The following is a 66,262-nucleotide window of genomic DNA, read 5'->3' on the forward strand; positions in this document are numbered from 1 at the left end:
CCATCACAGCCGGAGCCTCGTAAAATTGAGGATTCAGAATCGAAAATAGACGAGAACTCGCTTGAACATCCGAAAGAGGACATCGCACCGGATACAACGTCCGTGTTTTTCATAGAACCCTCAACCGGTTTCCGATTTGAGGCTAACGAGCCCACGTATATTGCCATTGAAAGTGTTTGGAATCACAAAAATTATTACATTAATCGTCAAGAGCCAATAACCGACATATTGAACATGAGTTGGGATGTTAGCGATTCAAACTGCTGGGAACATTTTCTGCACGATGATGATGTGGGTGACGATGAAACAGAAGGTAATGACGACGGGTCAGACGGCAAATATTTGGACATGCCATTTTCTTGGGTCAAACAGTTACACATAAGTAATTCGGAATTCGAGGAACGATATCCTGGTGGTGAGAAATGCATCGACTACATGAGAACGAGGTATGAACGATTCGCACCGTTCAAAAATAAAAATGGTTTGATGACAAGGCTGACTACATTCGAGACACTCGACTATGAGAAGCCGTTACTTCGATGGGAATGGTACGAAAATCGATCGGATCTGTTGTACCTCATCAAAATAAACTACGAAACGAACGAAATCGAAGAGTATTTTATAAAAGGCCGTTGTGACAGTCTCAAATACTACACATACGACACCGAAGACAAAAATCATAAAATTCTGGAATTTTATCACATCACCCGGGCGGATTCGTTGATGAAATTGGAAGTGGAGAATGACTACATCCGAGAACACTTCCATTCTCGACGGAATTGTCTGTACTTTCGGGAGTTCAAAGTCGACGTGAAAACTGTTCGTGGGCAGAGTAATCGAGTGCTGGTTGAAGTCATCGAAAAGTACAATCGCAACAAAAGTAGAAAATTTAACCAAGACGTTGCTGTACGCCATGTGACCGACAGTGATATTTTCATTCAATACCAGTATGCAACGGACGCAGTCACAGCTACTACCAGACGTTTCATCAAACCACCTAAGCCGGACTATGGATGTGAATATATATTCGATATGTCCTACACAGAAGGATACAATTCCAGTTCCGTGCTGAAAGATCCGTCCCAGGTCGAATTGTATTTAATTTTCCTGCAGGAACTGCGTGAAGAGGAACGGTGCCGAAAGGACTATCGGCGTGTGTGCGAGGACATCAGCGATCTAATACAAGTGCGTCAGAACGAATTGAACAATCCGCAATTGAAATTCAGCATTTTTGATCCGTTACGCAATGAAGCAGCGCGTCGAATACGAATGGCTAAATATGAAATGTTGAAAGAGCAACATGAACTGGCCATGCGCTCCGATCCGGATTATGTGGCACCATATTTGATCATCTACGGTAAGAACGAGCCGTTGAACGAAGAAGTATCGGAAATTGTTTTTCACGAATGTTTGGCCGAATTCAAATCGAAATTCCAGGACATTCGCATGGAATTGGAAGAGAAACTGTACGAATGCGACAAAGAATCGCAACAATTTAAGGTCTTCTTTACGAAATACGAAAATCAATTTAAGGACGAAGACTTTGAGCGATTTACGACTGAAGGTGAAAATATTGAGATCAATAAGGCCGTTATTCAACACCGACTCAAAGACATCAACGACGAATTCGAACTGAAATACGAAAATGTTAAAATGAAAGTCCTAAACGATCTGCGTCTTACGTTCAGTTCCGATTTCTATTCTGCACAAACGAATTGCCAGAAATAAATGCGCTTCCAAAAAAATAACAGCTTACTTTGTAGGAACTGTAGGAACTGTTCATTCGTTCCTTTCTCATTTGTCTTATTCAATACGATGAAATAGATATGAAATGAAGTTAAGTGTCATTAGAAAGGTAATGGCATTTACTTTCTGGGCAAACAGGGTCTTAATGCAAAAATTCATCCAAACTGAAAATGTGCAGTTGAAGTTTTCAACGAAAAAAGTCTGAAAACTTACACTTACCGAAATTTCTCTAGTGGACTTTCTTAGGCTGAAAAAGGGCCTAATCGTGCATCTTAGAAAATGGTTATAACGATGATTGTTCTGTATCGATTCCTGATTCTAAAATGATGAGGGGCCAAGACGGCAGCTCAATGGTTCTCTGGTGAGCGGCCGTTATGTAACTTTTTTTTCTATGATTTTTCATTCTAAAGCGAGAAGAGATATCAATCCACTTCCAAAGGATAAGTTTTAGAGAAAAGTCTAAAAATTTATTTTTTGACATTTGAATCCAAAATGGCGGAAAAAATTGGTCAAAGTCGAAAAATATTTATTCCTCAAAGGAAAATCTCTGAAACCGATAGAAAGACTGTAAATTCGCAAAAATTTTCTTCAAAAGGTTTATAGAGAGTTTAAAGAGCTACGTTTTCGTTTTTTAGACCCGTATGAAGTACAAAGTGGCTTATAGGATTACGATGCCGTGTGTAATTGATGGATTTCGAAGCAGACGGTAAGGGCAAAGTGTTTGCCTATGTTCATAGATGACGAATCCACAATAAAAATTTTGTCTGTCCTTCTGTCCGTCTGTCCTTCTGTCCGTCTGTCCGTCACGTCGATATCTTGAGTAAATCAAATCCGATTTCAAATTTTTTTTTCCCTGAAAGATAGTCGAAATAGTGAGGCTAAGTTCGAAGATGGGCATATTCGGGTCGGCCCTTCGTGAGTTAGGGCCACCTAAGTGATTTAAGGTCTTTTGGTGATATTTTTGGCAAAACAAACGATGGAAATGTAAATGACATGGCAAGTGATAGGTATTGTCAATACCAATCCAGGAAAAAAAAGTTTTTTAAAATCGGGTGAGTGGACCGTGAGTTAGGGCCTTAGAAGTGAAATCCTACTAGGGCCCTATGTGTATTTTACATAGAACTCGAGTAAATTTCATCCGTTTTTCGTAATTTTTGTTTGATTTGGAAGGTAATCGAAGGCCGCATAGAATGTTGTTGAAAACAAATTAAATTTGGGACCTGGGACTAAGCCGCTACTAGGGCCCTATGTGTATTTTACATAGAACTCGAGTAAATTTCATTCGTTTTTCGTAATTTTGGTTTCATTTGGAAGGTAATCAAAGGCCGAATAGAATGTAGTTGAAATTTTTTTTAAATTTGGGTCCTCGGACTGAGGCCGATACTAGGCCCTATGAGTATTTATACTCAAAAAAATTAAAATTTTAGGGCGATTTGAAATTTTTGTTTCATTTGAAAGGAACGTCGTACGGGGCTTCGTAATTGCGCTATGCGCAATTTTTAAGATGTACACAATTCATAATAATTTTACTTTAACTACATTAACCGGCTTACGGTCAAAGTAGGGTGACAGACGCACTAGGGTCACGTACGCAATAGATATACGGGTTTGTACGGGGCTCAGTCGCAGCAAACGCTCCGACTGTTCTGATGGCTCGTTTATTTATTGAAATCGGACAGCTCGTTCCGGAGATATGTCCGTAACAGTGAATTCACCACATGTTCTTCACGTCAAAATACATTTAGAGTAAATAATCACACGCTCCATGACAATCGACCTAAAGTTGTATTTTCTGTAAATTTTAGTAACTCAAGGCATAACCGAGTTTCATATTTTCACGGAAACATGCTCCCTGTTCTAGAATTTAAGGATTTTGAAGGATCTCTGAGTTTTTTTTGGATTCTCTTCAGGATTTATTGAACTGTTGAGGTGGTAGTGGGTCAGTTCCTAAATTATGTCACTGCATATGCACAATATGTTCCCAGCTCTAGAACGTAAGTATTATGAAGGATATCTGAGGTTTTATTGGGTTCCCTTCTGGACTTTTTGGATTGTTGAGGTTATGTTATGTTAGTTTTACCACTTTACATGGTATATCATGCTATCAGTTCTAGAATTTGAGTAATTTGAAGGATTTGTCAAGTTTTTCTGGGTTTCTGGGTTTCTTGCCCCGGACCAAGGTATTTCCGATAAAAATGCAGACCAATTGACTCAACTTACAATTTACTTACTCACCATCAGTTACTAATTATAAGCACAAATTATCGCTTAAAAACTAATTTTATCTTAAATTAAAAACGGAAAATTAATTCACAAACTCAATACAACATGCTATACGGACATTAACATTGTGTCAGTACTTAATATCGGTTCTGCCATCATCAGTCCCCCGTTCCATATAACATTTGATATTGGAACAGAAATGGTTGTCGATCTGTGCGCGGGCCCATTGATTCTTTAAATAATTTTATTGAAATTTCCTTGAGAGTTTGAGTCTTCCGAAAACGGCATGCTCGACACAAATTCGGTCGGGCCTTGTGAATCACTAACCATGGAAAAGCCTGCAATTGACAAAATCATATTCACAATCAACGTGTTCCCACTTCCGTCAAAAGATTTATCATTCCGACGTGCTAACTCACAAGTATTCGAGTCCTCCGTTGTTATTCCGAAATTGGACGACTGATGTGAGTTCGAATGCTCTGTATTCGATTTTGTGTTCTCCTTGTTTTCGGTTTTCAGAATTTTCTTTTTCTGTTCGATGTTCGATGAAATTGGAACCCATTTGAAGATTTTCATTGTTGTGTCGCCAATGTTTACCCATTTCTTTTCCCTGCGAAAATGTAAACAAAATTTGGACTATCAGAAAATCTGTGGCGAACATTTTCCATCGACATAAGTCATTTTGTATATATGTACCAATGTCTAACTTTGTCGACCGCTAGCATAACTCTTTTAATATCATCCTTGGCGCGACTTCGCGTTTCTGCACGTACTGATCGGGACATTTTTACGTAGACAAAGACTAGCTAAATTTCTTTTACACAACAATATTGCCGTAATTACAAAATCTTATTCAACAAACACACTTTCCGTATACACATCAACAACACGAAGCAAAATTGAGAGACATTCAAAAAATGAATTCAAAGATGGCTTCGACGGCTTCGACACATCTCTAGTACGTGTTTGACATTAAACGGAATGAAATGAGCGCGAATGATTTAAAAATTTAAAAATTAATAAAACAAATTGTAGATGAATCGTATGTACCGATCATTTTATCGCGATATTACTGTCGTATATTAAATATAGCCAGCCACACGACTTCTAGAAATAGTTAACTGCTTTGTGGAACAGCACGGAACGTTTCTGACCTCGGCTATAAAGTGAAACAATCCATCAAGACAAGGTAAGTATGTATTAGGCTGGAATAGCCAAGGTTCTGAAAGAACAGGTTAAGACACTTTCGAGTTGATCACGAAGGCGTTGTGATCAAAATTTTCCTGTAGCGCCAACTAGGTTTGGAAAATTTTATATGACGATTTCAACTTAACAAAAAGAAAATTTGTTTTCAAGTTGACTTTTCAAACAATATACATGTCTGAATTGTCAAGATTTGTGTTTCACCCGCCTTCGTAAGTGTCTTAACCTGTTCTTTCAGAACCTTGGGAATAGCACTCAATGTGGTTCGAGCTTTACATGTCACATATTATTTGAAGACATGCATGAAATAGTAAAGCCATACAAGGTTCTGAAAGAACCAGGTTAAGACAACTCTGAGTTGATCACGAAGGCGGTGACACACAAATTGAGTTCAGCGGCTACAAAGTTTATATTGTAGCTTTTGTTTTTTTAACTTTCGTCACAAGTAGGCAGCATATAAAACTTAATACGTAACTCTTTCAGCCTCCTTAATCGATACGTAAATAACTATTTCATGTGTCGGGGCCGAAAATGAGGGAGTTTCGATATTTTTCTCAGGTTTTCGACCCCTTACATGAAAATTTTTTTGAGTATCTGTTTTGGACGATTGATTTTAGGCACTTTCGCATGTAGCCCTCACTTCGTTAGGGCTACAACAAGCGAAATTGCCTAAAAACAATCGTCCAAAACAGATACACAAATAACTATTTCATGTGTCGGGGCCGAAAATGAGGGAGTTTCGATATTTTTCTCAGGTTTTCGACCCCTTACATGAAAATTTTTTTGAGTATCTGTTTTGGACGATCGATTTTAGGCACTTTCGCATGTAGCCCTCACTTCGTTCGGGCTACAACAAGCGAAATTGCCTAAAAACAATCGTCCAAAACAGATACACAAATAACTATTTCGAGAGAACGCGCGAGTAAATTTGTTCGTACAAAGAAACTTGATTTTTGGAATCTTTTATGCAAAATACCCAGTACACTCTAATGTGAAACTAACTCTATGAGAAATTTCATCTGTCATATAGGAGAAAAGGTGTAAAAAGTAGGTATAGTGAAATAGGTTAAGAAATATCAATGCTACTACATTCTCTAATTTTTAGACCCGTACGAAGCGGTCTTATCTGACCATTTAGAGAGCAACGTAAAGGTGACAGATGCATAATTACAACTCAAATCGGAATTGTAATTGTGCATCTGTCACGTTTACGTTGCTCTCTAACTCATCAGTTTGTAACATTTAGGTTATTGTTCCAAGCAACTGTAAACACGAATTTTCAACGAACACGATTTCATCCACAGATGAGGTTATGTCTCTATGGATGAAATTTGAAAGTAATTTGACCATTCGTATAGCTTTGGAACAGACCTATCGAACTCGGATCCCTTCTCGGGATTACTTGAAGTAACTGCGACCGAGTTCGAAGGTATGAGCAATATATCGGTTGAGTAGGTCTAGAGATTGGGGTCGGAAAAAAAGTAATTTTATAGGGCTGGTCAGCTTTTTAGGGTCGAACGACGAAAAAGTGCAATTTAAGAGGGCTATAGGTTTGTTCCAAATAACTCTAAACCCGAACTTTGACAACACGAACGCTGACGATTTCATCCACAGAGATGAACATAACCTAAACGTCAACAAATTTCTTTGTAAATTTTTCGTTAAAATTTTCGTCAACCTGAAAGTTGAGGTTAAGTTGCCTTCTGTGGATGAAATTTGACATTTCAAAATGACCTTGGAACAAACCTATAGGTTTCTTCCATCGTACGGTCAAAACGAATTTTGACAGGCCGAAAACAACCGACCGTCATCCACAGAAGCAAACATAACCGCAACTTAAACAAATTTGTTTGTTAAAACTTCAAAGTGAGGTTGTGTTGGTTTCTCTGTGGATGACGGGGATGACGATTGATTTGAATGGCCTTGGAAGAAACCTATTCAGTTATCACTTTTCCCAATTTTAATAAGAGATAACAATAACAAAAAGGGAAGCTTAAACGAACACACTAAAATATGCAGTGTTGCAGTGTAGTTTCAAGATACCTGACATTTTATCGACCAGCTAGCGTACACTATTCGTACGGGTCCCTTCTTATGTTTACGATAAAACTTTGACATTATTGTGACATTTCAAAATGAAAGCTGCACACAGCGGCCATGTTCTTGTCTACCGAGTAAAAAAATCGAGTAAAAACTTGTGATATCAAAAAAGTGAATTTGAAAGAACAAAATTTTCTAATTTTTCCATCAAATAAGTGCTATTCAATCTGATTTATGACTAGTTAGTTGGACCAAGTTCACATAATGCCAAAATGCGATGTCAAAACAAGATATATCCCAGCGACGTTCGCATGGACAATCTTGTTGGGCACAACTTTCCTGTTTTTCTATTATCCGTAAGTTGATATTACAAAAAAAAATTGTGTGCAATTTTTCGCCTCTCGGTAAATCTGATTGCAATGACCGTACTGATTACAAGTGACTGGTAAATCGGCATTTCATTTGAATCAAATTCGGTGTGAAAATCGTCAGGAATTTTAATGAACATTTTGAGGAGTGTTGTACGAAGTCGATTGCATTATTTTGGTAGTAGACATGATTGAAAATAAATATTCCATCTTTGGATAACTACAACAACATACAACAACATAAAAAATCGACTATGCAGTCGCCTTGAAAAAAAAAGAGTTCTCCAGGGCAGATTTGTGGATATCACAGGGGTGTAACTTAGAACAATTTTTATTGTCGCTGCTTAGAACATTTTTGATTTTTGTACCAGCCCTGTTGAATGTTGTTCAAAAACAATCGTTTTTTAATTTTCTGTTATAGTTTTCGGCAACAACGATTTTCTGTTATAGTAACTTTTAATTGTCTTCTTCGGCAATTGCCTAACATCGATGGTATTTTACGACAAATTTTATGGTAAAGTGATGCAATTGCAACTCGAATTAACAGCTTGAATGTGTGGAGTATCCCACCGAAACGTTCAGTAAATTGTTTCGTGTTTTTGTTTATATTTATTTGAACGGAAAGTATTTACCTTTTGCAATTCTACTTTAATCAAAATTCATTCCGTTTAATTCATCAACCTTCAGCCGTACTGTATCCCATTACAGACATTGACCTTCGCGAAATTTTAATTTTATTTAGAATTCCCAAATTAAAACAGGGGGTGGTGATGATGGTCGATACATTTGACTTTTTTTTGTGTCTACCACTAAAATCGCATAAACTTTGTTCGGTGGATAGGCCTGCATTCAACACGAATAATGACTGATAGAGAAATAAAAATTGTGTGTCGCAAACACTTGGATTGTAAACAATAACGGTTAAGTGAAAATTGACGTGGAAAAGGAAAAGTTGTCATTCATTCTCGTGTCTAAATTTAAACATTTTGCAAATGATACCCACTTTCGCTTTGAGGGATTCTTCTGAAAAACAGCAGACCGAAATCGGACGCGTTTTCTATCAAAAGCCGAAAACATGCACTTACAAAAATTTCTCCAGTTACACGAGCCGTACAGGGTCGTGTGGGATGTCATTAGAAAGGTAATTGCATGCATTTTCAGGGTCTTATTGGGTTTAAAATTCATCCACACTGAGATATACACAGTTGAAGTTTTCAACCAAAAAAAGACTGAAAACTTACACTTTTCTTACAGACATTTCTCGAGATACACGAAACGTACATGGTTGTGTGGGGTGTCATTAGAAACGTAATTACATGCACTTTCAGGGCAAATAGGGTCTTGGGGCTTAGAAGTATCTGCGACGAATTATGAGAAGTTGAAATGTTTAAGTGCTTATATTGAATCTTAGATGCCGCCAAACTTCCGTTAGTTCTACTTTCCCTGAAAGTATATGCAATTACCTTTCTAATGACACCCCACACGACCCTGTACGTTTCGTGTACTTCGATAAATTTCTGTAAGAAAAGTGTAAGTTTTCAGTCTTTTTTCGGTTGAAAACTTCAACTGTACATATCTCAGTGTGGATGAATTTTTAACCCAATAAGACCCTATTTGTCCTGGAAGTACATGCAATTACCTTTCTAGTGACACCCCACACGACCCTGTACGGCTCGTGTAACTGGAGAAATTTTTGTAAGAAAAGTGCAAGTTTTCGGTTTTTGATGACCTCACACCAGCCACACAAACTTCGAAGAATTTTTTTGAAAGTGGTTTTGGCTTCTGGGGTCGAATACCTTACTGGGCACATATAAAAAATTCCAATAGAAAATGCGTCCGATTTCGGTCTACTGTTTTTCAGAAGAATCCCTGTTTCTGTCTCTATTGTTTTGCTGACAATAATATTTAGCTCGATTGTTGTGATTTTCATCAGCAATTTTCAATGGAATTGTTCCATTGAGTTCATACTTTCGAGTTGATTTGGACGTTGAAATTAGGACTAACACAAGTACGGCAGAGTAAAACCAGGCAGAAGCACTTGATTTGACTAGGGATACTGAATTATCTAGTAGCCATATACTTCAATGAAAGTAAATGGATAGGTATGGCCAAACGTTCAAATTTGTTCTAGCCGGAGCACATACGGATTTGCATGGCGCCACCTCAAACGAACTCATTTCTAGTGCAAATTTCCACTAGAAATGAGTTCGTTTGAGGTGGCGCCATGCAAATCCGTATGTGCTCCGACTTGTATGGACTGGCCATACCTACTTATCTACTTTCATTGATATACTTTGCGAATGAAATTAATAAAACTGTTCCAGTGTTCAATTGAGTTCATTTTCATACTATGGTCAAGTCCCTTATTTTGACATTCGTAAAGTGAATGAGTCCTGCATGGGCTTACTATGCAGTGGCGTAATTTTCATTAAATTGTAACAAGAACCTCTCCGAAATCTGCCGGTGATTCTTCGCAGTCATCTCATCTTTTATATAAAATGTTACGGGCAAATCTTTTGAAGCTAACGCTTTAACTTGGTAGTCAATATTGTCCTTCTTTTCCCATTTTTTGTTGTTTTAATTACTGTTCTCAATAAAACACAAACAAGAATAGACCGGCTGAAGCCTGGTGAGTCTTTTTTCATATTTTTTTAAAATTTCTGTTTCCAATTCGGCACAAGTGGGTGAGTCAGCTACTATGGATTATTCTATGGTGCCCTACGATAACGCTGATTACAGCTGAGGAAGATCGTATACGTTTCATTTCATTTGTAATTAATTCAACTGGCATTAGAAATAAAAACAATTTCTGTTTACTACTAGCTTGGTACTCATTCAAGTACCACTTTGGTATTCAACTACCAAATTTTCGAAGGCAACCGAGCCGCCTTTTTTATCAGTCGGGGTGCAGCTCTCAAACAGGAAACATCTCTACAACATCCGTATTAGTTTGGTAGTCAACTACCACTTTGGTAGTCAACTACGACTTTGGTAGTCAACTACCACTTTGGTAGTCAACTACCACTTTGGTAGTCAACTACCACTTTGGTAGTCAACTACCACTTTGGTAGTCAACTACCACTTTGGTAGTCAACTACCACTTTGGTAGTCAACTACCACTTTGGTAGTCAACTACCACTTTGGTAGTCAACTACCACTTTGGTAGTCAACTACCACTTTGGTAGTCAACTACCACTTTGGTAGTCAACTACCACTTTGGTAGTCAACTACCACTTTGGTAGTCAACTACCACTTTGGTAGTCAACTACCACTTTGGTAGTCAACTACCACTTTGGTAGTCAACTACCAAATACTCGATTTGTAAATAGACCAGCAGGCCGAATAAATTCATCAGTCGGTGTGCATCTCTCGAGTAAGAAACATCTTTGCTGCTAAATATTTTGGGGGTCCAACTACCAACAACTACCAAACTTTCAAATTGCAATGTCTGCTATGAGCGATCGGTTACCAGATAACAAATAATAATTGATTTGCCTGGTGACACTATGGAAAAAAGACCTAAAAATAATATAAATTTCTACTCTAAAATTTCGTCTTTTTGGCCAGATATTCCTGTCCCAATTCTTTCGTCCGCACCGCTTAGTGGGGAATGAGATTTACGGATGACCCGAATGTATACTTGTTTTGGTTCTGAATTTCAATTAGCAAACCCAAAAATCTATCAACCATTACGTCAATGGATGAAAATATCCAACGAAACTACGTTGAAATTCAAAAGCTTTCATTGTTCTAACCACTGAATTCCTGGAATTTGACAATATTCCAGGAATTCGTTCAGTTTTTCCTTCTTTTTATTCGAATTTTATGTTAGTTTGATACATTGTGTGACGAAACGGAGGGGTGTCAAAATGAGATAAGTGCACGACCGCTTCAGCCCAAACACTCTTTACACATCGACATTTTTATCACATTTTCGTTATTTCTGCGTATTTATCGGTCAGAGTTCATTGCAAATTTCCACTTCAATTTTAACGAAGTGTCTGAATCGAGGTCGGTTTTTTGTTGAAGGTAATTGGATCAATTTCAGATTTGATTTTTGTTGGAAGGGTAAATCGTTTTTGATGATTTCATTTTCTTCGATCAAACGCTAACTTTATGGGATTCAATCAGCGTTTATTGTTGATGGACGGTTGAAATGTATTTAACAGGTATAATGAGTGGCACTTACGGCTAAAGGAATCGAACATTTCCGATAAAAGAAAGATAAATGTCCAAAGTCCAATAAAAATATAATTTTCTTGCCATAAAAGTGGCGAATATCGCAGTTCTATTTCAACGCATATTTCGTTATTATTACGAGACTCCAACTATTTGGCGTTCGGAATATTATTGCAAACATTTGTATGAAAGGAATGGCACTTGTTGATCGAAACAATAGTGGATTTGCAATTAATCTAAAATCCACTTAACATGACCACACGGGAACTGCATTTAAATTTGAAGAGTGAAAAATCGGTGCGGTAGGAATAAATTGAATGTATCGCTGAGGTGGTTTACAAATGATCCTTTCATGAGCTCATAGACCTATGGTTTTGTATAGATTTCTCATTTTGTGAACGGTTGAACTTAAAAATATGCCCAAGGGAGAGAAATATAAGTACCGACAATTTCAATCCAATTCGTTCCCATGCGATATTGACGCTACTGCATTAGTTTTATAACGTACGATTGGTAACGTTGTTCTCTTGTGAAATGAATAGAGAAAATTAGATTGTAATTGGCGGTTCCTGCCTGTAATTCTGCGACAGTAAGACACTTTTTCTTCTTTCTTTTTAATGAACACCCAACAAAAATCTCTTCGAGAAAAGTGTGACGCAGTCTTTGAAGTACAATTTCTAAAATTAATGATATCGCTAGAGTTGACGCTTTCAGCTTCGTTACGCAAAAATTAAATTTTACACCCAATTTTAGTACAAACAAGCTGGCTTAGTTTTTCTCATCATCTGCCAAATAATTTTTACCAAAAAAAAATTTGACTGGAAACAACCAAAATTTTAGCAAAAAAATCTGCGTCGCATGTGGCAGATAAATTTTCTTGCTGGTCTGTTCCTGAACATTTGCCACTTTGCGACGCAGATTTTTTTGGTAAAATTTTGGTTGTTTCCAGTCAAATTTTTTTTGGTAAAAATTATTTGGCAGATGATGAGAAAAACTGAGCCAGCTTGTTTGAACTGGGTGTAAAATTTAATTTTTGCGTAACGAAGCTGAAAGCGTCAACTCTAGCGATATCATTAATTTTAGAAATTCTACTTCAAAGACTGCGTCACACTTTTCTCGAAGAGATTTTTGTTGGGATATCAGTCGTTTTAGAAGTTTTAGAACACTGCTTTTTATAACAGTTTATAACAGAAATTCGGAAATTTGGCGAAATTTGAAAATTTGGCGAAATTCGAAAATTTGACGAAATTCGAAAATTTGACGAAAATCGAAAATTTGACGAAAATCAAAAATTTGACGAAAATCAAAAATTTGACGAAATTCGAAAAATTGACGAAATTCGAAAATTTGACGAAAATCAAAAATTTGACGAAAATCAAAAATTTGACGAAATTCGAAAATTTGACGAAAATCAAAAATTTGACGAAAATCAAAAATTTGACGAAATTCGAAAATTTGACGAAATTCGAAAATTTGACGAAATTTGACGAAAATCGAAAATTTGACGAAAATCGAAAATTTGACGAAATTCGAAAATTTGACGAAGAAAGTAATTCTCTATCTGCCACCATTCAAGAAATACCTCTAAAACCCCAATTGACCCCCCATTTCCAACTTTCGACATTTTTCACAAATGCCCTTCTTTTCTACTCGTAAAACTCTGAGACTTTGCCGAAGAAAGTAACTCTCTATCTGCCACCATTCAAGAAATACCTCTAAAAACATAATTGACCCACCCATTTCCAACTTTCGACATTTTTCACAAATGCCCCTCTGTTCTACTCGTAAAACTCTGAGACTTTGCCGAAGAAAGTAATTCTCTATCTCTCATAACCCAAAAAAATATTAGTCCTTTCATCCTACGCTCGAGTAGCTCAAAATTTGGTCACTCTAATCACTCTAGCTCAAACGAATCTGCCCCGATTTTTTAAATTATTTTTTTGTTCGAATCGTGTTATGAATACCTTTCATTTGATGGGTCGCACGCCTCTGTAGGTTTCAATACAGCTAAGCTACAGCCGAAAACGCGTTCCCGACCCTCGAAAACCACACTCAGAAACCACTTCGAGGCCAATAAAACAAAATTCTGGTTTTTCCTGGGGTAATGGCGTATCACATTTTCATTTTTATGCCCACCCTGAGGTTCCTGCAAAATTTCATGGAGATTGGCTGACTAGTTTCCGAGATCGACCGTCGATAGATAGATAGACAGATAGACAGATAGAAACATACAGAGTAAGTTGAAAGATTTTGATTGTTTGGGAAAAGTCAATTTGGTGCATTTTCTATGAAAAGTGCCAATTTCAAAACGATGTATCTCCGGTAATTTTAAAGCTACATAGTCGAGTGATAGCTCGTTTTGCTCGTATTTGAAGCGCGAACAAGATAGAATAGGATTTGTGGTGATACAGGCCAAAGGAAAGAAACTTAAATTCTCGCCTATAGTTGCCGCGTCTCAAAAAAAATTTCATCGTTCTTTTCTCCGCTATCGCTCCGGACATGATTGTATCGACTAATCCACTTTGAAATGCTGGTTATCGGCCTGATTGTGATGTTTAAGATAAATTTTTTTTTGCCCGAATCGATTTGTATTTTAGAAAATTATTTATTAGTTGCAATTCAATGAACAGCAACGAACATAAACAAATATTAAAATAGATTGCATATTATGCTGACCCACCCTGAAAGCATATACCGAAGCGCCACAGTTTAAACGTTATTCTTCGGTAAGCTACAAAAACAAAGAAAAGTTGAAATAAACTCAGCAACGACAATAGAACGAACGTCGATAATATTCATTGAGTCGATGATGAATGAATTATGATTCCTATCCTAGTCCCAGTTTGATTGGAAGCTTATATTCCATAAAGGAAAACCGCACAAACTTAAACAATAATATCCAATATGATGGGAGTTAACTATTCTATATTGTGGTACCCACACTCGAAAAGTTATGAAAAGTTGTAATAAGATTTGCTTGTATTCGAATGTTACGAGTCACGGAGTTCAAATCTATCAGTGCATCAGAACGAATTTAATCAAAACTCGAAATCAAAGTGGTTTTTGTTTGGATTGTTCGATTGTAAGTATGGGAAAACAAAGTTAACGAATAGGATGAATGCATTCCAAAATTGAGTGTGCAAAAAAATAAAATAATGAATTGAAACTGCTGTCCCAACAGGAGCTAATCATTTTCAATGATTATTCAGCTAATATTACCACGCCGAATGTAACCTTTTTTTTTCATACTGTGACGTCACACCTGTAAATTTATCGCAACCGAATCTATTTAGATATTATCTCGGAGATAACACATTTAACATTTAATGAGCAGTAGGCAATATCATAAAATTGAATTTGGCCTCTCAGCTAACCGAAAAATTAATTAAAAACGGATGACATCGTTTGGTTGTGTTTAGGCGTGAATAGCATCAAATCGTATAGGACGAAAAACGAATGTCGTGTCGAGTAGGAAGTAGCTTCACAATCAACTTTCGATATTATACAATTAATAATTTCCACTCCTGGTAACTTTGATTTTACGATTTTATCCGTTTAGAGATTGTGGAAGTTGTGGAATGGCTGCAGGATATTACGGGTAGCACTCATATACTAGGGTGTGTCGATTTCAATTATTTTTTTTAGTCATTCCGGGTTCCGCCCTACCGCGATTCACCCTCGCACTAGCAATAATAATCAGCAAAAATTTTTTTTTTCTAAGTGAATATAAGCTTGCACCGTCACTTTTTCAAAAATTTTCGAGCTACACGAGATAGCTGGATTATGGGTCCGAACCAAAAAAAATCTACAGATGCTTTTGCAAAGTTTTCACTCTGTACGGCATCTAGAGGGTCTACTAGAACATACAAAAATTAAAAAAAGTTAAAAAAATGTTTTACCGTCATTTTGGTATAGCACCAAGTTTCACCGAGGTGGAATTTTCAAGAATTTTGTAAGTGGAAAAGTCATCTCTTCTGGGTGAATTTTTTTCAAGCTATTGTTGTGATAGCTCATTTTGTAGGTATTTCAATAGCGCATCCAGCAAACATACAGTTTAGATAGATAAATTTAAATATTTTTTGGTTTCGCTGTTGGAAGGCCCAAAAATTGGGCATTTCTTCGAGTATGGAGACAATTAACATTTTAAATACAGCAAGTAAATGAAAAATTTTGACATAAATTCAAATATTATTCATGAATAACACATTTAAAAGCTGAAAATAGTAAGATTTCGTTTTTTAAGAGAAGCCAATTTGTTATGTTTTCGAAAATACCCAAAGAAATGCCCCATTTTTGGGCCTTCCAACAGTGAAACCAAAAAAATATTTAAATTTATCTATCTAAACTGTATGTTTGCTGGATGCGCTATTGAAATACCTACAAAATGAGCTATCACAACAATAGCTTGAAAAAAATTCACCCAGGTGAGATGACTTTTCCACTTACAAAATTCTTGAAAATTCCACCTCGGTGAAACTTGATGCTATACCAAAATGACGGTAAAACATTTTTTTAACTTTTTTTAATTTTTGTATGTTCTAGTAGACCCTCTAGATGCCGTACAGAGTGAAAACTTTGCAAAAGCATCTGTAGATTTTTTTTGGTTCGGACCCATAATCCAGCTATCTCGTGTAGCTCGAAAATTTTTGAAAAAGTGACGGTGCAAGCTTATATTCACTTAGAAAAAAAAAAATTTTGCTGATTATTATTGCTAGTGCGAGGGTGAATCGCGGTAGGGCGGAACCCGGAATGACTAAAAAAAATAATTGAAATCGACACACCCTACTGCTCACTCAGTTTCCATTGATTCTGATTTTCAGCAATCGTACGAATTCAGTCGTTGCACCATCCCAATTGATCTTAAATGAACCATCGACCACACTGCCGGCCGATTGACTTCACCGTCATGTTCATTTTTCACAATCTATTTTGGCATTTGACTTTCGGCTTAACTATTGAAAGTGTTGTCTATCGACTTGACTTTTGAAACCATTTCGTTGTCTACCGACTTTAGAGAAATAAGAGACAAATTACACCATAATTCCGGAGTTTACCGCCACCACTCTTTACGTAACTGATTCTGCAGTTACTGCGCACAAACCAGTGCCTTTATGTAACTGGTACTGCCGTTTTTTTATACTTTGTATACTGAATTAGCACCAAAATTGTATAACCTGGGCCCATAACCTGTTGGAAGTTGTGGAATGGCTACAGGATATTACGGGTAGCACTTATACCCAGACCTCCAATGAAACACAACTTTGCCTTTCGGCTGTTTATTGGAAAGTGACTTTCACAATTTTCTTTCTTAACTAGGGTCACTTAGACTCTGCTGTTTATTTAGACTACTTGTCTTCACCAGATAGAATTATATCAAGTGTATAATCCAACATGAATAAGAAGGATTCTTTTAAAAACATTACCTTTGTAATGACACCGCACACGACGATGTACGTTTCGTATACCTTGAGAAATTTCTGTTTGAAAAGTGCATGTTTTCGGTCTAGCTTTTGACCACCTCCCACTAGCCACACAAGCATCTGAGTCCGATTTCGGCAGGCTGTTTTTCAAAAGAATCCCTCTAAATAAAATTTGAAAACAGAACCTTTATAACGTTCGTAGTATCTACTTGTAAACATTCCAAGGTAGGAAAACGATCCTCTGTTTTGTTTTGTGTTTTTCGTATCACGACGCGCCTAACATTTTTTCCAATCCATGTACGTGAGAAGTGAAACCTTATACTTTGAGAATTATTTTTCCTTACGTATGTCGCTCGGTTTTACGAATTCACACTTATTCAGGAATCTCGTGTGTTCCCTACATGTGATTTAATGGACAATACTCATATCACTTGAGATACTGAACGATAAAAAAAGGGAATTTTGAAAAAGAGGACATTTCGGCATCAAAAAAGAGGACAAAAAGAGGACGCCTTGACATTCAAAAAAGGAGACGAAAAGTGAATTTCTGACATGGAATTACAGCAACTATACATGCTCTTTGTGGCTACATGCTACAATATGCATTGAAATCTTCCTGATAATCTCAGTGATAACATCCACTCCATATTACCTGAATACAGACATCGTTTTACCTTATCCATGCGTGATCTTTGGTATCTCACACAACGCTACGCTATTCTTGTAAAATGACTAACTTTTATTTTAATGTATGAAAAAATGAGGTGGTAAAGAATGCGAGCGGAGCGAGCGAATTTTTTTTTCGTAATGAAGATTTTGTTGTATTACCGTTCAAAGATTCTCTGACAGAGAAGATTATTAGTTAAATCCGCGCAGTGAAAATTTTTCGTTCTTTAGGTATGAGCTGCATCAAATTTACTTAAATAAGAAGAAGAGCTGAAAAAAAGCGGACAAAGACTTCGTCTTCTTCAAAAAAGTGATGTTCTTAGTAAAAAAGAAGAACGAGATGAAAAAAGAGGACCCTCTAAAAAGAGGACGAATGGGAACCCTATTTAGAGACCGATTTGTCGTGGCTTTCGGCAAATTGAGCTTTGTTAGGTACTTTCAGAGACAGCTGTGTGAAAAATGGTTAACCAAAACTTAGTGTGTTCCCATGAGAAAACTTTTTTGTGTCAGCAAACAACCATCCACTTAGACCTGCACGAAGAGTGTGGACTGGTGTGCTTACTGTTTTAGGCTTCAACATTTAGAATTAAGTTTCTGGAGTTGGTGGGCTGGATGTTTGTCCCGAAAGCCACAATGTTTCCGTAATAAACATAGAGTTACACTCGAGAGATGTCAAGGTAGCACTGTTACTATTTCAACATGTCTGGTTTCCCACATATTTTTGTGGTTTCCTTTGATCGACAGCGCCACCATGTCACCTCTCGAGTATAATTCTATGGTAATAAAGGTCCTGAAACTATAAGAAAAATTTTTCCGGAAGACAAAACGTCTAACCGTCAATTGTAGAATGATGTTCTTTTATATAGTAAACGTAGTGAATTTGAGCCGATTTATATGATTTTTATAGTTGACCCTGTCTCGCCAGGAAAAACTACTCTTAGTGATTCATTGGTCTTAAGTTTTTTTGTTTTTGTTTTCCAGATGCCAGTACTACATATTCCGTCATCCATGGGTTCCTGCATACCAAGGAGTCATCACATTTTTCGTTCTTGCAAATTTCACTTTAGCCACGTTCATGGATCCAGGAGTTATTCCAAAAGGTACACGAAGAAACTTTTTGAATCCGAGTCATGATATCACTAAAATGCGCACTCATTTGTCCAGCGCCGCCAGACGAAGATCGAGAAGACGAATTTCGCGCACCACTCTATAAGAATGCAGAAATAAATGGCATTACTGTTCGTATGAAATGGTGTGTGACATGCAAATTTTATCGACCGCCAAGATGTTCACACTGTTCGGTATGCAATCATTGCATAGAGGTGAGTGGAATTCTTGTTCTCTTGTCGGTCTAAAATCGGTATCAAATCAATTGATTTTCGGTTTTGTTTATCCTTCTCTCTGTAGACATTCGATCATCACTGTCGTAAGTATTTTCGTTTTTTTGTTGTTGAATAAAATCAATTTGAACTTTCCAAAAAAGTAAAATGAAATGTTCAATCAAAACTAATTCCAACATCATTCCATCGACAGCTTGGGTGAATAATTGCATTGGGCGAAGGAATTATCGATTTTTCTTCTTTTTTTTAATATCGCTATCGATTCATATGCTAAGCACATTCGGTTTATGTCTAGTTTATGTGTTGAATCACAAAGAAAAATTGGCTCAAATTGAGCCTATCGTAGCGTAAGTACACCAATGTCTTTATCCCAATTGAGATTTTCGATTGTGTCACCGCAGCGTTTCCGTTTCGATTTGCTTACTTGTAGAATCGTTTTAATGGGAATTGTAATTGTGCTGGCAATACCCATATTCGGATTAACCGGATTTCACATGGTATTGGTATCGCGGGGTCGTACCACCAATGAACAAGTCACTGGCAAATTCAAGGGAGGATACAATCCATTTTCACGAGGTTGCTGGCACAACTGTTGTTACACACAGTTCGGTCCACAATATCCAAGGTAGACTTTTTCGGACATCGATTCCCACTTTGGGCATTTCAAATTTTTCTGTTTTTTCCGCCCTTTTTTTACAGTTTAATGAAACCACAAAAGTATGCCGCTCGTCGTTCGACCAAAGAAAATCAAACCATTAGTACAATTACAAGTGATCGAGATGCTGGTCCACGACATCCACCCGTAAACAGTGCAGTACAACAACAAGCCATGTACGATCGAGACAGACTGACACAGGTCAAAACTTATACCGACCACAGTAACGGCTATGGACAACGTTCCGGTGGAACTACGACACACTACAGTAAGGTATGTCTGTGGCGCTGAACGAACGGCCATTTTTGTTTTGTTCGTTATCCATGGAACATAACCGGACATTAACACTCACTTTCCAGCTATCACCTGGACGAGAATGTTCCGATAATGATATGGAACCGCAAGCATCACAGAGTCAAGACTGCGAAGCAACACCTCCGTTACAGAGACACAATTCGAATTTCTACTTACCTCCAATGGACGGTGGCGGTGATTCACCGCGACACAATATGCGAATGTATCATGCAAGACACAGTCCACACGCTAGGCAAAGGTAAGATCGTTTTTTGGGCTGGATGAAATGACGAATGACGAATGTTGCTGATAATTGTGCAGGGGACTCGAAGTATCTAGAGGATACAATTCAGACGCAATATCACCCGACCAGCCCCAGATCATTGTTCAACCGAATCAAATTCAAGGACAAGTGCAATCACGATTAACGTCGGCAACGCCGACCATGCAACAGAGAATAAAAGCGCTAGGTGTGGCAACGCCACTAGCCATGTCCAGTCCAGTAAGGCGGTAAGTTCCATAGACTCACATTGAGTTTCGGTTGCGAAATCGTTTGTAATCGAAAATGTGACCATTTTGTGAGGACAAAATGGAAAATAATTTACAGAAGAGAGAGTGTGTGTGTGAGAGAGAGATAGAGAGAGAGAGACGAAAACGATAAAATGAAAACCAATTTCTTTCCCCGATATTATAGGTGGACATAACTGGAACTTAATTTACTAACTTCAAAACACATTAATTCGGTAATTGGATTGTGTTTTAGAAAATTTATTTGAATCGAAATTTTTGTACATTTTGAATATTTTGAATTTTAAAATGCTTTGAAACGCTAGATATTTGATGTGTAATAGTCGGAGAAAATTTACCAGCAAAAACATATTTTTTTAAATGCTTGGCTACATGGGGAGATGGGAACCCATTTAAGTTGTCACGTCAACTATTCGTTGATTTCAAAAAGATAAGGTCGAGAAAACCTAGGGAGACTGTAAATTATGGCTCGGAACGGGTCGGAACCCGAACCTGATCTTGACCCGAACCGGAACTAAGACTTCGGGTTCAACCCGAACTTGACCCGAACCTAAATTTTCGATTTCGGGTTCCAACCGAACCCGACCCGAACCCGAAGTTATTCAACCCGTACTTGACCCGAACCCGAATTTCCATTTCGGGTTTGACCCGAACCTGACCTGAACCCGAGATCTTCAAATAAATCAGGTCCGGTTCGGGTTAACCCGAAATTTTTGGCATTTTTTAGTGTAAAATTTTCGGGTCACCCGAACCGGACCTGATCTATTTGAAAATTTCGGGTTCAGGTCAGGTTCGGGTCAAACCCGAAATGGAAATTCGGGTTCGGGTCAAGTACGGGTTGAATAACTTCGGGTTCGGGTCGGGTTCGGTTTGAACCCGAAATCGAAAATTCTGGTTCGGGTCAAGTTCGGTTTGAACCCGAAGTCTTAGTTCCGGTTCGGGTCTAAGACCGGTTCGGGTCATAACCTGAACTGATCAGGTCAACCCGAACCCGTTCCGAGCCTTACTGTAAATTATTTAGTGTCTGTGAGCAATATCTCTAACACAAATTATGGGTTGCGGTATGGAACACGTTCGTCCATTTTATAATTATTATGTGGTAGGAGTGGTAATGAGATCGTTACACTTCTGTACATAACACGAACGAGCGTTAGCGAGTGTGTGTGTGTTATGTACAGAAGTGTAACGATCGAGTGTAGCCCTACTACCACATATATGATTTTATCGTTCCGGGGTGAGTACACTCGCCGAATTTTGAAAACCAACACATTTTCTATTTCGTCGTTTAGTGGTTTTTTGTGAATTTTGCGTGTATTTTTATATGGTGAAATGAGAAAGTCGAGTAAAACACAGAAACAGAAAACGTGTCGGTTTTCAAAAGTCCGTGTGTGTATGTCATACATAAACGAAAACTGGAAAATATACCGATACACGGCGACATGTATTATCACCCGGGGAATTATCCCCCAGACTGGAATTATCACCCGGGGAATTAACGCCCAGGAATTATCACCCAGATGAATAGGAATTATCACCAGGGGAATTAACGCCCAGGCATTATCATCCAGATCAATTGGAATTATCACCCAGGGAATTAACACCCAGGCATTATCACCCAGATCAATTGGAATTATCACCCGGGGAATTAACACCCAGGAATTATCACCCAGCTATGTGATAATGATTTCTTAGCAGTTTGTAGCTTAGAAATTATTACCAACTGAATTGGGAATTATCACCCGGGAATTATCACCCAGATCAATAGGAATTATCACCCGGGGAATTAACGCCCAGGCATTATCACCCAGCTATCTGAGAGAGAAGTCATGCTTAATTAGTCTAGTTAATTGTGCATCGTCTTAGAGACATGCACAATTAGTCTAGGTGGTTGTGCATCGTCTTAGAGGCATGCACAATTAGTCTAGGTAATTGTGCATCGTCTTAGAGGCATGCACAATTAGTCTAGTTAATTGTGCATCGTCTTAGAGGCATGCACAATTAGTCTAGGTAATTGTGCATCGTCTTAGAGACATGCACAATTATTCTAGTTGGTTGTGCATCGTCTTAGAGGCATGCACAATTAGTCTAGTTGGTTGTGCATCCTCTTATAGACATGCACAATTAGTCTAGTTGGTTGGGTGATAATTCCTGGGTGTTAATTCCCCGGGTGATAATTCCAATTGATCTGGGTGATAATTCCTGGACGTTAATTCCCCGGGTGATAATTCCAATTTAATTTCCGTTTTTTTCAGTCTGGGGAATAATTCCCCGGGTGATAATACCCGTCACCCCGATACACACATACACACACACATTGTGCAAAACAAGACGTGGCAACAAATCCATTTCATTCGAAGTCTCCAATACGCCAATAGACACTGAGACATTATACGCTTTTGTCGTGTGTGGAGCGCGAGACGAGTGCAATCATCACACAGTTCAAAATGAATTTTCTCTTGCGTGGCGAAAACAGCTTTTCGCATTCTAAACAGAAAGCCGGGAAATATGTTTGACAATTTTGGCTTGAAAAGTTTTATACAAAGGTCGTTGAAGGAGCGCCTTTACTCTATAGATCATTTTCATGACCCTGTAAACGTCAGACACGATCCCAACTGTCAGACATGTCGAAAAATATCGAATGAATTGAACGAACGATTTTCATATAAAAATCCGTAAATTGAACGCAGTTAACGTAAATTGATTGAGGTTAAGGACTACTTGACGAAAAATTAAGTGGGGTTACGTTGACAAGTACCGTATAATGAAAATGATCTATGATCGAGTTTTACAAGATAGTTCCGTCCTGAAAGTTGTTTATTTAACTTTAGCGAAAATATTTTTATCTTCTGCATGTTGAAAATATTCATAATTTTCAGCAATAACAGTTCGTTCACCTTTAGAAATCACAATTATAGATTTATCAGAGTTTTAAAAGTCATCGACTGTTCCAGTCAATTAAGTGATTCGCAGACGGCAAGGTTATTAATAGTTTTACTATAGGTTTGTTCCAAGATCATTTCGAAATGTCAAATTTCATCCACAGAAGGCAACTTAACCTCAACTTTCAGGTTGACGAAAATTTTTAACGAAAAAATTTCAAAGAAATTTGTTCACCTTTAGGTTGTGTTCATCTCTGTGGATGAAATCGTCGGCGTTCGTATTGTCAAAGTTCGGGTTTACAGTTATTTGGAACAAACCTATTCAAACTGTTACTTCATTTGATCGAAAATTTTGAGGGATTGATTTCAGAAATCTTTTACTTCATTTATTTTGAACATGATTTTTGCTACAAAAGACCTCATTTGTCAGACCTCGTCGACCGCCGTGCGAATAGTACCCAAGGTCTCTAACAAGTTAAGGGTAAATTTGTTTAGTCTTATGTACGTCGTGTATACAGTCATTAATACACACACACCGTATGTGATTTTCATCGTTATTTCCCGAGAGGTCCAAATCATACATTACTTTGAATTTTCTGGGGAAATTGCCATTGCCATTCTCACATTTTGTTGTCTTGTTTTCGCTCATTCGATAAAGCAGTATATCAACATATAAGGGGAAGTCTGGCAAGCTTATATGATGATAAATAATCCTGAGTTGTCTATGAAACTTTTCATGCCAAATGTGTCGTAAATACTACTCAGACATCTGCAACTTAAAGCTTCAGCTAAATGAGACCATGTGGATTCCATTTCCATATTGTGGAACCAAATATTTCTCATTTACCACAACAATTAGGTGTCAATGAAGATGTGAAAAATGTCACAAAACGTTACCATTCTGACTGTGTCAATTAGAGATCTTCTTTTGACAAAGTCGAAGCGGAATAATTTTAACGAAAAATCCTTCCACGAAGTAGGACGCTACACTGAACCAATTTTAGTCCACACATTTAACCTTTGTTCAGATTTGAATCGATAAAAGAAACTTCTTCTTCATAGGCAGACTCTACCGCGAGAAAATCTAACTAGGTATCATGTGTGTCGGCTAGACTTTGCTATGGTTTCTTTTACCAAAAAAAATCTACATTTTGTAACAATAGAAAGTGAAATGTACATAATTGCACTCTTGTCAGATTAGATTGTGTACGAAGCACGTGTTGTTCTATAACCGTCCGTTTATATGCATTTTTTCTTGTGTAATACATTGCTGGCTTGATTTTCATTTTTCGTTAAACATTTTTGTTTATATTTTACATTATTGCCGGTAGACGTCGCACGGTCGCCATGGATTCCGTTAATCCTAATCTCAATTTTTCTTGCATTTAAAAGAATATTTTTTTGGAAAATAATACCCAAATGTTCTTATGTGAGTCTTCGAAAGACACGCATAGTCGCCTAACTCAATTTTCATATGTCGAATTGACTTAATCAGAAAAGTTACACCAGGAACATCGAAAAAATTGAGATTTTCCCGAAGCGAGCTAGAAAAGTTGAACTTTTTTCTGAAATAACGATCTTGAACTGTATACGTATTGAAATGAACGAATCATCCTGAGCAGATCTAATCTGATTGACTATTCCATAAAATGCAACTCATCTAATTCGTAAAATTTTCGAATAGATCAAATCCGGGTACACCGACGCAACCGAGACGTCCCGATTTTATTGGCGTGAATTCGAGCACAAATCAGTCTGGTGCTTCTTATTATGACTTCCCCATACAGCATCATACCGGTCTTCCACCGCAAACGCTGCAACAACAACAACTTCATCAACAACTGCAACAACATCAACAGCAGCAACAACAACAGCAGCAGCAGCAGCAACAACAACAACATCACCACACGTCATCGGCAAACGATTTTCATGGTAATCATAATGGAGGTGGGCCACGTATCGGTATTTCACAAGCACCATATGGTAGTCCACAACGTCGCTTCCTGTCCGAAGGAGAACTAGTCCGTCAAGGTGCTGAACTATCATACGCACGAACAAATAACACCGTAGATAATATAAGAGAATTAGCTGGAAGTCCACAGCGTGGTGTGTACATGTGGAAAGATAATTCCCCCGGATTCAATGGCAATCATCAACCGCAATTTCCCGGGCAGCCAAATATTTTAAATAGAACGCAGCCAAATAGTCAGCATGAATACAATCAACACAGTGATCCCTATCACCATCGATCGAATCCGACCAGTCCCACACAGCATCTCCAATACACAAACAATATCGGTCAGCGTTATCCACCCATGCCGAGTAATGCATCGGGTGCCACCGGCGTTGCCGGCTACAATCCAGCAATACCGCGTGGCGGCGTTTCGGTATTCCCTCCACAACCATCACCGCAAATCAAACGAAAGGCCACACCGACCCGACCCATATCATTTGTACGGGCGCTCGAAATGACCGATTCAATGGAAATGACATCGATGAACGGCGCCAATTGTGACAGCACACAGCAACAACAACAGCAGCCGCAATCTAATCAATCACGGAACAACGGTCCACTTAGCAATACGAACAGCAGCGGCCAAACAAATATGCAACGATCAACCACACCGACACCGGACCGACAATCCGTTTACGATATGAATTATGAGATATCGGTGTAACTAACTGGCAATATTGACGCAGAGAAGGTAAACAAAACAAAAATTAAATTAAAACAAAAAAAAGAAGAAAAAAAATTTCATTTCAAAAATTACGTGTGTGAAGAAATTCATTAATATTTTGACAATTAAAATTTAACAAAAACAAAAAATTAAATATGTTTACAGTACAAATGTCGTCGTCACTTATATATATATATATATTTAAGGATTTAATAGTATTTATGACTAAAAAAGAAGAAGAAAAAACAGAAAACAATTTATATGAAAATAAATAAAAGTAAAAAAAGAAAATGCAAAATATATTTAATTGAAATAAAAACAAGAAAAATGAAGAAACAGAAGTCGAAAAAAATATATTTAAATGGATTAAAACTACACACACTCACCCACATATACATATACATTCAGATACATACACGCAACCAAACCAACAAACAATTACAGCATACACGAGAGAATATACTTGTAAATAGATTTATATATACATTATCATGTTTGTATTTGGTGTTCAATAAATTATAACTTGAATAAAACAACAAAAAAAAAATTAATTCAAAAAAAAACTAAATTATTAAAAAAGTGCAAGACTAATTGATTTTGTGTGTTATAACACCTGGGACGTTTTGTTTGTAAATATGATTATTATTATTATTATTATTAATCAAATTGAATTTCAATATTGACGAAAAGATAGAAGGAGACAGATACACAGTGAGAGAGACGCAGATAGATATGAAGAAGAAAGAAAGAGAGAAACGAGAGATGTTAATTAACTTATTTTAGGTATAATAATGTTGATTTGTTTTACGAAAAGAAAAAAAAGAAAAAATAACCCGAAATTTGTACTGTAAATTATTTAATCAAATCAAAACAAAAAAAAACTCTATTGCATTTAAAAACATGATAAAAAAAATAATTAATTTTTATTATTTTATAAAGAGCAAACAAACACAATTAAATATTTTATTTAATAGAATTTTCTTTTTAATTGAAAACTAATTTCTCTTGAATTTAGTGTTCAGCCGACAGTATAAATTTGTGTTTTATTTGGATATTCAATTGGTTTTTGCAGTCACGGAGTTGCGGGAATCGTCAACAATTTTTACAGTGGCTCGTCATTGACGATATGTACAATCAGGCATTTAAAACGAGCCATCAGAACAGTCGGAGCGTTTGCTGCGACTGAGCCCCGTACAAACCCGTATATCTATTGCGTACGTGACCCTATTGCGTCTGTCACCCTACTTTGACCGTAAGCCTATTGTGCCGGTTAATGTAGTTAAAGTAAAATTATTATGTAATGTGTACATCTTAGAAATTGCGCATAGCGCAATTACGAAGCCCCGTACGACGTTCCTTTCAAATGAAACAAAAATTTCAAATCGCCCTAAAATTTTAATTTTTGAGTATAAATACACATAGGGCAGGGCCTAGTATCGGCCTCAGTCCGAGGACCCAAATTTAAAAATTTTTTCAACTACATTCTATTCGGCCTTTGATTACCTTCCAAATGAAACAAAAATTACGAAAAACGGATGAAATTTGCTCGATTTATATGTAAAATACACATAGGGCCCTAGTAGCGGCCCTAGTCCAAGGACCCAAATTTAATTTTTTTTTTTCAACAACATTCTATGCGGCCTTTGATTACCTTCCAAATGAAACAAAAATTACGAAAAACGAATGAAATTTACTCGAGTTCTACAATCGCTAAACCGTTCTAATGTGCATACGTTATTTTGCACCAGCTGGTCCCATTTGGAATTGTATGTGACCAGCTGGTGCAAAATAACGTATGCACACCAGAAAGGTTTAGCGATTGTATGTAAAATACACAGAGAAAAAAGTCGGATTAAATGTTTAAACTATGGAAAGATAACGAATATTTTAAATATTTTGAAAGATTTCGTTTCAATCTTTTTTCAAAGATTACAAAAATTAAATCTTTCGATAGATTGCGTTTCGGGTTAAAATGGCTAAAATTGATAGTAGCAATAATATTTTCCATACGCTTATGATACTTTTCAATAGTTTTGCCAGGCTCAACTTCCTTATCGTTGCTCATACAGATTTATGATAATAGTTAATTAAATAATTGGAAAAATGAAAAAAAAATGTTGCCTTCGATTAGGATTTGAACTCGTTTACTATGATGGTTACCTCAGTTGGTACAAAGGTTTCGTTCAGAAGATTATTTTTTAATCTTTGAAAGAGTAAAATCTCCGCAACAACGGTTCGAAAATAATCTTGCTAAGATTAAGAACCCAATAGCTCAGTGGTAAAGTACAGGACTGGAGATACGGAGATACCGAGGTGAACGAGTTCAAATCCTGATCATAGTAAGTAAAAAACAAGGCATCAGAACAGTCGGAGCGTTTGCTGCGACCTAGCCCCGTACAACCCGTAATCCTATTTCGTCCGCAACCATAATACGTCCGTAGCCCTAATAAGCCCGGAACCCTAATACGTCTACAACCCTCTAATGCGTCTGTTACCAAAATGCAAGTCAAGTTGGGCATTGTCAAATTTACTGAAACTGTTCATTTTTAAAATTGCGCATAGCGCAATTACGAAAGCCCGTACGAAGTACCTTTCAAATAAAACCAACAATTTACCAAGACTGTATACTTTGGGAGGTCACGCAGATACAGCTACGCGGGTTACACACCACAGTTGATGATAAAATGGCCGATTTCATACAAAAATTCACCTACTCGATGATTCTCGTCGTCTTGATGATGTGGTGAAATTTTTTACATGTAAAATCATCAGAAGTGGTGTGTTCCCGCGTATCTAATAAAATGGCGGTCTTCGTGACCTCCCCAAAGTATACAGCCTTGCAATTTACGACATTATTTTAGAAACCCAAAATTTTTTGCCAACTTTCCATTGGGTATTCAATTACCTCTCAAATGAAACAAAAACTAGCAAAATCGGTTGAGATTTACTCGATTTATGTGCAAAGAGCACTTAGGGCCCAGTAGCGGCCTTAGTGCAAGGGCACAAATTTGAAACTTTTTTCGCCACGTTCTTTTCGGTATTCAATTACCTTCCATAAAAAACTAAATCTAGCAAAATCGGATGAGATTTACTCGATTTATGTGCAAAAAGCACTTAGGGCCGAGTAGCGGCCTTAGTCCAAGTGCCCAAATTTGAAACTTTTTTTGCCATCATTCTATTCGGCATTCAATTATCTCTCAAATGAAACAAAATCTAGCAAAATCGGATGAGATTTACTCGATTTATGTGCAAAAAACACTTAGGGCCGAGTAGCGGCCTTAGTCCAAGGGCCCAAATTTGAAACTTTTTTCGCCACGTTCTTTTCGGTATTCAATTATCTCTCAAACGAAACAAAAACTAGCAAAATCGGATGAGATTTACTCGATTTATGTGCAAAAAACACTTAGGGCCGCGTAGCGGCCTTAGTCCAAGGGCCCAAATTTGAAACTTTTCGTTCTTTTCGGTATTCAATTACCTTCCATAAAAAACTAAATCTAGCAAAATCGGATGAGATTTACTCGATTTATGTGCAAAAAGCACTTAGGGCCGAGTAGCGGCCTTAGTCCAAGTGCCCAAATTTGAAACTTTTTTTGCCATCATTCTATTCGGCATTCAATTATCTCTCAAATGAAACAAAATCTAGCAAAATCGGATGAGATTTACTCGATTTATGTGCAAAAAACACTTAGGGCCGAGTAGCGGCCTTAGTCCAAGGGCCCAAATTTGAAACTTTTTTCGCCACGTTCTTTTCGGTATTCAATTATCTCTCAAACGAAACAAAAACTAGCAAAATCGGATGAGATTTATTCGATTTATGTGCAAAAAACACTTAGGGCCGAGTAACGACCTTTGAGCCCTCCCAACAAGCCCACGTTGCATCTTACCCAAAAACAATGTTCAGCAACTTTGTTCTACTCGTCAATACCTTTCATTTGATATATCACAAGCAGCTATTGCGTGCGTATTTTGGTAGATATCGTCGAAAGACTGAAAAACACCTATAGGGCCCTAGCTCTGGAGGGGCCGACCCTACCATGCCCATTTTCGAACTTGACCTTACTTTTGTCGATACCAATCGGGGAAAAAAAGAATTTTGAAAAAAGGTTGTGATTTACTCAAGCTAGCACGGACGGACGGACGGACGGACGGACATTTTTTTTATTGCGGATTCGTCATCTATGAACATAACCAAATGCTTTGCCCTTACTGTCTGCTTCCAATTCGACGTGTTACAAACGGCATATTAATCTTATAAGCCCCCAGTACTTCGTACGGGGCTAAAAACATTTAATTTTAATTAAACAAATAAAATTTCCAATTTCAGAATAAATAAGTCTGACTCCAATATTCAAATAAATTTTGGAAAAAAATTTTTAATTTCAAAATAACAAAAATAGAAATCTTTTGGAAGATTTCGATCTAATCCATCGACAGATTATTTTCGAAAGATTAAATGCAAGTAATCTTTGGAAAAATTAGATTTCAATCCAAAAATAAATTTGGTCCTATATGTAATCCGAAAAAGATTTAAATCTAATCCAGGACTTTTGTCTGTGTACAGATAGGGCCCTAGTAGTATTTCACTTCTAAGGCCCTAACTCACGGTCCACTCACCCGATTTTAAAAAGCTTTTTTTTCCTGGATTGGTATTGACAATATCTATCATTTGCCGTGTCATTTACATTTCCATCGTTTATTTCGCCAATAATATCACCAAAAGACCTTAAATCACTTAGGTGGCCCTAACTCACGAAGGGCCTATCTTTGAACTTAGCCTTGAAAAAAATTGTTCTGGTACAGTCTTTGACATCTAAAAACCAGCCACTGATGAGATTTTTAAATCAGTCACTTTCCACTGATTGAGATAGTTGTCAAAACAAATTGGCTGAATACTTTAGTGTGGCTTCTGTTAAGAGTGATATCGCGAAATCTTCGAACAACTTTGGGACAAGGGGTCACGGATATTATCGCGATTAGTCGAGTAAAACAGTGTGGGGAAAATTGAAAACAATTGAAAATAAATATTGAATAACCACAAAAAAAGTCCAAAAATGCTTCATACCCCACTTTTATATAGAAAATAGTCCAAATAGACCGAAAAATTCTTTATTTTAGTTGATCTCACTCTTATCAGCAATAGATATTGAAGAGCCGCACAAAAAACCTCAAAAAAACGAAAAACAAACGAAAGAGATAAAATTTCGTCGACTTGGGGTGGACTTCCGCTAAAGTCGCTCCAACCCTTTGCAGTGAAACTTATCCAAGGATGTTTTTACAAGCTATGGTACTACAGAGACGAGGCTCTCTCACCATACATATTATGTCTTGATCTTATGTCACTGCGGCCGGTCAGGGACTTGGCAAAATCACCAATTTTTCACCTAAACACACCCCCCCTGAACAAAAATAAATTTTTACCGAAAATGCACCCAAAAATTGATTGCTGTTCTAAATAGAGGGATCCTAGAGGAGTTCAAAACGATGGTCCGTTAAGCTGGACCAGATGCTTCCCCACAACCATACAACTAAGGAAAAAATTGTATGGGCTGGGGAAGCATCTGGTCCAGCTTAACGGACCATCGTTTTGAACTCCCCTAGGGTCCCTCTATTCAGAACAGCGATCAATTTTTGGGTGCATTTTCGGTAAAAATTTATTTTTGTTCAGGGGGGGTGTGTAAAATGATTGATATCACCAACAGGTCAACATGGACCGGTGGTGTGTATACTCAAAATGTGCGTCTTTTCAAGGCCTACAAGGCTAGCTAAAAGTTTTTTTTTTTCCCAAAATGGTTTTACTCTAATAATTTTTAGAAAACTATTTTGGGTCCTTTTTGGCAGACCCTTACTTTATGACCTGGAGCGTCGACAACAAAATAACGTTCACCAAACGTAGTACTACGTTTTACTCGCAAAAGTTCAACGAATCGAATGAGCTATAAGTCAATAATATCTGTGACCCCTTGTCCCAAAGTTGTTCGAAGATTTCGCGATATCACTCTTACAGCAACTACAAAAAAAACTTAGCTGTCCTAGATTCTCTACGATATTACCTATTCATTCATACCTCACAAGCCTTCATATGCCATGATTGGTCGATTTTATCCGCAAGCAAAGTCGAATTTTTTTTGTAGAAAAGTGATGGCTGGACAAACTGAATGATTTACAATGCTCAGTGGTTACGTACTAGTCTTCCACTAAAATTAGTTCGAATATCACATTATATTATATCACATTGGTTACGTCCTAAAGTTCACTCAAGCTTCATAATTCGGATGGTTGCAGTGTTTTTGGTGGATGGATGACTAGGATGAATTTCTGAGCATAATGTCTACACGCAAAAAAAGGAAATTTCGGATGTACGTTCAAGACGTACAAAATCTACATTTTAGACGTACATTCTACGTACTAGACGTAGTGATGTACGCATAAAACGAAAAATGTACAGATAATACGTTAAATGTACTGATAACTCAACCATTGGTCTCATCGTCGAAATGTACGTTTTAGCCGTAGCATGATTTACGTTTAAGACGTAGGATGGTGTACATGTAAGACGTACAATTTTATTTATTCCAATGACCTTTAATAAATTACATTCATTTACAACATTTTACATTTTTACATTCTTTGATCTTTGATCTTTTCACTAAATTTCAATTTTTAAATCCTCCAGCCATTTGATGAAACGCTCGCTTACCCCGTTGATTTCCTGTAAGTCTCCAGTGAAGCGATGGATGTTACAATACTTAACGATATGTTCCATTGTTTGAACTTCACCGCACTCACACAGTGGTGATTCAATGAATTGCCATTTGTGTAGCATATATGCACAGCAGCCATGGCCTGTACGAATACGATTTAGTCTCAACCACAACTTTCTTGGTAAATTCATTCCTTTCGTTTCCTTCGTTGGATCGGTTATGAGGTCTTTGTTTTTGACCGTGGCGTCTTGCCACCACTTTTTCCATCGTGTGTTACGCGAGTCCATGTCTCCAGACAATCTATAAAATTGCCAAAACGGTTTCCTCGATTTCAATCTCGATGTTATCGGTGCTGTTAGAATGTCGTTGTGTATGGGCAGTTCTGTATGTTCGCTGATCTTTTTGCATTCTCTTAAAGCAGCTTCTTGTCGTACAATAGAAGGTGGTGGTATGTTGCTTAAGACATATAGCCATTCAATTGGAGTGGACGTACAATAATATTATGTTTGGTGTTGATGTCAAAAGTTATTTCTGAATTGTTTCACAAATTATTTAAAAGAACAATTCGATTTAAATATTCATTTCAATTAATTGTTGTATCGTCGTATTGCTCGTTTGGTTTCTAAGCTGTTGGATTGCTTTGAAACGACTAATGTTTTAAAAAAATTCGACGTAAAGATGTAACGCGATTTTAACGTTCATTTTAATATTACCGCGGAAAATCAATTTCTTGCCAATAGAACCATGAGAGTTCATCCAAGAAAAAGAGGTTCTTATAATGCGTAGGAAATGGAATTCTATTATTTAATTTTATCACGCGTATTTAATTTTGAACTCTGGCCTTTGATGAGACCATTATACTTTCACAAGTTTCTGATCGGATTCGGAGTTGCCATTGCCAATCAACAAGCCCAAATCCGACATCTAAAAAAAGTGATGATTGAATTCCGACTTGACAAATGGATGCGTTGCGGCTAAAAAATCGGATCTATTTTTGATTAAAACCTTCAATCTCTTGGAGCCTAAAAAAATATAATTACTGCAACAACATCCGACCTTAACAACTCTAACTTACTCGAAAATTTCAGAACAAGAATACATATTTGGATTCGGTCTCACCAGTCATTATATTGGCTTAAAAGTACTCAGATTTTCTAGCTCAATAGGTTTGTTCCAAATAACTGTAAACGCGAACTTTGACAACCCGAACCACGACGATTTCATCCATAGACGACATAACCTTGGCTTTTCGCTGAAATTTTAAGGCCCCGTATATATAGTGACAGCTCATTTTTCATGAGCAATTGTTTAGGTTCTGTTGTCTATGGATGAAATTTGACAATTCGTATGGCCTTGGAACAGATCTATAGCTACAATTGCATAATAAAATGTACAAATCTACCGAGAATCCTATGATCATGTGTTCTAGATGAACTGTACATTATATTTTTAAAGGAACATGTGGCGAAAATTTCATAAATTATCAATAATAATTATTTTTTAAAGTTTGAAAACTCGACTTCTTTTGGGAGCCTGAAATTTAATGTTTAATCATCAGAAAATATTTGCCTGAATGTTGCTAAACTCAACTCAATTTAAGTTTGCAATTGGTTAGCATTCTACAATTTTAATTGTTCCACAGCGTTCCACATGTTGTCAACAAAAGAAGCGTAAAGAGTGTCGTTTCACTCACAAACGTGTGGAATTGAAGAAGCGTAAAGGCAAACGCTACTTCTATGTGGTGGAACACGCGTGGAACAAATAAAACGAAAGAAACAAACGAAACCCACCAAAATTGCATTCTTATGATGAGATCAGTTTACTGCGTCTAAACTACATCCTTTTTCTACTATGTTTAAAAGGAAATGACAAACAAAAGAACTCTCCAAAGTAAACTGTTCGTAACTCAACAACTAGTTAGCTCAGTGCGAAAGTCACTGACTCAAGATCGAGAGGTCCCCAGTTCAATTCACGCCAGTGAAAATGTTTTTTTTTTTTTTTTTTTCATTCGCGTTTGAGAAACCCAGCACTTTGTTTTATATAAAGTAATCGATCTCACATCTGTAAAGTGGGCAAAGGACGAAATATAGTAACATTATTTCTAGAAAAATTAAAAAAAAAGCGAAATTTCCAATATACGTTTTATTCGTACATTGTACTGATAACTCAACCATTGGTCTCATCGTCGAAATGTACGTTTTATCCGTACGACTTTTTTTTGCGTGTAGCCTGCATTCGGGCGAGATATCAATTGAGTACCTAACGTTCCTCAAAGAGTATTTGCAGACTGGAAGCAGTGCATTGGAATGAGAGGCGAGTACATCTCTAGGTCAGGTTGCTTGAAAGGATTCTTCGCCTTCCGAAATCGGCCACCACGCTCAATTTTCCAGCTGCAATTGTGATTTAAATCGAAATCCCATCCTGATCGTACAAACAACTGATTCCGCTCGAAATCTGTTAAATCTGTAAAATTGTGAAATACCAACCGTTTTGCCCTTACCCCTCACATCGCTTTAAAGAGCTTGCTTAAAAACACGAAAAATCATTTATTTTCTTAACAGATTTAATTCGCCGCACAGAACAATAAATTAAAAGCAACCTTCCGGCTCGAAATCGAATTATTATGCTGCACAAACAAATGAAAGGGATAGCGCACAGCTGCTGGAAAATGTTGTAATTCAACTCCACAAATATCGGTTATATCAGTTCTTTGGTGAGGCAAACATAGCATGTCTCTCGTTAATATGGTTCACTCATATCACTCGTCGTCATCTTCGCTTAATTCTAATCCATTGTGGCGGTGCTTCAAGTGGCCGTTTATGGTCGGTGTACTTGTCCGCAGAGATGGAGTCGTCCTACCAAATTGATAACCGTTGACGGGTCGCTGTAATCGAGCCGGCTGATGTACCATTTGATCGACCGAATCGTCGTCGTCGTCGTCATCATCATTGCTGATGTCTGAGTTATTTATGTTCGACAGCGATTCATATTCCAATATTTCACAGTCCAGCAGATGGGACTGTCCTCCCATAAACGACGCGAATCTGAATGAATTGAACGGTTAACTATATAGCAGTCTCTTCCCGAATACAAATTCTTTTTGTTACCGTTGAGGATCCCTCAGCTTTGTCATTGTACGCCAAGGTTGACTTTCCGGACTGTTGCAGAAATTTTTCAGCTCTTCCAGAGCTTTTGTTGTTTCTCTTGCGGTTTGTTCGTAGTATTCTTCATTCGTTAAAAATCTTTGCTTGGGTGGAAAATAGCGTCGCCTGTAAGTACAACCAGAAATACGAGTGATCGAAATGGCAGAAAAGACAATTTGTTTTCGTTTCCCTTACCAATGCCTTCTTGCAATGTACAACCATTCCACCGGAAAATAGTAGATGCAAACGGTCAACAAGACGACTCCGACGCTGGCCTCTTGAAATTGACTGGAAAAGTAGATCATGCCCATGGACACCATTTGCAATCCCCATTTAATCAAATTTTTGCTTCGTTGATTTTTTGGCGGACCGAGTCGATAGCAAATCACAAAGCTGATGAATCCCGTTACGATGATGTACCAAAACACGTACGTTTGATAATTGAACAGTATCACCTGAACGTTGTCCCATAAGAGCTGAGTGAAATAAACAGCTAATGCCGAACCACCGGCCATTACGCTGTACATCATGGGTTTCTGCGGGGTAATTGGTTTTAGTTGTCAGAATAGGGAATTAGAAGTGAATATCGCCTGGACCAACTTACCTTGGGAAACAGTTTAGCCAGAAAGTATACAACGACCAGTAGCGACGCAAAAATGCCCAGCAAAATGCCGGTTGTATAGTAGAACAGTGGCGTTTCGCTGAATTGACTGGCCGCGAAAAAGATCAACAGTCCGATGGCCATCAGAATCACTTTCCAAAAGTCGATGCGCACCAAATTTATGTAAACTTTGTACTGATGTGCCGTCTCGATGCCGACGCATGTTTGATTGAATGGATTCAAATTGATGAGCTTCTTCTTTCGCGTGTTCAGAAAATTGAACGAAAATATCGACCGTTGATTGTCGTAATGCGTGGTGACGATTTCCGGTGTGGATCCTTCGTACCACACAAAATCATCGTTGTCCAGATGCAGTTCGATGTTCACCGATTGGAAAATTGCCGGCAACGATTTCGATGTGCCACGATAGCAATATATTTGCAGGTCGGTGGTGAAGAATCCGGATCGTTGGTTGGAAGCATACTCAATGACACTTCCTGGCTGAATCAACGTGACTGCAGAGAATTTTGGATGATATTATGAGAATGGTTTTTTGGCGGTTTAAGCGACGGAAAGTAGCGGACGTACCAGTTGGTTTCTTAGCTAGGGCATACGTAAGTGAAAGTAATGTTATCAAAAGCAAAATACGAACTGAAGCCATGGTTTCGTATTAACCATGAAGAATTCACATCTAAACTAAACTGAGCAAACGGCAAATCAACACAACGCTTTTTTCGCTTATTTTAACTGTCAAAATACAAAAATAAAAGCAGCAGTGCTCTCAGTGCTCTTGTTCAATTCATACAGCTTCGTGTTCGGTATTATGGTGCACATATGAACACTTAGGGTGTAGCCTTTTGCAGTCTTTTTTTTATTTTTTTTAAGGCCTGCGGGTAGGCTCTATGCAGAATGGTCCACTGATCTCGAAAAAACCAAAAAAACGAGCCATCAGAACAGTCGGAGCGTTTGCTGCGACTGAGCCCCGTACAAACCCGTATATCTATTGCGTACGTGACCCTAGTGCGTCTGTCACCCTACTTTGACCGTAGACCTATTGCACCCGTAAACGTAGTTGAAGTCAAATTATTATGAAATGTGTACATCTTAGAAATTGCGCATAGCTCAATTACGAAGCCCCGTACGACGTTCCTTTCAAATAAAACAAAAATTTCAAATAGCCCTAAAATTTAAATTTATTTAGTATAAATACACATAGGGCCTAGTATCGGCCTCAGTCCGAGGATCCAAATTTATTTTTTTTTCAACTACATTCTATTCGGCCTTTGATTACCTTCCAAATGAAACAAAAAATACGAAAAACGGATGAAATTTGCTCGAGTTATATTCAAAATACACATAGGGCCCTAGTAGCGGCCTTAGTCCGAGGACCCAAATTTAATTTTTTTTCAACAACATTCTATTTGGCCTTTGATTACCTTCCAAATGAAACACAAATTACGAAAAACGGATGAAATTTGCTCGAGTTATATGTAAAATACACATAGGGCCCTAGTAACGGCCTTAGTCCAAGGACCCAAATTTAATTTTTTTTTTCAACAACATTCTATTCGGTGTTCGATTATCTTTCAAATGAAACAAAACTTAAGAAAAACGGATGAAATTTACTCGAGTTGTATGTAAAATACGCATAGGGCCCTAGTAGCGGCCTTAGTCCGAGGACCCAAATTTAATTTTTTTTTCAACAACATTCTATTCGGCCTTTGATTACCTTCCAAATGACACAAAAATTACGAAAAACGGATGAAATTTACTCGAGTTATATGTGAAATACACATAGGGCCCTAGTAGCGGCCTTAGTCCAAGGACCCAAATTTAATTTTTTTTTTCAACAACATTCTATTCGGTGTTCGATTATCTTTCAAATGAAACAAAAATTACGAAAAACGGATGAAATTTACTCGAGTTGTATGTAAAATACGCATAGGGCCCTAGTAGCGGCCTTAGTCCGAGGACCCAAATTTAAAATTTTTTTCAACAACATTCTATTCGGAAATTTACTCGAGTTGTATGTAAAATACGCATAGGGCCCTAGTAGCGGCCTTAGTCCGAGGACCCAAATTTATTTTTTTTTCAACAACATTCTATTCGGCCTTTGATTACCTTCCAAATGACACAAAAATTACGAAAAACGAATGAAATTTACTCGAGTTCAATGTAAAATACACATAGGGCCCTAGTATCGGCCTCAGTCCGAGGACCAAAATTTAAAATTTTTTTCAACTACATTCTATTCGGCCTTTGATTACCTTCCAAATCAAACAAAAATTACGAAAAATGGATGAAATTTACTCGAGTTCTATGTAAAATACACATAGGGCCCTAGTAGCTTTTCACTTCTAAGGCCCTAACTCACGGTCCACTCACCCGATTTAAAAAAACTTTTTTTCCTGGATTGGTATTGACAATACCTATCATTTGCCGTGTCATTTACATTTCCATCGTTTATTTTGCCATAAATATCACCAAAACACCTTAAATCACTTAGGTGGCCCTAACTCACGAAGGGCCGATCCGAATATGCCCATCTTCGAACTTAGCCTCACTATTTTGACTATCTTTCAGGGAAAAAAAATTTTTGAAATCGGATTTGATTTACTCAAGATATCGACGTGACAGACGGACAGACGGCCCAAATTTTTATTGCGGATTCGTCATCTATGAACATAGGCAAACACTTTGCCCTTACCGTCTGCTTCGAATTCCATCAATTACACACGGCATCGTAATCCTATAAGCCCCTTCGTACTTCGTACGGGGCTAAAAATTAGAAGTTCGAAGCTCCCATGCGCACCTCTGAAAACCGATTTTTTAGTCACAGAGCCATAGTGAGAGCAGTTCTGCCGACTGTGTTGGAGCAAATTTGTTAAGTGTATATGATAACTACTCGTAGAGACTGTGGCTTCAATTTGGCATACTTTAAAATTTAAAAAAAATTCGACTCACCGATGAAAAATTACAGAAAGTGTTCCCGACCATGACTTTTCCAGAAATTGTTTGGAGTTAATGCTATCTAAAATCTGTGACTGGAAAAAAAAAACAGTCATGTCGTAGCTCATTTTAAAGGGAATTTCAAGAGCTTTCAAACGAATATAGACTCGACGTAAAGTTTTACCGGGTTGCAGATTCATTGACCTTCCAATGTGTTGAAAATGGTACGAGAAAAACCATTTTTGTTTCACAGAATTTATGCAAAAACGGTTCCAAATTGTTCTTAGTATTGTTGGCGTTTGAAAGCTCTTGAAATTCCCTTTAAAATGAGCTACGACACGACTATTTTGCTTCCCAGTCACAGATTTTAGAAAGCTTTAACTCCAAAAAATTTCTGGAAAAGTCATGGCCGGAACACTTTCTGTAATTTTTCATCGGTGAGTCGAATTTTTTTTAAATTTTAAAGTATGCCAAATTGAAGCCACAGTCTCTACGAGTAGTTATCATATACACTTAACAAATTTGTTTCGACACAGGCGGCAGAACTGCTCTCACTATGGCTCTGTGACCAAAAAATCGGTTTTCAGAGGTGCGCATGGGAGCTTCGAACTTTAAATTTTTTTTTTGTATTTTCGTGATCAGTGGACCATTCTGCATCGAGCCTACCCGCAGGCCTTAAAAAAATAAAAAAAGACTGCAAAACGCAACACCACAATGAACACAATGCCATTTTTTGGCGAATTTTTCGTAATTTAACTTTCACTGGCAACACTGAACACAGTTCGAACTTTTCATCTTGCATCATTCTGACAGCCATTCAAATCAACAGACTAAAACCGGCCAGTTTCTTGTGTATACAAAAAGGTTTTTTATTGAAGAAAGTCAATTGCAAGACTGTTATGGTGTCCCTACAAGACTTTTCATACTTCCCAAAGCCGGGAGAAGTTTCGCTGTATGAGAAAGATGGACAATTGTGTTCATTACCCGCCGCCGAGATAGACCTAACCAACTTCTCTGGCAGTGTACGTCTAAGGATTAACATTCCACCCAATTAACCAGTCAATTCAATGACATTCCCATCTTTCCAGTTATCCTCTTATCCGGACATTAATGTCAGCCGGGAGCTATGCAATCATTCGTCATCATCCCATGACGACAACAAAACAGTTTTAATACCAGGTGAGTTGAACACTGCCGCCAAATCTGCAACAGCTGTTCAATGTTTCATCGGTTCTGATTCTCAGTGCACGAACCGTTGATCAAGAAATTGACACGGACATTCATCGAGAATGGATTCGTAGCAGCATTGGAAAAGGCAGCCAATTCTGAGACGGACACAAAAGCCGTTGTGGTTTCGGTGGCTAGATTCGCATTGCGTATTGTCAATATGTGCAAAACGGTTCAGTATTACTATCATCCGTACCGGAGAGATCACGGTGTGTTTAGCATATCGAAATATGCACAGACACGGGAGTGGTCGAGAAGCTTGATTCGGGTGATACGATGGCATCCGAACGTTTTCAAATTGGCTGTAGCTGCTTGCGATGATAGCATCAGAATTTACACGGATGACAGGGCAATGGTTGTCCTTTTAAAGGTTGGTCTCGGCACGTATAACCAGTTGATCCGTTATTAACGTAATTTGATTCTTCGACAGAACATTCTTCAAAAATGTGTTACAACCATGGCGTGGCGTCCACTAACACACAATGAATTGGCTGTTGGGTGTGAAAATGGCATACTTATCTGGAATGTAACCAATGTGCGTACAGGGAAGCCGATCACAAAATTCATTCATTTAACACAGTGAGTTGCCACTCTTGCCATTCTCTTCTCCCCAAACGAGAATTCCCTTCAACAATTTCCATTTTTTTTTGGTTCTGTCCACACCAGTCGCAATCACTCACCAATTATATCCATCGAATGGGACAAGACTGGCAACCTGCTTGCTTCAGCCAGCACTATCGATTCGGACATTTTAATTTGGAATCCCGATCTGCAGACCAGCGAACCATTAAAGCGTGTCGGACCGCCATCGTCGCTTCTCAAGTTTTCACCGAATGGATCTCGTCTGTTCGCATCAACTGTCGGTACAGTGTTCCGAGTGTGGAATACGCAAAACTGGATGCCAGAACGGTGGACTGTTCCGCGCGGAACGATCCAATCGGCCGTTTGGTCACCGTGCAGTGGTTATTTACTGTTCGTGACCAGCGAAGAGCCAATTCTGTACAGTCTTCAGTTTATCGAACAGCAACTGTTTGCAAGTAAGTGAAACCGCTACGGCTGAGCCATCGTGAGATGCAGTAACAACTTTTTAATATTTTTCAACATTCAGCCGCCTCCCTTGCCAAGCAAGCTCTACCCATAGCCGATTTATCGACAATAAAGACTTCCGGTCGGATGGATATTGGTGGCATACCGCAGAGTTTGGCTTGGGACGCAAAGGGTCAACATCTGGCCGTTTCGTTCAAGGATTGTCCGGCAATAGCTCTGTTCTTAACCTCAGTTACCAAGACCAATATAAGCATTGCATCGGACTGTTTCCTCGTTGGCGTTGGCACCGCATTTCCATCGTACATTTGTTTCCAAGAGTGTTTCCCCGAAACGCATCCAGATAAGCCACAATCTGTGTTGACCATCGGCTGGTCCAGTGGCGTAGTTCAATATTTCCCATTCATTTGAATAGGATGGGGTTTGGTAAGCAATAAACACGATCGATGGTTGCAGTTTTCAATAAAATATATTTTCGAATAAAATCGGCTCTTTGTTCCTTAAATCTGACGCCGCCTATTAACATACTCTTATAGCGTAACAGTATCCATAAACAATATATATATTTGGTTCGACAAAGACACGGCATAACATGTCCAAGTGTGCCAGATGAACAATAAATGAAGTTAGTTAAAAAGCACAGAAAAAAACGTTCAAATTTCTTAAACCAAATTGCCAAACATGTATCCCAATGCAGTAGCCGCTTTCACACGAACTGCAATGTGATCGTCTTTCAATAAAACGGCAATTTTCTGGCCAACAATTTCAGCCGATTGCTGCTGATTTGTTTTGTTCAGATTCTGAAGGAGACCTGTAATGCGATAGAAACGATCAGATCAAATTGTTGGAAGTAACTCAGCAATCTCATGAATTTGTATATAATCGAGTAACCAAGTTCTATTTTGTTGTGTTAGAACTTTTCATTCGTTGAGAATCAGCAGCTCAATGAAGATCATTATTTTGTAATTGTCTCTTATTTCCTGGAGATATTTGGACGTTCCAACAGGTTATGGGCCCAGACAAGGAATAAGACAGTACAAAATAGAAGAACTAGAAAAATGGCTACAGAAACGAAGATAACATTGACGAAATTGAATGGCAGCAACTATTATAACTGGAGGTACAAGGTGGAGATTATGTTGATAGGAAAGGGTTTGTGGAAAGTGATCAAAGACGATAAACCGGACCCAGTTACTGCTGATTGGACTGAGAAAGACGAGAAGGCTCATTCACATATTGCATTGACCATAGAATATGATCAAATTCAACACATAAAAACTTGTATAAGTGCAAAAGAAGCCTGGAAGAAACTCAATGAGTTTCATGAGAAAGATACACCTAACAGTCGGGTCGCGATTTTAAGAAAATTGATGACGAAGAAACTGGAAGAAAATGGCGATGTCGTAGCACATGTGAACGAGAAGAACGAACTCTTCCAGAAATTATTAGCACTCGGGGACGAGTTCAAACCCGAATTCATCCTAAGTGCAACACTGATTGGTTCGTTGCCAGAGAGCTACAATTCCTTGGCGGCAATTCTGGAGTCTCGTAATGAAGAACTCACTTCGAGCTTGGTTTGTTCAAAAATAATCGATGGCTATGAACGACGAAAGGAGCGGAACGTGATAAAGGAAGCTTCAGCATACAAATTAAGTTCTTCAAGACATTCGAAAGATGATGTTGCCTGTTTCTTTTGTGACAAGAAGGGACACTACAAACGAAATTGCGAGGAATATAAAGAGTGGATCGATAAGAAGCAGTCTCGAAGCGACAGAGAGAAACTAGTCTACGAAGATGATTCCGATGTGGATTACGCTTTTTGAGAATAGTTTAATTGAAGGACGTACGGTAACAACAATGGCTATGATTTATGGACCCCGAGTGATATTTGTATAAATGAGGAAGGAATGATGAAAAAGAAGAAGAAGAATATGTGAAGATTTGAGGCAACAGAATTTGAGCAAGTTAAGATGAAGAATTCGAGACGCAAAAGAATTTGAACCGAACAGTGGCAACAGAATTTGAGCGACATAAGAGTGATTTCGTGATGAATTTTATGTAGTGAGACCTGGACTTTAGTTAAGGTCATTAAGGAGGAGGTCATTTTTCAAATTTATGAACTTGTGGAGGAGTGTTGGAAGTAACTCAGCAATCTCATAAATTTGTATATAATCGAGTAACCAAGTTCTATTTTGTTGTGTTAGAACTTTTCATTCGTTGAGAATCAGCAGCTCAATAAAGATCATTATTTTGTAATTGTCTCTTATTTCCTGGAGATATTTGGACGTTCCAACAGGTTATGGGCCCAGACAAGGAATAAGACAGTACAAAATAGAAGAACTAGAAAAATGGCTACAGAAACGAGGATAACATTGACGAAATTGAATGGCTGCAACTATTTTAACTGGAGGTACAAGGTGGAGATGATGTTGATAGGAAAGGGTTTGTGGAAAGTGATCAAAGACGATAAACCGGACCCAGTTACTGCTGATTGGACTGAGAAAGACGAGAAGGCTCATTCACATATTGCATTGACCATAGAATATGATCAAATTCAACACATAAAAACTTGTACAAGTGCATAAGAAGCCTGGAAGAAACTCAAGGAGTTTCATGAGAAAGATACACCTAACAGTCGGGTCGCGATTTTAGGAAAATTGATGACGATTGACGAAGAAACTGGAAGAAAATGGCGATGTCGTAGCACATTCTGAACGAGATGAACGAACTCTTCCAGAATTTATTAGCACTCGGGGACGAGTTCAAACCCGAATTCATCCTTAGTGCAACACTGATTGGTTCGTTGCCAGAGAGCTACAATTCCTTGGCGGCAATTCTGGAGTCTCGTAATGAAGAACTCACTTCGAGCTTGGTTTGTTCAAAAATAATCGATGAGTATGAACGACGAAAGGAGCGGAACGTGATAAAGGAAGCTTCAGCATACAAATTAAGTTCTTCAAGACATTCGAAAGATGATGTTGCCTGTTTCTTTTGTGACAAGAAGGGACAATACAAACGAAATTGCGAGGAATATAAAGAGTGGATCGATAAGAAGCAGTCTCGAAGCGACAGAGTGAAACTAGTCTACGAAGATGATTCCGATGTGGATTACGCTTTTTGAGAATAGTTTAATTGAAGTTCTAACACAACAAAAAGCGCTACACGCAAACCTACCAATAATCACAGCTGCGTTTCCTCGTATTTCCGACCATGAACTCTTCAAAAACGGTAGACAAGACTCGATGAAGTCGGGAATATTATCACAAAGTTCAGTCGCCTGACGAAAAAAAATAATTAAAATTTGAAACTCGTTACAGCTCGGGGTTATCCGAATACTAAACTCTTACAATCGTTTTGATAAAGTCATTTATAAACATGTCATAGTTCAGCGTTCCATATTCCAGCAAGTGACTTTGAACCATGGAATTGACCTTGGGCGCATTGATTAAAACACAGACTTTGCGAAGGGTGATTTTGCACGCCTAGATGGGAACGGTTCAGAAATGTTACGAGACCACACCCACAAAGATTAGGGTCTTACGCCAAACTTACCCGAATGATCATTCCGTCGCTTTCACACAGATGTAATAGCAACGAAAAGAAATTCATGAACAACTGTTCCTTTAATGCTTCCGATGTTTGCGAGGATATATCGGAACCGTCTTCACAGGTCATCAGTTTTGATTTACACAAATCGCCGAATAGGAGAATCGCAGCTTCACGGATTTCCGGTGCCGGATTTTCAAAGAACGGTCGTATGCGGATAGCCAACGACACCTGAAATGCGATAAATTTGTGAAATAACGAACCGTGAACACCATTGGTATGCTGGTATCCCACCTGAAAGTTCTCCATTTTATGACCGGAAACCGTTGTCAATACTCTGGATAAGCCACGCATACTTTCCAACGGAATGTTGATGAAACAGTTCGCATTAAAATCGTCGATTCCTTTCAGCAAGGCACTTAAACTCGTTTCCAGATATTTGTTCACGTCGTGCTCGCTCAAATCGCCAACGTATGCCAGTCCCCGTATTGCAAAGCCTCGAACCAACGGATTCGGATCACCTGAGAATGAGAGTGGGCAGTAGTCAGATTCAGCGTTCAACTAAACTAGCTGCGTCGAGGATAAAGCAATCGACTTACCAAGTGCTGCCGACAAATGCAACATGATCACCGAAGCGATTTCTCCGCTCGGTTTCAACGGGATCAATTGCGAGTAAATTCCAACGGCCGCAATGCGTTGAGCATCGTACGGACTGGATATGTACTTGCTCAGGCACGTCACCACTTGTTTAATTGAGCTCGAATTAATGCCCAATTGATTGACCAGTCCGATGGCCATCGGTGTCAGAATTTCGATAAAATTGTTCAGTTCCGTGCTGGTTGCTAAAACGGGACACACCGTCAGCACAGCGCATATCTGTTCCATTTCCAAATTTTGCAAGAACGACTGAAACGTTTCGAGAACGATGAGGCACGGATTCATTTTGATGGAATCTTTGTTGGGAATGAAACCGAATTTGGCCTTGCCAGAGTTTGCGCTGCTTTTACTCGGTGGCGACTTACTGGGAACCATTGGCGGTGCAAGATTTGTGTAGGTTGCAAGTGACGTCAGAAACATGCAGAAGAGTTCGGCAAAGCGTTGCTTTAATTCCTGGATGGCAAAGAAAATTTTCAAATATTTGAGTGAACGAGGGCGCAGAACGGATGGATGACTTACTCCCGAAATTTCCGCGCATGTCATCATCTCATGAAGAGCACATAGAATTGCGAATGGTTGAACCGTGGCGACATGATGCCGTTCGGATGGGCCGTCTGATGATTCATAAATACAGGACGATGCCAGTGTTGCCAGGAAATTATCAATTATTGTACCGGATAGCTCGTGATCCATACAAATCATTCCCCAAAATTCAACGACATTTCTGCAGATGGAAAACGTTATTAGTTGCACGGATAAATAGGCATGGCACGACTTACTTTTCGAATGGTAACGGCTGTGAGAACATTTCGCTGCATACCAATTTCGGATGATGTTTTGTCAGCGCAACCAGCGATTTCAGCACGCCACTTCTGGCTCTTGCGATCGAGCAAGTATTGATAGCCTGAAAAGCCAGACCGGTCGATCATTCATCAAAACAGAATTTCAATGTTCAAAACATACGGCTAGGGCGTCCTTGACATATTCGGGTATAGAATGGAAGAGTTCTGCTCCCTTCAGTTGCATGAAAAACTTCAACACAACCGATGCTCCGATAGCCGAACTCTCTTCCGTATCATGTAAGCAGTACAGCAACGTTTTAGCGAATTGCATGTACTGGAAATTGGTTATTCTCTGCGCGATGATGCGGGCTATATCGCTAGCTAAAAGGTAAATCTCTTTCGGATCATCGGTGATGATTTCATTCCGTATGCGATGCAATTCCTTCACCCAGTCCGTTTCACCGTCAGCTATTGTTAGCGACTCGTAGATGCAAGAAATTTCCAGGATTTTCTGTAGGATATCGATGGATGTTTGTCGTACCGTTGCATTTGAATCGATGCATCTGGTAGAGAATACAGTGTGTGAGTAAGTCGAATGCCTGAAAGAAAATGACAACGCAGGTCACTTACCTTGGGACGATTTTTCCCAACATTGCACCGGTTTGATTAAATTTTGATGGAGCCTCACAGCCAATTTTCACGGTTTTTATATAAACCTAGAACGTTACGGTCAGACAATTTGTGCAATATTTTCCATTTAAGAGTGATATCGCCAAATCTTCAGGTGATTGGGGAACAAGCGGTCTCCGATTTTAATGAGTGATAGCTCGTTGGATTCGTATTTCAATTCTAGGAAACACGTATCTTTCGCTTTTTCTTTAAAAAAAATGGTTTTCTGTGAAAAGCGTTCAAAAGTGAAGACATGTCAGAGGTTACCCAAAACAGTTTTTCGACAATAACTCAAGAAATTATAACGTAAAAGTTGACGATAAAAAATGACTGCCATAGTACCGTTCCAGACGCTGTTCTGGCAGTTGGGCCCTCAGAAAGAAGGAAAAAAATTACATTTTGGCCCCAACTTTTTAGCCCCGTACGAAGTACAATGGGGCTTATAGGATTACGATGCCGTGTGTAATTGATCGAATTCGAAGCAGACGGTAAGGGCAAAGTGTTTGCCTATGTTCATAGATGACGAATCCGCAATAAAAATTTGGGCCGTCTGTCCGTCACGTCGATATCTTGAGTAAATCAAATCCGATTTCAAAATTTTTTTTCCCTGAAAGATAGTCAAAATAGTGAGGCTAAGTTCGAAGATGGGCAAATTAGGGTCGGCCCTTCGTGAGTTAGGGCCACCTAAGTGATTTAAGGTCTTTTGGTGATATTTATGGCAAAATAAACGATGGAAATGTAAATGACACAGCAAATGATAGGTATTGTCAATACCAATCCAGGAAAAAAAAAGTTTTTTAAAATCGGGTGAGTGGACCGTGAGTTAGGGCCTTAGAAGTGAAAAGCTACTAGGGCCCTATGTGTATTTTACATAGAACTCAAGTAAATTTAATCCGTTTTTCGTAATTTTTGTTTCATTTGGAAGGTAATCGAACGCCGAATAGAATGTTGTTGAAAAAAAAATTAAATTTGGGTCCTTGGACTAAGGCCACTACTAGGGCCCTATGCGTATTTTACATACAACTCGAGTAACTTTCATCCGTTTTTCGTAATTTTTGTTTCATTTGGAAGGTAATCGAACGCCGAATAGAAAGTTGTTGAAACAAAAATTAAATTTGGGTCCTCGGACTAAGGCCGCTACTAGGGCCCTATGCGTATTTTACATACAACTCGAGTAAATTTCATCCGTTTTTCGTAATTTTTGTTTCATTTGAAAGACAATCGAACACCGCATAGAATGTTGTTGAAAAAAAAATTAAATTTGGGTCCTTGGACTAAGGCCCTAGGGCCCTATGTGTATTTTACATATAACTCGAGCAAATTTCATCCGTTTTTCGTAATTTGTGTTTCATTTGGAAGGTAATCAAAGGCCGAATAGAATGTTGTTGAAAAAAAAATTAAATTTGGGTCCTTGGACTAAGGCCGTTACTAGGGCCCTATGTGTATTTTACATATAACTCGAGCAAATTTCATCCGTTTTTCGTAATTTGTGTTTCATTTGGAAGGTAATCAAAGGCCGAATAGAATGTTGTTGAAAAAAATTAAATTTGGGTCCTCGGACTAAGGCCGCTACTAGGGCCCTATGTGTATTTTACATATAACTCGAGCAAATTTCATCCGTTTTTCGTAATTTTTGTTTCATTTGGAAGGTAATCAAAGGCCGAATAGAATGTTGTTGAAAAAAAAATTAAATTTGGGTCCTCGGACTAAGGCCGCTACTAGGGCCCTATGTGTATTTCACATATAACTCGAGTAAATTTCATCCGTTTTTCGTAATTTGTGTTTCATTTGGAAGGTAATCAAAGGCCGAATAGAATGTTGTTGAAAAAAATTAAATTTGGGTCCTTGGACTAAGGCCGTTACTAGGGCCCTATGTGTATTTTACATATAACTCGAGCAAATTTCATCCGTTTTTCGTAATTTGTGTTTCATTTGGAAGGTAATCAAAGGCCGAATAGAATGTTGTTGAAAAAAATTAAATTTGGGTCCTTGGACTAAGGCCGTTACTAGGGCCCTATGTGTATTTTACATATAACTCGAGCAAATTTCATCCGTTTTTTGTAATTTTTGTTTCATTTGGAAGGTAATCAAAGGCCGAATAGAATGTTGTTGAAAAAAAAATTAAATTTGGGTCCTCGGACTAAGGACGGTACTAGGGCCCTATGTGTATTTCACATATAACTCGAGTAAATTTCATCCGTTTTTCGTAATTTGTGTTTCATTTGGAAGGTAATCAAAGGCCGAATAGAATGTTGTTGAAAAAAAATTAAATTTGGGTCCTTGGCCTAAGGCCGCTACTAGGGCCCTATGTGTATTTTACATATAACTCGAGCAAATTTCATCCGTTTTTTGTAATTTTTGTTTCATTTGGAAGGTAATCAAAGGCCGAATAGAATGTTGTTGAAAAAAAAATTAAATTTGGGTCCTCGGACTAAGGACGGTACTAGGGCCCTATGTGTATTTCACATATAACTCGAGTAAATTTCATCCGTTTTTCGTAATTTGTGTTTCATTTGGAAGGTAATCAAAGGCCGAATAGAATGTTGTTGAAAAAAAAATTAAATTTGGGTCCTCGGACTAAGGACGGTACTAGGGCCCTATGTGTATTTCACATATAACTCGAGTAAATTTCATCCGTCTTTCGTAATTTTTGTTTGATTTAGAAGGTAATCGAAGGCTGAATAGAATGTTGTTGAAAAAAAAAAATTGGGTCCTTGGCCTAAGGCCGTTACTAGGGCCCTATGTGTATTTTACATATAACTCGAGCAAATTTCATCCGTTTTTCGTAATTTGTGTTTCATTTGGAAGGTAATCAAAGGCCGAATAGAATGTTGTTGAAAAAAAATTAAATTTGGGTCCTCGGACTAAGGCCGCTACTAGGGCCCTATGTGTATTTTGAATATAACTCGAGCAAATTTCATCCGTTTTTCGTATTTTTTGTTTCATTTGGAAGGTAATCGAAGGCCGAATAGAATGTAGTTGAAAAAAAAAAAATTTGGATCCTCGGACTGAGGCCGATACTAGGCCCTATGTGTATTTATACTAAATAAATTTAAATTTTAGGGCTATTTGAAATTTTTGTTTTATTTGAAAGGAACGTCGTACGGGGCTTCGTAATTGCGCTATGCACAATTTCTAAGATGTACACATTTCATAATAATTTGACTTCAACTACGTTTACGGGTGCAATAGGTCTACGGTCAAAGTAGGGTGACAGACGCACTAGGGTCACGTACGCAATAGATATACGGGTTTGTACGGGGCTCAGTCGCAGCAGACGCTCCGACTGTTCTGATGGCTCGTTTACTAAGACTTCTGTGGGCTTGCAGCACAACAGTACTGGGTTCATTTATATGTGGAACGATAGTGGGTGAGGCCAGCTACAACACACCATACTCAGTTTCGTGGAACATCGAAGCTGCAGAGAAGGCGGCCTCTCCGAACATTCACTACATTTTTAGTCATAACTCTCGTGGATCTACTCGCACCAAGAGGTGCGTATACTCTACCTGTAGGTCTTTCCAAGGCCGACATTCGTACAACATTACAACAATTTAAAATCATTTTTTCTTGAGTTATTGTCGAAAAACTGTTTTCGGTACCCTCTGACATGTCTTCACTTTTGAACGATTTTCACAGAAAATATTTTTTTTTTAGAAAAAGTAAAAGATACGTGTTTCTTAGAATTGAAAGACGAATCCAATGAGCTATCACTCATAAAAATCGGAGACCGCTTGTTCCCAAAGTTTAAAAAGATCACCTGAAGATTTGGAGATATCACTCTTAACACTGGACTCACCTCCAACGAATTGTTCATTACATGTCCAGCGCATATACGCACTTCACTATTTTTATCCCTGATCCACACCTCCAACACCGAATTCACGTCATCCAATACCGATGGCGATGCGTTCTGTTCGAATACGGCCTTCAGAAATGCATTCAATTCCGGCAACGACAGATTCAAATACTTTGCCAGCAAGCTGTTCCGTTCATCGTCCTCCACTGAATCGAATTTGTTTTTCAGTAGCTGAGCAATCGAAAAGAATTTCCGGCAGGATTCTTCGAAGAAAGTCTGAATTTTGACTTGATCGTCGTGCGATTGCAACGGTATTTTGACCAAATTGGTGGCAATTTTTAAAATGACTGGAAAAAGGGGCAGATTTTCCGTGGACGAATCAATAAGCAACAGTTGATCCAGCAGTTGAGTTCGCATTGTCAAATCACATCCGATGTCTTTAGCAATTAGAATCTGTTCCGATATTATCAACAACGAGGACAAAACGCATTTTCTGACTGTAAAATCTTTGGATTCACACAGCTGCTTGTACAGATAATTGACCATCTTCGAATCGATATCTTTCAATACTGCTTCGTGTGGTGCTATTTGAACGATGTGTGCATAGGATTCGACAGCCAAAATATTAATTTTCAGCAAATCATTTTCCTTCTGATTGTCTTTCATGAAATTCAAACCGGCAAAGAAACTGCCCGGCGACTTTTTGCTGCCCTCTTCCTGTATCAGCGAGTTCACTTTCTTCAGCACAATGTCTAAATGAACTTTCGAAATGAATCCCAGCGACCGGGCTGCATCGATTAGAATAGTTTCGACTTCACCGTTCGATGAACTCTTGTCGATCACTCGCTCCTGTCGCACTATGTGGAATATCAGATCAATTTTGCTCTCAATCGATTGTATGTCAGTCACGTACTGTAACGCCGTACCAAGCATCTTCATCAGCATACCCTTTTCCTGATTGAATTTCGGAACGAAATATTCGCCCGGAGGCGGACTCATCGGATAGAGAACTATTTGATCTGCCAGTTTGTTCGCTAAGGATTCGGCAAACTTGTAATCATCAACGTCTTTGATTGTCACTCGAAGAAACTCAAACAATTTCTCGTCAAAATCGATAATGCTCTTGGTCAAACAGAGAATCAGTTCGGGAATCTTCTCCAACCATCTCGGCTGCAGGAATTTATTGACGCACGGAGCATAGTACTTCAAAAATGACAGAATGTTTTCGATCTGTTTCGTGTTGCTGGTATTGCCCATCAGTGTCAATGAACGAGCTAGTACGGCTTCCGGGCCGGGTATTGATGTTTTACCGGTTTCATCGTTTTCACTTTTCGATTCTTCCGGAACGGCGGCGTTTTTCGAAAATAATTTGCTCAAACATTTAGCGATACTGCTGCAGATGTCCGTGTACTCGACGACTAAATAATGGTAGAGTAATTCTCTTTTCAATATATCGTCGACTGTGCCGACGGTTGTCGCCAGCATATACAGGGAATTGTTGCAGGCAAGTGTGAAGTCATTATGTTCGTCCGCTGTTCCATGGTCCTGGTTAAATTTGTTCAACTTACAACTGTTACGCAAGATGAATTTAACAAATTCTTTGTCGTCAATCAACGATTTCTGCGTCAATGCAACGATCGTCTTCAGCAGAATCATTTTCATTTTGACGTTCTTTTCTTGTTGAATCAAGGTCTTGAGCAGTGGCATAAAATCGCCACTTTTCGGCGATACCAAATGATGGCATGTGTTGGTCAGGTGTGTCAACACTAACAGCGATTTGATGCGTTCCCGTTCATTGTTGCTACGCATTTGCTGGCCGAGCATGTCGAATATTTTCGTTGCATAGGTTTCGACCAGTAAATCGAAACAGCGCAGAGATTCATAGTGGCTTTTCACCTTTTGCGGTTTTTCATAGTCCGGATTGACGCACACCAAATCAAACAATGTGGATATGACGCCATCCGACAGAGGATCTATGGTTTTCGGATCGTTGTCGATAGTCGTTTTCAGGACGGAAGCCAACAGCTGTGTGATGGCATTACGGTCCATTGACCTTCTGTAGAAGCTAAGAATTTGCAGAATGACCTTATTCGCTTGGTCTCGTATCTTCTCTTTCGACAGCAATGGATACATGTAAGACAGTGCCTGTAATATTTCCGACGAAACCTTCAACTCACGGCTGGGTAACCATTGATGTATCAACACTTCATAGGCAATGGCCAATTCAGCACTAATGTCTTCAACCGTTGATTCGTTATCGTTGCGTGATAAATACTCGGACATGGCTTCAGCGAATCGTCCGATTGCGAATGCAAATGCCTGCTTAACGTGATCCAATTTTATCATACTCAATGTGGGCAAAATGGTCTCCAACGTTGATTTGATGGAGCCAGTCACTCCCAGTACATTCACCGAAGCGATCGCACCCATACAGTGTAAAATCATAAAATGACTAACTTGACCATTTTGCAGATGACTGAACAGCTCGTCGAGAACCTGCGGAGAATTTTGATTTTGGAATGAGTTACCATGGATAAACGAATGCCGAAGTCGTGTACCTTTTGACAATGCACGCGTCCCAAAGCAACGATTATCTCACCACCAGGTTTTTGTATTGGCGTACACTGGTCCGTCGTCTTCGTGATTTCAGTAATCGTAAAGTTGATCAGTTTCATCAGCGCCTCATCGTTCAAATGTTTCAAGTCGGTTAATGTGAACTTTTCAAAGACTCTGGTGGAATTAGAGAGTCAGTTGTACATCATGTTTAAGTCGATTTGTAAAGAAAAATGAGTCTAACCGTAATATGATAACAGTTGCCTGGTCGCTTAACTTGGGCTGCTTAATTTTGAACTCACACAGAGCGGTAATGGTGATATTCGGTCGATTCTCGATCATACGGAACAATGCATTTTCCACTGCGTTCCGCACGTACTCATCCTTTTCATTGATACTTTCCAATAAACTATTGACTGCAGCTGAGGAGGTGGAATAGGAATTTTAGTCTTGCATTTCGTATTGGATTTTCCATCATTCATCATCGCAATGTTTGAGCAAATTTATTATATTTTCTCTCACAAACATGATAACAAGAGCTATCATATTGAGTAAAGGCGTCGAATTTCATCGTTTGGAAAATAATTAATTTAAACGTCGAATTTCATCGTTTGGAAAATAATTAATTTAAACGTCGAATTTCATCGTTTGGAAAATAATTAATTTAAACGTCGAATTTCATCGTTTGGAAAATAATTAATTTAAACGTCGAATTTCATCGTTTGGAAAATAATTAATTTAAGCGTCGAAATTCGTCATTTGGAAAATAATTAATTTAAACGTCGAATTTCATCGTTTGGAAAATAATTAATTTAAACGTCGAATTTCATCGTTTGGAAAATAATTAATTTAAACGTCGAATTTCATCGTTTGGAAAATAATTAATTTAAGCGTCGAAATTCGTCATTTGGAAAATAATTAATTTAAACGTCGAATTTCATCGTTTGGAAAATAATTAATTTAAACGTCGAATTTCATCGTTTGGAAAATAATTAATTTAAACGTCGAATTTCATCGTTTGGAAAATAATTAATTTAAACGTCGAATTTCATCGTTTGGAAAATAATTAATTTAAACGTCGAATTTCATCGTTTGGAAATAATTAATTTAAGCGTCGAAATTCGTCATTTGGAAAATAATTAATTTAAACGTCGAATTTCATCGTTTGGAAAATAATTAATTTAAACGTCGAATTTCATCGTTTGGAAAATAATTAATTTAAGCGTCGAAATTCGTCATTTGGAAAATAATTAATTTAAACGTCGAATTTCATCGTTTGGAAAATAATTAATTTAAGCGTCGAAATTCGTCATTTGGAAAATAATTAATTTAAACGTCGAATTTCATCGTTTGGAAAATAATTAATTTAAACGTCGAATTTCAATCGTTTGGAAAATAATTAATTTAAACGTCGAATTTCATCGTTTGGAAATAATTAATTTAAGCGTCGAAATTCGTCATTTGGAAATAATTAATTTAAACGTCGAATTTCATCGTTTGGAAAATAATTAATTTAAACGTCGAATTTCATCGTTTGGAAAATAATTAATTTAAACGTCGAATTTCATCGTTTGGAAAATAATTAATTTAAGCGTCGAAATTCGTCATTTGGAAAATAATTAATTTAAACGTCGAATTTCATCGTTTGGAAAATAATTAATTTAAACGTCGAATTTCATCGTTTGGAAAATAATTAATTTAAACGTCGAATTCTCATCGTTTGGAAAATAATTAATTTAAACGTCGAATTTCATCGTTTGGAAAATAATTAATTTAAAGCGTCGGAAATTGTCATCGTTTGGAAAATAATTAATTTAAACGTCGAATTTCATCGTTTTTTTGTCGATCATTTGGAAAATAATTAATTTAAACGTCGAATTTCATCGTTTCGGAAAATAATTAATTTAAACGTCGAATTTCATCGTTTGGAAAATAATTAATTTAAGCGTCGAAATTCGTCATTTGGAAAATAATTAATTTAAACGTCGAATTTCATCGTTTGGAAAATAATTAATTTAAACGGATTCGAATTTCATCGTTTGGAAAATAATTAATTTTAAAACGTCGAATTTCATCGTTTGGAAAATAATTAATTTAAGCGTCCGAAATTCGTCATTTGGAAAATAATTAATTTAAACGTCGAATTTCATCGTTTGGAAAATAATTAATTTAAACGTCGAATTATCGTTTGAAATATTATTAACGTCGAATTTCATGTTGAAAATAATTAATTTAAACGTCGAATTTCATCGTTTGGAAAATAATTAATTTAAACGTCGAATTTCATCGTTTGGAAAATAATTAATTTAAACGTCGAATTTCATCGTTTGGAAAATAATTAATTTAAGCGTCGAAATTCGTCATTTAATTTACGTCGATTTTTTGGAAAATAATTAATTTAAACGTCGAATTTCATCGTTTGGAAAATAATTAATTTAAACGTCGAATTTCATCGTTTGGAAATAATTAATTTAAACGTCGAATTTCATCGTTTGGAAAATAATTAATTTAAACGTCGAATTTCATCGTTTGGAAAATAATTAATTTAAACGTCGAATTTCATCGTTTGGAAAATAATTAATTTAAACGTCGAATTTTCATCGTTTGGAAATAATTAATTTAACGTCGAATTTCATCGTTTGAAAATAATTAATTTAAACGTCGAATTTCATCGTTTGGAAAATAATTAATTTAAAACGTCGAATTTGGTCGAATTCATCGGAAATAATTAATTTAACGTCGAATTCATCGTTTGGAAAATAATTAATTTAAGCGTCGAAATTCGTCATTTGGAAAATAATTAATTTAAACGTCGAATTTCATCGTTTGGAAAATAATTAATTTAAACGTCGAATTTCATCGTTTGGAAAATAATTAATTTAAACGTCGAATTTCATCGTTTGGAAAATAATTAATTAAGCGTCGAATTCGTCATTGGAAAATAATTAATTTAAACGTCGAATTTCATCGTTTGGAAAATAATTAATTTAAACGTCGAATTTCATCGTTTGGAAAATAATTAATTTAAGCGTCGAAATTCGTCATTTGGAAAATAATTAATTTAAACGTCGAATTTCATCGTTTGGAAAATAATTAATTTAAACGTCGAATTTCATCGTTTGGAAAATAATTAATTTAAACGTCGAATTTCATCGTTTGGAAAATAATTAATTTAACGTCGAATTCATTGAAAATAATTAATTTAAACGTCGAATTTCATCGTTTGGAAAATAATTAATTTAAAACGTCGAATTTCATCGTTTGGAAAATAATTAATTTAAGCGTCGAAATTCGTCATTTGGAAAATAATTAATTTAAACGTCGAATTTCATCGTTTGGAAAATAATTAATTTAAACGTCGAATTTCATCGTTTGGAAAAATAATTAAACGGAATCATCTTAAATAATTAAACGTCGAATTTCATCGTGAAAATAATTAATTTAAACGTCGAATTTCATCGTTTGGAAAATAATTAATTTAAACGTCGAAATTTCATCGTTTGGAAAATAATTAATTTAAGCGTCGAAATTCGTCATTTGGAAAATAATTAATTAAGTCGAATTTCATTTTATTTTTAAACGTCGAATTTCATCGTTTGGAAAATAATTAATTAAACGTCGAATTATCGTTTGGAAATAATTAATTTAAACGTCGAATTTCATCGTTTGGAAAATAATTATTTAAACGTCGAATTTCATCGTTTGGAAAATAATTAATTTAAACGTCGAATTTCATCGTTTGGAAAATAATTAATTTAAGCGTCGAAATTCGTCATTTGGAAAATAATTAATTTAAACGTCCGAATTTCATCGTTTGGAAAATAATTAATTTAAACGTCGAATTTCATCGTTTGGAAAATAATTAATTTAAACGTCGAATTTCATCGTTTGGAAAATAATTAATTTAACGTCGAATTCAGTCGATTTGAAAATAATTAATTTAAACGTCGAATTTCATCGTTTGGAAAATAATTAATTTAAACGTCGAATTTCATCGTTGGAAAATAATTAATTTAAAGCGTCGAAATTTCAATCGATTTGGAAAATAATAATTTAAACGTCGAATTTCATGTTTGGAAAATAATTAATTTAAACGTCGAATTTCATCGTTTGGAAAATAATTAATTTTAAACGGTCTCGGAATTTGTCAATCGCATTTGGAAAATAATTAATTTTAAACGTCGAATTTCATCGTTTATTATTTCGTTTCATCGTTTGGAAAATAATTAATTTAAAGCGTCCGAAATTTCGTCATTTGGAAATAATTGAAAATTTTAAATCGTCGGAATATTTTCGTCATTTTCGTTTGAAAATAATTAATTTAACGTCGAATTTCATCGTTTGGAATTAATTTAATAATTATATTATTAAGCGTCGAAATTCGTCATTTGGAAAATAATTAATTTAAACGTCGAATTTCATCGTTTGGAAAATAATTAATTTAAAACGTCGAATTTCATCGTTTGGAAAATAATTAATTTAAACGTCGAATTTCATCGTTTGAAAATAATTAATTTAAAGTCGATCATCGGATAATTCGTCGATTCCGTTTGGAAAATAATTAATTTAAACGTCATTGAAATTAATTAAATCGAATTCATCGTTGAAAAATAATTAATTTAAACGTCGAATTTCATCGTTTGGAAAATAATTAATTTAAGCGTCGAAATTCGTCATTTTGGAAAATAATTAATTTAAACGTCGAATTTTCATCGTTTGGAAAATAATTAATTTAAACGTCGAATTTCATCGTTTGGAAAATAATTAATTTAAACGTCGAATTTCATCGTTTGGAAAATAATTAATTTAAGCGTCGAATTTTCGTCATTTTGAAAATAATATTTAAACGTCGAATTTCATCGTTTGGAAAATAATTAATTTAAACGTCGAATTTCATCGTTTGGAAAATAATTAATTTAAGCGTCGAATTTCATTTGAAAATAATTAATTTAAACGTCGAATTTCATCGTTTGGAAAATAATTAATTTAAACGTCGAATTTCATCGTTTGGAAAATAATTAATTTAAACGTCGAAATTTCATCGTTTGGAAAATAATTAATTTAAACGTCGAATTTCATCGTTTGGAAAATAATTAATTTAAACGTCGAATTTCATCGTTTGGAAAATAATTAATTTAAACGTCGAATTTCATCGTTTGGAATTCGTCGAATATTAATTTAACCGATTTATGGAAATAATTAATTTAAGCGTCGAAAATTCGTCATTTGGAAAAATAATTAATTTAAACGTCGAATTTCATCGTTTGGAAAATAATTAATTTAAACGTCGAATTTCATCGTTTGGAAAATAATTAATTTAAACGTCGAATTTCATCGTTTTGAAAATAATTAATTTAAACGTCGAATTTCATCGTTTGGAAAATAATTAATTTAAACGTCGAATTTCATCGTTTGGAAAATAATTAATTTAAAGCGTCGAAATTCGTCATTTGGAAAAATAATTAATTTAAACGTCGAATTTCATCGTTTGGAAAATAATTAATTTAAACGTCGAATTTCATCGTTTGGAAAATAATTAATTTAAACGTCGAATTTCATCGTTTGGAAAATAATTAATTTAAGCGTCGAAATTCGTCATTTGGAAAATAATTAATTTAACGTCGAATTTCATCGTTTGGAAAATAATTAATTTAAACGTCGAATTTCATCGTTTGGAAAATAATTAATTTAAACGTCGAATTCAGTCATTTGGAAAATAATTAATTTAAACGTCGAAATTTCGTCATTTGGAAAATAATTAATTTAAACGTCGAATTTCATCGTTTGGAAAATAATTAATTTAAACGTCGAATTTCATCGTTTGGAAAATAATTAATTTAAACGTCGAATTTCATCATCGTCATCTCGGAAAATAATAATTTAACGTCGAATTTCATCGTTTGGAAAATAATTAATTTAAACGTCGAAATTTCATCGTTTGGAAAATAATTAATTTAAACGTCGAATTTCATCGTTTGGAAAATAATTAATTTAAACGTCGAATTTCAATCGTTTGGAAAATAATTAATTTAAACGTCGAATTTCATCGTTTGGAAAAATAATTAATTTAAGCGTCGAATTCGTCATTTGGAAAATAATTAATTTAAACGTCGAATTTCATCGTTTGGAAAATAATTAATTTAAACGTCGAATTTCATCGTTTGGAAAATAAATTTAATCGTTAACGTCGAATTTCATTTTTGAAATAATTAATTTAAACGTCGATTCATCGTTTGGAAAATAATTAATTTAAAGCGTCGAATTCGTCATTTTGGAAAATAATTAATTTAAACGTCGAATTTCATCGTTTGGAAAATAATTAATTTAAACGTCGAATTTCATCGTTTGGAAAATAATTAATTTAAACGTCGAATTTCATCGTTTGGAAAATAATTAATTTAAACGTCGAATTTCATCGGTTTGGAAATATAATTTAACGTTTAAACGTCGAATTTCATCGTTTGGAAAATAATTAATTTAAACGGTCGAATTTCATCGTTTGGAAAATAATTAATTTAAACGTCGAATTTCATCGTTTGGAAATAATTAATTTAAACGTCGAATTTCATTCGTTTGGAAAATAATTAATTTAAACGTCGAATTTCATGTTTGGAATAATTAATTTACGTCTTTCATTTGGAAAATAATTAATTTAAACGTCGAATTTCATCGTTTGGAAAATAATTAATTTAAACGTCGAATTTCATCGTTTGGAAAATAATTAATTTAAACGTCGGAATTTCATCGTTTTGGAAATTGAAAATAATTAATTTAAACGTCGAATTTCATCGTTTGGAAAATAATTAATTTAAACGTCGAATTTCATCGTTTGGAAATAATTAATTTAAGCGTCGAAATTTTACAAATCGTTTTGGAAAATAATTAATTTAAACGTCGAATTTCATCGTTTGGAAAATAATTAATTTAAACGTCGAATTTCATCGTTTGGAAAATAATTAATTTAAACGTCGAATTTCATCGTTTGGAAAATAATTAATTTAAACGTCGAATTTCATCGTTTTGGAAAATAATTAATTTAAACGTCGAATTTCATCGTTTGGAAAAATAATTAATTTAAACGTCGAATTTCATCGTTTGGAAAATAATTAATTTAAACGTCGAATTTCATCGTTTGGAAAATAATTAATTTTAAGCGTCGAAATTCGTCATTTGGAAATAATTAATTTAAAGTCGAATTTCATCGTTTGGAAAATAATTAATTTAAACGTCGAATTTCATCGTTTGGAAAATAATTAATTTAACGTCGAATTTCATCGTTTGGAAAATAATTAATTTAAACGTCGAATTTCATCGTTTGAAAATAATTAATTTTAACGTCGAATTTCATCGTTTGGAAAATAATTAATTTAAACGTCGAATTTCATCGTTTGGAAAATAATTAATTTAAACGGTCCGAATTTCATCGTTTTGGAAATAATTAATTTAAACGTCGAATTTCATCGTTTGGAAAATAATTAATTTAAACGTCGAATTTCATCGTTTGGAAAATAATTAATTTTAAGCGTCGAAATTCGTCATTTTGGAAAATAATTAATTTAAACGTCGAATTTCATCGTTTGGAAAATAATTAATTTAAACGTCGAATTTCATCGTTTGGAAAATAATTAATTTAAACGTCGAATTTCATCGTTTGGGAAAATAATTATTTAAACGTCGGAAATTCGTCATTTGGAAAATAATTAATTTAAACGGTCGAATTTCATCGTTTGGAAAAATAATTAATTTAAACGTCGAATTTCATCGTTTGGAAAATAATTAATTTAAACGTCGAATTTCATGTTTGGAAAATAATTAATTTAAGCGTCGAAATTCGTCATTTGGAAAATAATTAATTTAACGTCGATTTCATCGTTTGGAAAATAATTATTTAAACGTCGAATTTCATCGTTTGGAAAATAATTAATTTAAAACGTCGAATTTCATCGTTTGGAAAATAATTAATTTAAACGTTCGAATTTCATCGTTTGGAAAATAATTAAATTTAAAAAACGTCGAATTTCAATCGTCTTTGGAAAATAATTAATTTAAACGTCGATTTCATCGGAAAATTTAACGTCGAATTCATCGTTTGGAAAATAATTAATTTAAACGTCGAATTTCATCGTTTGGAAAATAATTAATTTAAACGTCGAATTTCATCGTTTTGGAAAATAATTAATTTAAACGTCGAATTTCATCGTTTGGAAAAAATAATTAAAATTTAAACGTCGAATTTCATCGTTTGGAAAATAATTAATTTAAAGCGTCGAAATTCGTCATCTTTGGAAAAATAATTAATTTAAACGTCGAATTTCATCGTTTTGGAAAATAATTAATTTAAACGTCGAATTTCATCGTTTGGAAATAATTAATTTAAACGTCGAATTTCATCGTTTGGAAAATAATTAATTTAACGTCGAATTTCATCGTTTGGAAAATAATTAATTTAAACGTCGAATTTCGTCATTTGGAAAATAATTAATTTAAACGTCGAATTTCATCGTTTGGAAAATAATTAATTTAAACGTCGAAATTCTCATTTGGAAATAATTAATTTAAACGTCGAATTTCATCGTTTGGAAAATAATTAATTTAAACGTCGAATTTCATCGTTTGAAAATATTAATTAAGCGTCGAAATTTCATGGAAAATAATTAATTTAAACGTCGAATTTCATCGTTTGGAAAATAATTAATTTAAACGTCGAATTTCATCGTTTGGAAAATAATTAATTTAAACGTCGAATTTCATCGTTTGGAAAATAATTAATTTAAACGTCGAATTTCATCGTTTGGAAAATAATTAATTTAAACGTCGAATTTCATCGTTTGGAAAATAATTAATTTAAACGTCGAATTTTCATCGTTGGAAAATAATTAATTTAAACGTCGAATTTCATCGTTTGGAAAATAATTAATTTAAACGTCGAATTTCATCGTTTGGAAAATAATTAATTTAAACGTCGAATTTCATCGTTTTGGAAAATAATTAATTTAAACGTCGAATTTCATCGTTTTGGAAAATAATTAATTTAAACGTCGAATTTCATCGTTTGGGAAAATAATTAATTTAAACGTCGAATTTCATCGTTGGAAAATAATTAATTTAAACGTTCGAATTTCATCGTTTGGAAAATAATTAATTTTAAACGTCGAATTTCATCGTTTGGAAAATAATTAATTTAAACGTCGAATTTCATCGTTTTGGAAAATAATTAATTTAAACGTCGAATTTCATCGTTTGGAAAATAATTAATTTAAAGCGTCGAAATTCGTCATTTGGGAAAATAATTAATTTAAACGTCGAATTTCATCGTTGGAAAATAATTAATTTAAACGTCGAATTTCATCGTTTGGAAAATAATTAATTTAAACGTCGAATTCATCGTTTGGAAAATAATTAATTTAAACGTCGAATTTCATCGTTTGGAAAATAATTAATTTAAACGTCGCAATTTCATCGTTTGGAAAATAATTAATTTAAACGTCGAATTTCATCGTTTGGAAAATAATTAATTTAAACGTCGAATTTCATCGTTTGGAAAATAATTAATTTAAACGTCGAATTTCATCGTTTGGAAAATAATTAATTTAAAGCGTCGAATTTCATCGTTTGGAAAATAATTAATTTAAACGTCGAATTTCATCGTTTGGAAAATAATTAATTTAAAACGTCGAATTTCATCGTTTGGAAAATAATTAATTTAAACGTCGAATTTCATCGGTTTTGGAAAATAATTAATTTAAAGCGTCCGAATATTCGTCGTTTGGAAAATAATTAATTTAAACGTCGAATTCATCGTTTGGAAAATAATTAATTTAAACGTCGAATTTCATCGTTTGGAAAAATAATTAATTTAAACGTCGAATTTCATCGTTTGGAAAATAATTAATTTAAACGTCGAATTCGTCATTTGGAAAATAATTAATTTAAACGTCGAATTCGTTTGATGTCGAATTTCAGTTTGGAAAATAATTAATTTAAACGTCGAATTCATCGTTTGGAAAATAATTAATTTAAACGTCGAATTTCATCGTTTGGAAAATAATTAATTTAAACGTCGAATTTCATCGTTTGGAAAATAATTAATTTAAACGTCGAAATTCGTCATTTGGAAAATAATTAATTTAAACGTCGAATTTCATCGTTTGGAAAATAATTAATTTAAACGTCGAATTTCATCGTTTGGAAAATAATTAATTTAAACGTCGAATTTCATCGTTTGGAAAATAATTAATTTAAACGTCGAATTCATCGTTTGGAAAATAATTAATTTAAACGTCGAATTTCATCGTTTGGAAAATAATTAATTTAAACGTCGAAATTCGTCATTTGGAAAATAATTAATTTAAACGTCGAATTTCATCGTTTGGAAAATAATTAATTTAAACGTCGAATTTCATCGTTTGGAAAATAATTAATTTAAACGTCGAATTTCATCGTTTGGAAAATAATTAATTTAAACGTCGAAATTCGTCATTTGGAAAATAATTAATTTAAACGTCGAATTTCATCGTTTGGAAAATAATTAATTTAAACGTCGAATTTCATTTTGGAAAATAATTAATTTAAACGTCGAATTTCATTTTGGAAAATAATTAATTTAAACGTCGAAATTCGTCATTTGGAAAATAATTAATTTAAACGTCGAATTCATCGTTTGGAAAATAATTAATTTAAACGTCGAATTCATCGTTTGGAAAATAATTAATTTAAACGTCGAATTTCATTTTGGAAAATAATTAATTTAAACGTCGAATTTCATCGTTTGGAAAATAATTAATTTAAACGTCGAAATTCGTCATTTGGAAAATAATTAATTTAAACGTCGAATTCATCGTTTGGAAAATAATTAATTTAAACGTCGAATTTCATCGTTTGGAAAATAATTAATTTAAACGTCGAATTTCACGTTTGGAAAATAATTAATTTAAACGTCGAATTTCATCGTTTGGAAAATAATTAATTTAAACGTCGAATTTCATCGTTTGGAAAATAATTAATTTAAACGTCGAAATTCGTCATTTGGAAAATAATTAATTTAAACGTCGAATTTCATCGTTTGGAAAATAATTAATTTAAACGTCGAATTCATCGTTTGGAAAATAATTAATTTAAACGTCGAATTCATCGTTTGGAAAATAATTAATTTAAACGTCGAAATTCGTCATTTGGAAAATAATTAATTTAAACGTCGAATTTCATCGTTTGGAAAATAATTAATTTAAACGATCGTTCAATTCGTTTTGAAAATAATTAATTTAAACGTCGAATTTCATCGTTTGGAAAATAATTAATTTAAACGTCGAATTTCATCGTTTGGAAAATAATTAATTTAAACGTCGAATTTCATCGTTTGGAAAATAATTAATTTAAACGTCGAATTCGTCATTTGGAAAATAATTAATTTAAACGTCGAAATTTCATCGTTTGGAAAATAATTAATTTAAACGTCGAAATTCATCGTTTGGAAAATAATTAATTTAAACGTCGAATTTCATCGTTTGGAAAATAATTAATTTAAACGTCGAAATTCGTCATTTGGAAAATAATTAATTTAAACGTCGAATTCGTCATTTTGGAAAATAATTAATTTAAACGTCGAAATTCATCGTTTGGAAAATAATTAATTTAAACGTCGAATTTCATTTTGGAAAATAATTAATTTAAACGTCGAATTCGTCATTTGGAAAATAATTAATTTAAACGTCGAATTTCATCGTTTGGAAAATAATTAATTTAAACGTCGAAATTCGTCATTTGGAAAATAATTAATTTAAACGTCGAATTCATCGTTTGGAAAATAATTAATTTAAACGTCGAAATTTCATTTTGGAAAATAATTAATTTAAACGTCGAATTTCATCGTTGGAAAATAATTAATTTAAACGTCGAAATTTCATTTTGGAAAATAATTAATTTAAACGTCGAAATTCGTCATTTGGAAAATAATTAATTTAAACGTCGAAATTCGTCATTTGGAAAATAATTAATTTAAACGTCGAATTTCATTTTGGAAAATAATTAATTTAAACGTCGAAATTGTCATTTGGAAAATAATTAATTTAAACGTCGAAATTCATCATTTGGAAAATAATTAATTTAAACGTCGAAATTCGTCATTTGGAAAATAATTAATTTAAACGTCGAAATTTCATCGTTTGGAAAATAATTAATTTAAACGTCGAAATTTCATTTGGAAAATAATTAATTTAAACGTCGAAATTTCATTTGGAAAATAATTAATTTAAACGTCGAAATTCGTCATTTGGAAAATAATTAATTTAAACGTCGAAATTCATCGTTTGGAAAATAATTAATTTAAACGTCGAAATTTCATTTGGAAAATAATTAATTTAAACGTCGAATTTC

The 66,262-nt window shown here is 35.9% G+C and overlaps 6 protein-coding genes and 1 long non-coding RNA gene across 7 annotated transcripts; 3 read left to right on the forward strand and 4 right to left on the reverse strand.

Moving 5' to 3' along the window:
- Positions 1-7: 7 nt before the first annotated feature.
- On the forward strand, positions 8-1,736 carry LOC119067611 (coiled-coil domain-containing protein lobo-like). The gene has a single exon (XM_037170705.1). It carries the CDS (start codon positions 235-237, stop codon positions 1,726-1,728), a length of 1,494 nt encoding a protein of 497 aa, XP_037026600.1. The 5' UTR covers positions 8-234; the 3' UTR covers positions 1,729-1,736.
- A 2,214-nt stretch (positions 1,737-3,950) lies between these two features.
- LOC119067610 (B-cell CLL/lymphoma 7 protein family member B) lies at positions 3,951-5,002 on the reverse strand. The gene is made up of 3 exons (XM_037170703.1): positions 4,666-5,002; positions 4,389-4,579; positions 3,951-4,307 (listed from the first exon to the last, which is right to left on the reverse strand). The coding sequence occupies exons 1-3, from the start codon at positions 4,752-4,754 to the stop codon at positions 4,204-4,206; spliced, it is 384 nt and encodes a 127-aa protein (XP_037026598.1). The 5' UTR covers positions 4,755-5,002; the 3' UTR covers positions 3,951-4,203.
- Positions 5,003-7,298: 2,296 nt separating this feature from the next.
- On the forward strand, positions 7,299-27,040 carry LOC119067615 (probable serine/threonine-protein kinase yakA). The gene is made up of 10 exons (XM_037170708.1): positions 7,299-7,568; positions 18,827-18,945; positions 19,010-19,167; positions 19,253-19,271; positions 19,379-19,532; positions 19,616-19,810; positions 19,885-20,113; positions 20,200-20,393; positions 20,456-20,644; positions 25,226-27,040. Exons 1-10 carry the CDS (start codon positions 7,477-7,479, stop codon positions 26,217-26,219), a joined length of 2,343 nt encoding a protein of 780 aa, XP_037026603.1. The 5' UTR covers positions 7,299-7,476; the 3' UTR covers positions 26,220-27,040.
- An 8,408-nt stretch (positions 27,041-35,448) lies between these two features.
- Positions 35,449-37,432, reverse strand: LOC119067609 (nuclear envelope integral membrane protein 1a). Its single transcript, XM_037170702.1, has 5 exons — positions 37,253-37,432; positions 36,668-37,179; positions 36,259-36,599; positions 36,028-36,189; positions 35,449-35,964 (listed from the first exon to the last, which is right to left on the reverse strand). The coding sequence occupies exons 1-5, from the start codon at positions 37,323-37,325 to the stop codon at positions 35,679-35,681; spliced, it is 1,374 nt and encodes a 457-aa protein (XP_037026597.1). The 5' UTR covers positions 37,326-37,432; the 3' UTR covers positions 35,449-35,678.
- Positions 37,433-40,395: 2,963 nt separating this feature from the next.
- On the forward strand, positions 40,396-42,513 carry LOC119067613 (aladin). Its single transcript, XM_037170707.1, has 6 exons — positions 40,396-40,635; positions 40,702-40,792; positions 40,858-41,210; positions 41,271-41,419; positions 41,507-41,877; positions 41,949-42,513. Exons 1-6 carry the CDS (start codon positions 40,513-40,515, stop codon positions 42,293-42,295), a joined length of 1,434 nt encoding a protein of 477 aa, XP_037026602.1. The 5' UTR covers positions 40,396-40,512; the 3' UTR covers positions 42,296-42,513.
- On the reverse strand, positions 42,337-54,336 carry LOC119067612 (maestro heat-like repeat-containing protein family member 1). The gene is made up of 13 exons (XM_037170706.1): positions 54,135-54,336; positions 53,896-54,067; positions 51,338-53,833; positions 47,500-47,585; positions 47,051-47,432; positions 46,867-46,991; positions 46,607-46,811; positions 46,030-46,540; positions 45,725-45,951; positions 45,437-45,661; positions 45,232-45,366; positions 45,059-45,161; positions 42,337-42,695 (listed from the first exon to the last, which is right to left on the reverse strand). The coding sequence occupies exons 1-13, from the start codon at positions 54,230-54,232 to the stop codon at positions 42,547-42,549; spliced, it is 4,914 nt and encodes a 1,637-aa protein (XP_037026601.1). The 5' UTR covers positions 54,233-54,336; the 3' UTR covers positions 42,337-42,546.
- LOC119067614 lies at positions 42,712-44,884 on the reverse strand. Its single transcript, XR_005085974.1, has 3 exons — positions 44,805-44,884; positions 43,507-44,380; positions 42,712-43,090 (listed from the first exon to the last, which is right to left on the reverse strand). It is a non-coding gene; the product is annotated as an uncharacterized LOC119067614 (long non-coding RNA).
- Positions 54,337-66,262: the final 11,926 nt, after the last annotated feature.

Source organism: Bradysia coprophila (genome assembly GCF_014529535.1).
Source record: "Bradysia coprophila strain Holo2 chromosome X unlocalized genomic scaffold, BU_Bcop_v1 contig_125, whole genome shotgun sequence".
In the NCBI taxonomy this organism is placed as follows: Eukaryota; Metazoa; Arthropoda; class Insecta; order Diptera; family Sciaridae; genus Bradysia; species Bradysia coprophila.

What these genes read in the sequence shown, in the direction of transcription:
- LOC119067615 (XM_037170708.1), top strand. Translation starts at nt 7,477, where the DNA reads ATGCCAAAATGCGATGTCAAAACAAGATATATCCCAGCGACGTTCGCA. An exon ending in TCCAGGAGTTATTCCAAAAG is followed by an intron (nt 18,946 to 19,009) that starts GTACACGAAGAA and finishes TCATTTGTCCAG; the next exon opens with CGCCGCCAGACGAAGATCGA. An exon ending in CTACGACACACTACAGTAAG is followed by an intron (nt 20,114 to 20,199) that starts GTATGTCTGTGG and finishes CTCACTTTCCAG; the next exon opens with CTATCACCTGGACGAGAATG.
- LOC119067609 (XM_037170702.1), bottom strand. Translation starts at nt 37,325, where the DNA reads ATGGCTTCAGTTCGTATTTTGCTTTTGATAACATTACTTTCACTTACG. An exon ending in CCTAGCTAAGAAACCAACTG is followed by an intron (nt 37,180 to 37,252) that starts GTACGTCCGCTA and finishes AATTCTCTGCAG; the next exon opens with TCACGTTGATTCAGCCAGGA. An exon ending in TACATTGCAAGAAGGCATTG is followed by an intron (nt 36,190 to 36,258) that starts GTAAGGGAAACG and finishes TTGTACTTACAG; the next exon opens with GCGACGCTATTTTCCACCCA.
- LOC119067613 (XM_037170707.1), top strand. Translation starts at nt 40,513, where the DNA reads ATGGTGTCCCTACAAGACTTTTCATACTTCCCAAAGCCGGGAGAAGTT. An exon ending in TAACCAACTTCTCTGGCAGT is followed by an intron (nt 40,636 to 40,701) that starts GTACGTCTAAGG and finishes CCATCTTTCCAG; the next exon opens with TTATCCTCTTATCCGGACAT. An exon ending in CAATGGTTGTCCTTTTAAAG is followed by an intron (nt 41,211 to 41,270) that starts GTTGGTCTCGGC and finishes ATTCTTCGACAG; the next exon opens with AACATTCTTCAAAAATGTGT.
- LOC119067610 (XM_037170703.1), bottom strand. Translation starts at nt 4,754, where the DNA reads ATGTCCCGATCAGTACGTGCAGAAACGCGAAGTCGCGCCAAGGATGAT. An exon ending in GTCGACAAAGTTAGACATTG is followed by an intron (nt 4,580 to 4,665) that starts GTACATATATAC and finishes ACATTTTCGCAG; the next exon opens with GGAAAAGAAATGGGTAAACA. An exon ending in AACGGAGGACTCGAATACTT is followed by an intron (nt 4,308 to 4,388) that starts GTGAGTTAGCAC and finishes TGTCAATTGCAG; the next exon opens with GCTTTTCCATGGTTAGTGAT.
- LOC119067612 (XM_037170706.1), bottom strand. Translation starts at nt 54,232, where the DNA reads ATGATCGAGAATCGACCGAATATCACCATTACCGCTCTGTGTGAGTTC. An exon ending in CATGCGCGGAAATTTCGGGA is followed by an intron (nt 46,541 to 46,606) that starts GTAAGTCATCCA and finishes TTTGCCATCCAG; the next exon opens with GAATTAAAGCAACGCTTTGC. An exon ending in ATGACTTTATCAAAACGATT is followed by an intron (nt 45,162 to 45,231) that starts GTAAGAGTTTAG and finishes TTTTTTCGTCAG; the next exon opens with GCGACTGAACTTTGTGATAA.
- LOC119067611 (XM_037170705.1), top strand. Translation starts at nt 235, where the DNA reads ATGAGTTGGGATGTTAGCGATTCAAACTGCTGGGAACATTTTCTGCAC.